At 46.1% G+C, this 72,089-nt stretch overlaps 1 protein-coding gene across 2 annotated transcripts; it reads left to right on the top strand.

Moving 5' to 3' along the window:
• The first annotated feature begins 5,410 nt into the window (after positions 1 to 5,410).
• LOC142499661 (alcohol dehydrogenase 1-like) lies at positions 5,411 to 44,211 on the top strand. Of its 2 annotated transcripts, none has more exons than XM_075609352.1 (9): positions 5,411 to 5,537; positions 12,911 to 13,012; positions 19,006 to 19,147; positions 29,385 to 29,472; positions 29,557 to 29,776; positions 34,330 to 34,590; positions 37,614 to 37,749; positions 41,653 to 41,791; positions 43,938 to 44,210. In XM_075609352.1, exons 1-9 carry the CDS (start codon positions 5,520 to 5,522, stop codon positions 43,960 to 43,962), a joined length of 1,131 nt encoding a protein of 376 aa, XP_075465467.1. In that variant the 5' UTR covers positions 5,411 to 5,519; the 3' UTR covers positions 43,963 to 44,210. The 2 variants fall into 2 exon arrangements, with proteins under 2 accessions (XP_075465467.1, XP_075465477.1); XM_075609362.1 differs by lacking the exon at positions 5,411 to 5,537 and adding an exon at positions 11,286 to 11,356 and having other exon boundaries at positions 43,938 to 44,211.
• The last annotated feature ends 27,878 nt before the right edge of the window (positions 44,212 to 72,089 follow it).

Below are 72,089 nucleotides of genomic sequence, written 5' to 3' on the forward strand. Positions count from 1 at the left end.
ACTTTATTACTTGCCTGTGGCATGGGGGAGGACCTGAGACTGTAGATCCAAACACAATGTAGCCATCAAGTAAATCTGGGAGTGAGGGGACACTAAGTGAACTTTAAGGTGACCGCCCAACAGTTGTGATGCCTCATTAACATCTCCTTTGTGTACTATTATAGACACATCAGACATCTATATTAGTGCTCAAGGGAGCTTTGAAATACACAGTAAATTAGGACATTGCAATGCAAATGCATTTACTGTAACTTCTGAACTTGAATCAAGATACTGGTTTCTTTATGGCAACACACATTACATTTTCGGTCCCACCTTCTACAGTATATGAGCCTCTCAGACTGACACCTATTCACACCTCATATATGAAAATAGTAGATGCCGGGTGCACACTTATAGTAAGTATTGCAGTATATGAAATATACTTATCAGTATCAGGGGTGCAGGTGGTAGGACAGGATACACCAACACGTCCAGAAAAATTGTATAGAGAAGAAATTCCGCAGCACTCTCCAAAATCTTGATCAAACTTTTTATCCGCCGCATTAGGCAATCACATCAGCCAGGAGCCACGTTTCGGATCTTCATGGAGCTTGAGAAAGGACCGGGAAGGTCAGAAACGTTACTCCTGGCAGATGTGATTGCCATATACGTGAATAAAAAGTGTGATCAAGATTTTGGAGAGTGCTGCGGAATTTCTTCTTTACACACCTCGTACAGTATATGAATACAAACTAAAAAGACCATTTCCTTTTCCATTGGGGCACACGGAAGAGACACCTAGAGTCATAAAATTGCATTACTTCATCACAGCACTATGGAGCCAAAAGTCTGGGTGATTCCCCAATACTCATTTTAATGTTTAAATGGTGCAATATTTTATTTGTCCATATATTGTACAAATATGTCAACCTTCAAGGACTCTACTCACGTACATTTGTGGGTTCTGTGGGAAAAAAAATTACATTTTAACTTTTTCACTGCCCTTTATGACGTAGATGATACGGCAAGAGCCCTGGTATGCCTGAGGCTCACATATGTCACCGCTTAAATACTCGTTCTTTACGGTAGTGGTGAGCATCATCAAAACGGAGATGAAGGACCCATTCCTATGGTGTACATCAAGAAAAGTTGCACCGCATGGGTGACGTACGTCATTAGCCTTTTTTAAAGGTCTGTAAGCGATCAAGCACTGATCATGAACTGAAGGGATGAGACCTTCCCCTCCTTGTAACATCTGACCTGACGGTCAGAAGAAACATACATGATCGCTCCGAAGAGTGGTCATGTGATGCAGAATGCCAGAGTGTCTGTGGCCACTGAGGTGACTTGACCCTCCAGCACTGAAAGGATTAAACTGCAATTTATATGTACAGGCAATAAAAAAAGTCAACATTTGCTGTAATAAAACAATTTTTCAGTACTGACGCAACTCATAAGAATACAGTTTTCATGATAAAGATAGGATTCTGCAACATGACACTATCTGCAACACTCATGGTTATGGAAGGCACTCTAAAATATACAGGATCACTAAATTAAACTGATGATATCTGTTCTGTTAAAGGCTCACTGTGGCAAGTGAGTAGGGGCATGTAGCCCAACTCAACCCCGTATACTAAGCAAGGGGAAGCTTCTTAATTGCTGAAGTATTTATTGGACACAACAATACAAATAAAAGGGAAAAGATACATGCGTACATACTGTGACATGGGAGCAATGGAGGGGAGAGGGGGACTAGAAAGGCAAATAGGATAATGCAAGGTATAGGGACAGGTAAATTAACTACAATCAGTTTACTAGAGGAGATAAGTGAGGTGACGGCTCAAGATTGCTGCTGGCTGAAAGAAGAAGCATGCTAGCCTGGACAAACAGGAAATAGAGCCAGGCTGTGCCAACTAGCAGGGGAGGAAGGGGCAGCCCAACTAACAGAGAAAAAGCGGTGTCGCCAAGGCAACTGGCTGAGAAGCCAAGGGAAATAGTTATATTAGTAACAACATAACACTGAGGAGTGATGGCTGCCTCAAAATTGGGAAAATACACAGAGAGGTTCCAGGACAATATCAATATAATGCTTTAAAAACAAACAAAAAGAAAACTTAATAGCGTAATAATTTCAACATTAATTTTGAAACTGCAAGTGTTGCTTAGACAATAGCGTTAAGTTAGTGTTGGCCAAAAGTAACTATGTGAGCCACCAGTATTAACAATAATAATTCTAATATTATAAATGATTTTACAGTTATTGATCCTTGCCTTTAACCTATTTAACATATCACTGACATTTGTTCATATATTATGTGACACTGCTAATTTAGAAGCTTCGGTGCAATTTTTGCCCATTATTTACACAGGCAAACTATGAATCTCGCTAGCCTCAGGTAGGAGATAGTAATTGGCCAGATTTAAGTTGTCAATCCCTATCTCACAGTTTATTGAATAGCATATGAATACTAGGGGGAGATGTATCAATGTAAAGAAAGTGCAAATAGAAGTTTGTTTTGACGCATTGCTCCATTTTCACGGATCAAATAATACCAAACAATTCATGTTTATGAGGTTGCAAAGGACAGGTTGTTATGCCGGTGCTGCCCGCAGACCAGACCCATCCCCTGAGCTGAAGGGGGAAGTGGTAATACATGCACCCGCAGCAAAGGGAGCGTGTCCGGAGTGTGGTATGAAGCGTTGCCAGGCCAGGTGTAGTAAGGTAGACAATACTTGCCGGTACCGGTTGTAGAGATAGAGTGAAGGATGCCTTGCCGAAGTCAGGGAGTGGAGAGTGGAGATAGGTCATAGTCCAAGCCGTGTTCAAGGGGTTACCAGAGTGTGCGTTGTCCAAGGAGTGCCGAGATCGAGAGCCAGAGGGGGTAGTTGTACAAGCTGCGTCAGAACCTGTGAAAACACTGAGAGAATCCAGAAGTACTTCCATACAGAGACTATGTCGAGCAAAGACTGAGAGCAGAGAGGAGCTAGATAAAGCAGGAAGGTCCAATTAGGAACAGAGGCGGGACAGGAAGAGCTACAGGGAGACACTGCAGATTGGTGCAGGCATAACAGGCCAGGTGAGTCTTGTTGGTAACCCGAGTATGCCCGTGCAGTGTGCGGGGGCGGAGCCTGAGTTCCGGGGGACGGGAATAAGAGTGTGCAGACTGAGCGTGCTTCGTAACTCGTATACGCGCGTGAACCGAGCCAGTGGATGGTGCAGGTGTGCATGCAGGAGGGCATGGGCGTGCCCGGCGCTGAGCAGAGGAATCGCCGAGGGGAGTGATCCCGCGATGGCGGCAGGGGCGGGGAGCCATGGAGGCTGGTAAGGCAGGATTGTTTTGTGTGTCCAGGGGCACCCTGCGGGGAGGGAGTGCTCTGTGTGGGGAGCGTGGAGAACGCCGATTCCTGACACAGGTATCCATTTCTCACTCCAACTTGACACTAAAAGCATAACATTTCATATGTTAATTATACGCATGTATCATATATTAATTATACCATGTATGTTAATTATACAAACACAACAGTGGAGATGGTTCTTTTCCCGAAGTATTATAGGAATATAAATACGGGACACTTTATATGTCCAGCCAGCTTGTTAAAGTAGTTTTTTTCCTTTTAGCCATAAAAATGTCATACAGAGATTGATTGGACTTACTGTATGTGTGTGACAGTAGGGTGTAACCAGGCTATACAATAAAGGTTAAGTCCATCTGGTTACCCCTGAAAACAGTGGGTCCCTGGCAACTACATAGCACCATAAGCCAGGGGCCATGTATTGTAACATGCAAAAGTTAAAGTGTCCACTGTTCCGCATTTCATGTTCCCTTTACCCCAGACTCATGAAACTTCTTGTGTGTAAGTTTTAGGTGGGATATTTAGGTAGAAATGCAATTGTTTTGTTTGCAGGAGTTTGGTAGATGCTGGGAAGTCTTGATACACATCGGAGTTCAAAGAGGAGACGGGATGTTTAGAGGTGTCAGAGTGTTAAGTGGCCGGGGGGCAGAGTACTGGGTCCAGAGAACAGAGACCCCTTGGGGAGAGGACACTCTTGTCGGCCATAATCAGTGGAGCCTGCCCAGTAGGTGGTAATGGGTTGACTGGGGGAAGCCACAGAATGTAGGCACGTTTTCCATTGGTCAATCCATATGTCCTGCCCACCGGGCAACCCGAGCCAGCTTGGCACACCCCTACTCTGACATCAGCCAAAAGATAAGCCCCTATTCCTATTGGCTAGTGGGAAGGAATTCCCATGCTCTGATTGGTCGCTCCTCCTTCCTCCATGCTGAACATAGAACAGCGGATGGTATGCAAGGAGGTAGCCAGACGATCTTGTGACTTCAGTCGATGAGGCACGGGTGGGCTTTTCAAAGTTGTTCTGGTACGAATAGCAGAGCAGCCGGCTTTATTTTTGGAGCTAAGAAAGACTGCCCTGCAGAGACTACAGATGCACCGACGAGTATTCTAAAACTTGCCTTTTAAAATCTGGGGCTATCAGCAACAAGATCCAGGTACATGCTGGGTACATGCTGCAAACATTTCAGTGACATTTCTGCAGAGACTAATGGCCCATCGGATTAACATAGCAGAGGTCCCTGGCAGGCCCATTCAGTTTGAATGGAACTGCCAGGCACCCCTGCTGTTAATCCGATGGGCCATTAGTCTGTCTGCAGAAATGTCACTGAAATGTTGCAGCATGTACCCAGCATGTACCTGGATCTTATTGGTGATTGCCCCAGATTTGTTTTAGAATACTCGTCGGCACTACAGTAAGTCAGTCGCGCGGTCCAAGTTCTCAAATAGGTGCAGTGGTAAGCCTTCCGAAGCATGTGCCCTGCACCAATTTGAGCCTTCCTTTCACCCCCAGACCCCAGTAAGTGTGTATTTCGTCTGTATTTTGTGTATTCATTGTGTGTACACGGGTTTACCTGAATAAACTTTATTTTGTTCTACTACCTTGTTTATGCCTAGTGAATGATCCCGGTATAAATTTGTAAAAATTCCTGGTCTCCCGTGACAATGTGGTTTTCAATTAAAGGAGTTTTACGATAAATTAAAGACCGAGCAATTGATTTATGAAATCAGAAATTGAACATAGCGGGGTTTGTTTCATTTATTGTGCACTTGGAATTCACAGATCAATAGATGGATAGATGTATAGATCAATTCCTGCAAAAATGTTGCCTATCTATTATCATCAATTGATGTTTTTAATTAAATAAATATGGTGAAATTATTTTGCATTGATTTTGTCCCAGTTTTAAAGTCAGGAGACTTTAGTAAATAACACAATTTGACTTTACGTATATCAGACCACGTTAATGAGATTAGCTCTATCAGATTTCAGTCTTGCACAAAACGTTCCCAGCAGCTGCAATGTTTTGTATCATGTGACTGAGGGGCGTGATCAGAAAAAGCAACAATTGCACTGGGTGCAGAGTAAACACTGGCAGTGCTTGGTGAGCTGAACTAAATAATCAGCACTGAAGAGATTTCTCCATCTCCTGCAACCTCAAAGAAGAAATACGGTAGATATGGATACTGCAAGAAAAGTAAGAAGTGTGCTTACAAAATAAATGCAAAGTGACATATAATTATAAATCTGCTGAATTCATAAATAGAATTTCAATGGATATTATCAATCGGTGAAATGCCTCGAAAAAGCAGTGATGTTGTGCCTGATTAATGAAAAATATAATTTACCTGTAATAACCCTGTTGTTGAAAGAGAGGACAGGAATGCATTGCAATTATGGCTGGCCCCTCAGGCAGTGAAAGGGTTACGTTTTACTGTAATGGTCGTTGGCCTGTATTTTAGAAAGACTGAAGCAATATGTATTCTGTAAAAATAGGACTGTGGTGGGGTGTTTTTTTTTCAGTGGTAGGGGTACTCTGGGTGTGAAATAGTTAGTGATACCATTGCACTTTGACCACTGATTTTAGTTATAAATTGTGAGGAAACACTACAAGTATCCATGCTGCATGATTGTGTCTGTATTTCCCTATTTTTGACAAACCCTTTTTGCAGTCCTTGTGGCAGCTAAATGGTTAAAGCAGTAATCTCCCCTGGTTGTTTTTTCCCCCATTATTTTTGTAACTACCTGAGACAACCTGCTTTCTTCCCACCTAGAGCTTCACTCTTCAGGAAAAATAGGTGTTCATAAAACGTTGGTGTCAGGGAAATAAAAATGGACGGCAGCAGCGTAATAGTGGTGGGGGTAATGCAGCTATGACTGATGGCTAATGTGCCTGTCACCAACAAATTATTATGAACCCTTTGCTGTGGGATTTCTCATGTACCAGAGGGCTGTTAGTAGTAACCAACCATTGATTTGCCTGGTTCTGATTTAGAAGACAGTTCTTTAACAGAGCCAGCAACTTTAGAGGTTTTAGATTATGATCTTCCCTTTACCCCTCCAAACATTGAAGGGATATACAGAACATTGCACTGCAAATGTTTCTTGTGTAGCTAGGACTCGTTCTTGGCAGTAAGCCCTGGTAAGAGCAGGCCTGCCAGTACTAATCATGGGTTTTCCCCACTCCCTGCAGTACCCATGAGTGACAGGGAGAGGAGATAGAACTAGGCCTGAGTATACCCAATCATGGGTCAGACCTGGTGTACTCCTCCTGACTGTACTTAAAGGGGATTGCCACCCAAATTCAGTAGTGCCTCTCCCCACTTGGGAGAGGCAGGTCACACAGCAGAGTGTTTGAGCATTGGGCCTTCTCTGTTCCTTTTCCCCTTGGGGGAGAGTGAGTGTGAACCTTTCCTCTGCCTCTGCTAGAGAGACAGGGAAGAGCAAGAACAGCTGAGCGGGCCCTTGACCCATAGTGGTTGTCCAGGGACCATCCTACAGCTGGGTAGCTGACTCAGAGACTGAGTTGGGCAGGCCACTGCCGTGCTTGTGAGTGCTGACCCAAAAAAAACATTCCTGTTCATATACCTCCTGCCTTGTGTCTGATCTTATTGGGGAAGGGGAGGGAGTATTTCTAGCATAGAAGATCGCCTCCATACATCTGGAGCCTGCGGCAGATGGAGGCGCTGAACTGCTAGAGAACCACGTGGGGTATATTTCCCAGAAACCTGTCCTGTGTCCCCACAACCATCAGTGGACGACTCAGCCCTCCTGCTTACCAACGGGTAGCATGCACCACACATGCTGTAATGGCAGAATCTCCCATCGGGTGGGGGAAACACTGTTGTTTTTAATGTAAATCAAGATTATTGAGCTTATACTATATCCACCAAAGTGTCAGTTTGGGCTGTTTTATGCCAAAAGGCCCATTTGGAGCTGCTTCAGCTGATATAGAAGAAGTCCCTATATGTTTCATGCAGAATACATTTCAATGATCAAGGCAATGTTTATGAAATTAAATAGTAATCTTATCAAGGAACTCCTGTCTGTACAAGTATAAGCAAATTTCAGAAACTGGATCCCTGACTTGGATTGACTGCAAGAAGCTTCATTGTTAGTCAACAAAAATGTCAAATTCAGTTGCTCCCTTTGGAGACTTCCAACTGGGGTATAGACTTTAAGGCCCTTACTCAACTTGATGTAATGTCACTTTATAGAATAGGGGTCTACAACACTCATCCACTGTACAGAACACAGTAAAATGATTTATGGAGGGGGGGAGGGAGGGGGAGAGAAGTGAAATTGGAAGATATATTTAGAATACATTGATTAAAACATTTAAGTGGGGAGAGATGAGAAGCAGGACAGCCATTGAGTAGGATATTACAGTAGTCTAAGCAGGAAAGGATTGGGCATGGAGAAGAGTATGAGCCGTAGAGGAAGGGAGATAAAGCAGTGCATATTTGCTTTTTTGTGCAGGAAGAAAAAACAGGAATTTTCTAGAGTGTAAATGTAAGCACAGAAGTAAAGGAAGTAGTAAAAGGCACAAGCTTCTGTGGCAGGTTAAATGATTGTGCCATCCGATGTATATTTAAAAGGGGTGACAACATATATATGGTGGACAAATCCTTATTATGACTCAGACTCTTATACTAAACCACACTAAATGAAGATCACTGGATTCCAAATTCTCACCCACAAATACATCTGACACTGTCCACTTTTGTACGTTTTAAGTCCACTGTATTCTTCCTTGCGGGGAAGTGGGGCCCCTCACGAATTGCTTGAGAGATTCACCTTGCAAGGAATCCAGGATTTGCTTCAGGCTGAATTTGGAACAAATTGAAGTCTCCCATAATGATTACCTCTTCTTTAATTGCCATCTTAGTTATGTCCTCTATTAACACCCCATCAAATTTACCATCTTGTCATGGAGGTCTGTAGACCACCCCAGTACCATTGACAACTTTATCACTGGTTTCTAATGTTACCCAAAGGGCTTCAGTTTTTCACGCAGCACCTTGTACTAAAGTAGCCTTATGCTCATAGCAGTAAGGCCAAGAGACGTGATTTTTGAGACGTTGAGTTATCAAAGATTGCATGGAGGGAGATAGAAGAGAGAGAGGTTAATGAGCTGGATATGAGTTGATACTATAACAGGTGAAGTTGGCATGATTAGTTAAGGGGAAATGTATCAATTGTGGATGAAGGATAATTAGAAGGGAGACCTCAGTTTCTGTGCTGGGAGAAATGGTTGAGTGGTTAATGGTGAAGAAAAGAGCTGAGGCACTGGATGAGGTAGTGAGAAGTCATGTTGTTTTGCAAGTTTTGGAGTTAATCCAGGGTTGATGGTGAGAAGGGCAAGAGCACCTGAGTAATGAAGGAACAAAATGTTCTCAAAAAAGGAAAGTGCGAAGTTGTAGGCATAAACTCCATTGCAAAGTTTGTTAGGAGAGAAGAGTGGAGAGAGTTGAGAATTCAGAGTTGTGGTGAGGGCAAGAATCTAATGGAGCATAGGTCACAGAGATAATGAAGGTTAGAGGGGGTGGAGGTGGGGAAGAATATAACATATTGAATAAAATAAAATTGTGGTCAGAGTAGACCCTCTAGGGTAGAATCAGAGCACACAGATAATTGTTGGTGTTTGCTAGTTTAACAATGTGACGGTAGGGGGTAACCAGGCTCTCAATTAAAGGTTAAGCCCGTTTTTGGTTACCCCTGATCCGTATATACGAGTTTAAGAGAGTTAGCTCTTTGAGCCAGTAACAGTGTACCTTTTTTACATACTGTATGTAATAAAAATATTTTGTGTTTTTATCTTTCCGGGCATGCCAGCGAGCAGGGATTGCTAGGGTATGAGTTTCAAGGGGGGGGGGGGGGGGGTATGCAGAGGAATTGTTGTCAGAATGTGCCAAGGTAGTTGGGGTCCGGAGTTGTTGGTTCCCTAAAAATGTACATGGGAATCATGCCTGATTCTCGGATACATGTAGGCACATTGTCCTTGCAATATCTTCCCTTGAAAACGCTTGCGCGACTCACCGCTAGTGTTCCCTGCTTCAGCATAGCCCAGAAAGGTAAATGGGGCACAGAAAGTGTCCCTGTAGCTGAGGGGATCCTTAGGTTAAAGGCGGTACTCCAGTTAATGACCAGGTAGCCCAGAACCTGTATTTGGTTCGTGGGTGCTCCAACCTTCGATAAGGTTATGAGGGGACTCAGAGTCCAATAGACAGTGTGTGGGGAATACAGGCTGATAGAAATAAAAGTACACTTTTCAATTCTATTCCCAATATCCAGGGCTTAGGGATGTATTAAAGTATATTTTATGAATACATTGTAAGGTAACTGACTGTCAGGGCTACCCATGGGTGCTAGTAAGTCTGCTGGACATCAGAGTTCAAAGCAGCCAGAGGATGCAGGAGGTGTGAAAGCCATTTGGGTAGCATGAAAGAGCTCAAGTACCCAAGTCCGGGGCACAATGGCAGTCGTCCGGGCTGCCATTTGTTCTGTCGAACTTAGTGGAGCCAGAACTAGAGCTGGAGGTGGCAAACTTCTGCATGTCCCTTGGCAATTTCATATTTCCCGCTGACCCGGCTTTCTACACCAGCTTGGCTCTTATAGGCTACTGAGAAAGTTTCCACATGATGATTGGCTGCCGAGTTTCATGAATGAAACTCAGAATACTAATAAGAAACGTTTGAGGCAATCAGATTTTAGATTTCTAGCGGTAGAAGTGCGGGCGGGCTTTTCAGAGATGCTCTTGCGCAAATAGCAGAGCAACTAGCTTCAATTTCAAGCCAGAAAAGCCTGCCTGCCTGCCAGATTCTAAGTCCTGCCTTTTGCAACCAAGTTCTCAAAATCGAACATAGTGGTCGCGGCTGGGATTTGATGCCGATTTCGGTTCCAGAGAATCCGTGGTAGCTCGCGGTCAAGAAAAGTCCAAGTTCTCAGAAGAGAAGGCAGCAGTGGCGTGTTTTAACTTCACGCCAATTTGGGAACCAGGAGATTCCGGGCTAAGTCCCCGTCAGGTTAAAACTCTTAGAGTTCCCTGCACCTGGGAGAGTCTAGTTTTCGACTACCAGTAAGTGTTTTTTTCGTGTTTCACTGTCAGGAGTCAGGTGCTGCGCGCCGTCACTCGCAGGCGCACAGTTCTCCTACCTGCTCAGACGGCCGCTGCTGGGGTCCTGGACTCCCCGGTCTCACGCGCACTCCCGCTTCCTCCGCGCATGCTCACAGCTCCCCCTCGCGCCGGACGGCATCCTCACGCAGGCGCACGTGGGCTGGGGTCACAGCGGGAGTTCCTGCCTCTGAATCGTGGCGTGCACCCTCTGTGCGCAGCGCACGCGCGTGACGCACGTGCCACGTACTTGAGCTCCGTGGCAACAGGCACTGATTGCCCTCATCACCCCACCAGGCTTCATTACCCTAGCCTATGACAGGCTCCGCACTGACACTCCTCGAGCCCGCCTCCTTCTCGGATTGGACCATCTCACCTATTTAGGCTCAGCAGTGCCACAGGCACATCGGCTGAGCATAAGCTTCCTGTTCCTGTGCTTACCTCTCTTGTCTCCTAGTTTTCCTGCCTTGTCTTGCTTGATCTCCCGTGTACCGACCTTGGCTTGCTTTTGGACCACCGCTTCTCTGGAACCCCGACCTTGGCTATCCACGACCCTCCGCAACTCTCCTATCCTGAACTCGGCTCTCGGACCTCGACCATTCTACCTTCTCCTGCACTGACCCCAGCTACTAGTACCTCCATAGTTCCGGACTTCTCCTACCCTCACCTTGGCAATTATTAAGACGACGCTACTCTCTCCGCTCCTGACCCGGCGAGTTCAACTATGCACACTCCAGACTGGATCCCCGTGGTGTTTCTCTATTCCCACCTCAGTACCGAGGGTCTCGTCTAGTTTGTGGTGGGCACAGCGTGACACACTGTGTATAAGCGAATTTATGCGAAGAAAATTACAATTTGTTTCATTACCTTGTTTTGCTCAGTGAATGATCCCGGTTAAAAAGGTATAAATTGCCTGGTCTCCTGTGACAAACAATATAGTGTAATCTTTTGTACACATAGTAGATGGAAGATAAGAGCAGCTCAAATTCTAGCATACCAGACAGATGTAGTCTCCTTGATAAGTCCTTTATTTAAGGTTCCAAGTCTTATAGAAAATCTATCTCTATCTCTTGCTTTTCATTTAGAATTTCTACCTAAACCAATTAAGCGGAGATAACTCTAAATAAATATGGCAATGAGTAAGCGATTTATCTTTCTATTTTATGCAAAAAAAACGGCAAATTCTAAACCTGTTTTGTATTAGGAGTATAAAATCATGAACATTTTCTATAAGATTTTGTAAGTAACAATTTATTACAGCCCAATTTGCCTTCAATTACTATTTACCTTATAATTAATGTATAGTGTGTAGTTTTGAGGCATGTGTCCCAAATACAGTGCTCAATCTAAGTCTGAATTTAGGTAGATATTTAAGTCCATCAGCAGGAAGTCAGCATATGAACACAGCAAGATATTGGACCCAGTGCTTGATAAATGCATCCACAATAGCGTATTGAGATAAGGAAATAAGGGTTAACATACCGTTGGTTTGTAGGACTGCGCCATACATGACCCTTGTGTTGCTGCACTGTTACCGGTCATCAAGTCTCTAATGAAAAGAGACATACAATACTCACATATAGCTGCTTCCCTGGGTGCGTGCATCCACACTCAATGTGCAATGTAGTGGTAGAAATCCAAGGATCCCAGCGGTGCACAGCTCAATAGAATAGGAGACCAGCAAGGTGTTGGTTAAAAAGATAGATTTATTGAAAAAACATGGTATGGGGGACACACTCTGACGCGTTTCGGACTGGCATAGTCCTTAATCATAGAGCTCTAGCTTGTAATATATTTGACTTGACTAACGAGAAAGCTCCTTAGACGTGATATTTAATTTCACGGAACTTTCAAAACCTCTCCGGTCTCTTCGTCATGTGTACTCTTGCATTAAGCGCACGCATACTGAACACGTTACAGTATGTGACAGAAGGAATGTTGAGCAATATCCACAACAGACTGCCTGTGTAGTACATAAGTCACTTCACAATTGATTAATTAGTAATGATAAGTAACATAACTGACATTGCACTTTTGATTTATCACTTACATGTTCCTAAATGAAACATCCAGAGACTAAGAATCTGCAGTATCATTTTGTTGATTAAGAGACTTGCATGCGTCTTGGGTGGTTTTTTTAAACTTTTTTTGCAGTGACAGAACACATAACATTAAAGTCCTCCAGTATTTCCAACATATGTATTTATTAGCATGAGATTGTAGTCCAGCCTGGGATTTTAAAGACTTAATTATCCATAGAATACAGGACCGTTATAAACCATGATGAACTGTGATTGCAGGTAATGGAGTAGACAAACATTGGATCAAATGTCATGATTACATGGAACAGATTGGGGAATACTGCTACTCACGTTTTATGTAACAATGGAGTAATTAATGTAATCTAGGATCACTTGTTGCCTTCATTTTCCCTTCCTCTTCTTTTCTTACAATAGGTCATAAAATGCAAAGCAGCTGTAGCCTGGGAGGTAGGTAAACCCCTCGCTATTGAGGAGGTGGAGGTCGAACCACCAAAAGTCCATGAAGTTCGCATTAAGGTAATATGTTCATTTTCAAAAGTGTTTTTGAAGAATATATTTTGTATCTACCTACAGATAAAGCAATTCAATCACATAATATGTTTCTGTATAAAATCAGGGGTTATGTAACATATTCAGGGCTGATGTACAAGTCTAAATCGGCCATTGAACTGCAACTTCACTGCTTGTCAGGAAGGCCTGTGCCTCGGTGTTATATAGTGCTCATGTGTGACTTTTCCAATTCGTGTTTTGGTGTTTCCTTACTCCCCACAAAAGTCATTTTTTTTTCTTCCCTAGCTATTACACAGCGAGTGTGAGGAGGAGGTACACCAAGTGTGGGGCAGACACTGAGGTTTCTCATACAGAGACAGGAATGTCCTTATCCAAGGGTTGAACCGCCCGCAGCTATAGGTGTAATTAATCCCCAGCTAGCTGGAGTGCCAATTCCATTGACACTTACCAAATACAGGCAACGTTTTATGATATATGTTGTAGTATTTAATTCGCCATTTACATATACACACACACACACACACCACCATTATTTTAATTAAAATACATTTTTTAATCATTCATACTTGCCTACTTCACTTGGGGTATTTGAGTGCTACAATAGCTGGTTTCTTTTTTCTTGGGTACATTGCTAGTCTATATATCCCAGCAGCACCATACACTCAGAACATTACTATCCTTTATGGAATCAGCAGAGCAGGGGTTACTGTCTGTCTATTCCCTACTCCCTTACCCTCCCCTCCCCTTTAGGTGTACCACACTATGAGGATGTGCCAAAGACACCCAAAGTCGAGGTTGCTTGTACGCCGAATGAGGGATTTGAACTTGCCTTGCTCAAACTTGCATCCTGTAACACGTAGCTCACCACCAATGAGGCGCGACCGCGGGGCTGAGGTAGGGATTGGTACAGAACGCCGACAACAAACGCAAGGGCGTGTCTAGAGTGTAGGATAATCTTGCAGGCAGGATCGGGGTAATAGAAGACAGCGTAAACGAGGTACTTGCCGGGTCCAGGAGTATAGAGTAGTGGGGTACGTAGCCGGAGTCAGGATTGGAGAGCGTAGAGTAGTCATAGAGCCAAAGCCAGGGTCAGTGCAGGAGAGAGCATCATTGTCGTATTCCAATGCCAGGGTCAGTGCAGGAGAGAGTAGAGTAATCGTATCCAAAGCCAAAGGTCAGCGCAGGAGATTATCACAAGGTAAATTCCAGGCAGGGTCAGGCAGCAAGGGACAGGCACAGTAGTGAGTATCAGCATCACACAAAATGGAGTCATGCTCATCAAGGAAGGAGAGTTCTAACAAGGTATTTAAAGGAATGTGAGAAGGGATGGGGGAGCACAGCGTAAGGAATGGTGGAGTGTGATTGTATTATCTCCCTATGATGTTCAGTGGCGTTCTGACACCCTTTGAGTGTCCTCAGAGGGAGGTTTGTACTCCTTAGAGAAGGGTTAAGACTTAGGTGGGTGAAGCAAGTATATGGATGCAAAATGAATGCAAAATGAATCAATAAAAGGAAAACTTACACGGCCTTGTGTAAGTTGTATCCCATCAAGGTTTCTTTTGCAGTCTTATCTTTCTTCTGGATGATCCTTCTTCTTTCTTTATGCTCTTCTCTTTCTGTCTCTTCTTCTTGCTGTGATCTTGATGTTTGTCGTTGGGCGAATCTTCACATTGGTTCTCCTCTCATATGGGTGTAAACATAGGTGAGAAGGTAGTTAGACACATATACATACAAAGTCGATATCAATTTGAAGGGGGGCAATGAGACAGTGTCATCAGGTGTATAGGTATAAGATAATTATTATTCACTCACACGACCTAAGGGTTTTTTTATCACTTTTTGGAGTTTCCAAGATACCATTATCAGTGTGTACTCACACTGGCCCGTGTGAGTATTTTGATGTATTGATACACCTTCTCCATACTATCCCTCTGTCTTTATCCCACAAGGGACCTTTGACCTGAAGACCTGTGATCTGTACAGGTGCTTGCAAGATACCGTTATAAGTTACCACTCACATTAGGCCGTGTGAGTGAATAATAATTATCTTATACCTATACACCTGATGACACTGTCTCATTGCCCCCCTTCAAATTGATATCGACTTTGTATGTATATGTGTCTAACTACCTTCTCACCTATGTTTACACCCATATTAGAGGAGAACCAATGTGAAGATTCGCCCAACGACAAACATCAAGATCACAGCAAGAAGAAGAGACAGAAAGAGAAGAGCATAAAGAAAGAAGAAGGATCATCCAGAAGAAAGATAAGACTGCAAAAGAAACCTTGATGGGATACAACTTACACAAGGCCGTGTAAGTTTTCCTTTTATTGATTCATTTTGCATTCATTTTGCATCCATATACTTGCTTCACCCACCTAAGTCTTAACCCTTCTCTAAGGAGTACAAACCTCTCTCTGAGGACACTCAAAGGGTGTCAGAACGCCACTGAACATCATAGGGAGATAATACAATCACACTCCACCATTCCTTACGCTGTGCTCCCCCATCCCTTCTCACATTCCATATATCAAGGGTTCTGGATAGACCCTAGTGGGGTAGTTCGAGTCACAGTAGGACATCACTATTAACACATACCATACTATTTAAGATATTCATATCCTATACCAACCACGGTCAGAGTTAGCGCCCGGGGAATACACCACAAAGGTATTTAAAGGACCTTCCACCAATGGGAGGCAACCAGGAAGTGGTGCTGCGGTTCCTGATAGGATGCTGGATCGTGCAGGTGCGTCCTATAGCACAGCCAATTGCGACCGCATCAGAGTGTGTGCGTGTGCGCCGCGCGCGACCTGCACATCACGTTGGCGACCCGGTCGCGCGCCGTCATCGTGCTCACGACGCCCCTGTGCCAGTATGGGGGCGGAGAACAGAGGCGGGGCCCGCGGGAACAAAGGCGGAACAAGGACCGCAACCGCGCCGCGTAGTCCTGACGTCAGGACAGGGGTGGGACCGAGGGGCGGAGACTGCAGACAGACGGGGAGACCGCGCACCGCCCACGTGCCGCATGTAAAAGACTGGAGGAACGGGAACGTGCCCCGCGCCCAGAGGCAGGAGAGACCGACGGGCTATTGCGCGCAAGTACCACCTCTAGGTTGCCCCTCTTGAGTGCCATGGGGATCAGGTGGCCGAGTAGAGGTTAAGGGAGCAGAAGCACCAGAATAGTGAATCCTCACACATCCAGTGCTACCGGGAACCTGCAGGCTTGATACAGAAGTGGAAGCTGCTCTGGGAATGTCAGTATGGTGGCGCCAGATACTTAAGAGATTGGGATTCCCTCTGTATTGCGAGTATACCTCTGTTGGGACTTTGTAATGCATCAGTTGGCTCCAACCGAAATAAACACCCATATATAAAATCCAATTGATCAAGGAAGATTACTTTGGTATTAATGGGAACCTTTTTGCATTAATAAATCTGGTTCCACTTTTTTTAGCCCATTTTACAACCTGTATATTTTGGTGAATAATCCCCACGGTTTTTTTTACGGCCCTGTGATGATGTGGTATTAGGGATTTTTTCAAATTGATTGATGCTCGAGTCAGCCAAATGGGTGGCTGGCCCTTTACCCAATCAACGAGTGACATATATTCACAGTTTGGCCCAGAGCCTCTTTTAGCTTAGCTGCAACTAACCATAAAGGGAAATCTGCCAAGGCAAACAAGTCACCCATACTGTGTTTAAAGAAACTATTTGTGGAAGGCTCACATGCAGAGTGGGGTCCTGGACTTCACAGAGGCTTAAATAGTGTTGTGTATCCTAATAACTAAGAGAAGAGATTCTTTTTCTACCTACAGTATATAGGGTGACCAGATTTTCAAAATGTTCATAAAACAATGTACATCACGTCACGGCCCCCCGTTGCATGACAACGAGACACTAACTTCAGGCGGTGACATGTTGCCATGACAATGTGGCATCACATGATGCCTCGGCGCCATGATGCGTCCTGTTGTCATGTCAATTTGATGCCGCGTGACGTCACGGAGCGGCTCATTGTTATGGCAATGGGCATTACGTGACGTCGCTCGGGCATGTTGACGGAATTTGGAGGGAAGGATACAGCCAAAGGCAAGATAAATATATAATAAAAGGATCTAAAATTTTTTTTATCTCCGGGTTAGCCTTCAGTAGAAGGTGGCAACCCTGGCTACAGTGTGTGTTTCTGTATACAGAGGTGGGCCCTGCAGTGTGTGTTTGTGTGTATAGAGGTGGGGGCTGCAGTGTGTGTTTGTGTGTATAGAGGATAGTGAAATCCTCTATTAGAAATAAATAAAACAAACCACTTTGCAGCCTGAAATCTGAAATGTACTTCTCTCCCCTGCATCTCCCATCTCTCTCCTCCCCCCTGCATCTCCCATCTCCCTCCCCCCTGCATCTCCCATCTCCCTCTGCATCTCCCATCTCCCTCTCTCCCCCCATATCCTACCTCATGCGGCTGCAGGTTCGGCGGAGGCGGCACATTCGGCGGAGGCGGCACTGTGGCACGCGCTCACTAGCAGCAGGCACCGGAGGTGCCATACTGTGAGCGAGCAGCTTTGAGCGGGCTCTGGGGGGGGGGGAGAGAGCGGGGAGAGGGAGAGCCGGGGTGCCGGGGAGAGGGAGAGCCGGGGTGCCGGGGGGAGGGAGAGCCAGGGTGCCGGGGGAGGGAGAGCTGGGGTGCCGGGGGGAGGGAGAGCCAGGGTGCCGGGGGGAGGGAGAGCCGGGGTGCCGGGGGGAGGGAGAGCCGGGGTGCCGGGGGGAGGGAGAGCCGGGGACCGGTTACCGGAGGGAGGGCCGGGGAGCCGGGAGAGGGAAGGCAGGGGAAAGCGGGAGGCCACGTGGCCGCCCCTGCACTGCTTTTTTCACAAAGCCCCCGGCATCCCATCCAATCCCCTGCGGCCCGGCATGTTTAACTAAAGAAGCCCAACCCCCCATTCTGAAAATACTTGCAGGCTTCTGCTGCGCATTCTCCTCGCCGCAGACACAAAAAACGGGACCTGGGAGAAAATCCGGGACATTACCGGGACGGACCGGCAACCGGGACAGGAGAGAAATAACTGGGACTATCCTGGCAAAACCAGGACATCGGTCACCCTAACAGTATATCATATATTTGTGAATGGCAAGTAACAAATGGCCATTGATAGATGAAGTATAAAGTTGTAACAGAAAAAAAAGAATCGGAGGAAATATTTGTAACGTTTTAAAACAAATGAAAGGAATGTTATTTTAGATATATTTCCCTTGCATACATTTCACATATCTCTAGATTTGTCATGTTTTGCCATTTGCAAAGAGTATAGAGCACCAATTTGTTTTTCAAATAAAATGTATAACGACGTACACTCATTTTTTATTGTGATTTTGAATGTTTGAGTGGTATGTGTATTCTGCGAAGTGCATACTACCCGCTATGCTAATCATGTTTATTCTCTTCCTGGAGGCAGATTTGTATTTCTAGACATTAGATTTGAATACAAAAACCTTTGCTAACAATCAAAGATAATTTTTTTTTTTTAAAGGTACTAATGATTTTTTTGCAGAAATACGATTTTCCTTTTTAGAATGACTTCAGTAGTAGGGTCAAAAGGCAGGTAAATAATGTACTAAATGTACCTAAAAATCGTGTACCCACAGAAGGGGTGCGCAAACTGGGAGTCGTGAGATTTTCTGGGGGGTGCAACGCTGACAGAGGCCCTGCACTCTTCCCCAAAGCGCGATCTTACTTATCTGGTCTCCGGCAGCTTCTGGCAAGTTACGTTAGGTCATCAAAAGACACCGGGGAACAGGTAGGGGGGCGCAGAGGGAAAAGTTTGCGCACCCCTGACCTACAGTATATGAGCGAAGTCCAATCTGGGGTTTTACAAATGGAAGGGCTAAAGGAAAATCTTGGACGAAAATAACATAAAACAAGTCTTAACATTTAAGAGATTGTGAAAAGTTCCTTGTATTTATGTAACACAAGAATACTAATTTTTTTAATTGCATTCAGATTATAGCAACAGGAATCTGCCGCACAGATGACCATGTGATAAAGGGTGCGTTGGAAGGTATAGATTTTCCAGTTATTCTTGGCCATGAAGGAGCGGGAATAATTGAAAGCGTTGGAGAAGGAGTGACTGACTTAAAACCAGGTGTGTTCCAAAAAAATGCTATTCTCTTACAGTGACGCTATTGACCTTGCTTAGTATCCAGCGGCGGAGTTAAAATTAAAGTGACATACATTATAGCAATTCTTTAATGAACACCAACACACACCTGAAAAAGTATTGGACCAGCCCTCTAGTTGATGTCTTGGTGGAAAATATCATGCACCACCCAGAAGCCACATTCAAGCTCACGCAGAGAAATCGAGGTAATTTAGATGAAAATGTATTTTATAATTTCTTTAAAAAAAAAACCCAAAAAACTGATATTTTACTGATCAATGTATTGTAGTAGTTAAACACCCAATGTAAGGTTTGCAAATATGTCCATTTCCTTAATTCCCTATGCATGTAAATCGCTTTGGTAATGTGTGTTATGTTGGTATACTAATGTAACGGGTATTCCCTCTGACCTGACCCACCCAATCTCATATTTGCCCCTGTGGTCTAACCAGCCCCCATTACATGGTCGTGTCTGGTGGTGCACCTGTAGGCAACAGGACTCCTGAGTCTCCCGCATGATGGTATTCGGGGATGGTCAACCCAGACAGGCAACTGAGGTAGTGGTTGCGAGTCCTACCTATATCACGTGCAGCGCCTCCACCTTATCAGGATCTCTGCGTACGCAGGGAGATGGGTCTGATGAGGAACGCCATCTTGGTGGTGACTTCCACTGGAGAGTAACTTCACACTCACACAGTGGGGTTGTCTTTGAACAGGGCATCTTTATTGTTGATGTAGCAAACTGCCCCCTTGCAGCGAACAGCTCAGCCGCACATCTCGCCGTACTGTCCCTTGAAAAGGTACGCCCTCCCAATGGAGTGGGATCCCCTCTCCCCGTAGGGAGATCACCCCTGTGCCAGGTCCCGGACACAGTGTGGCCTTGTCAGGCTTGATGTAGAGACGGGCCACTAGTTACTGCACTAGTGGGCCCTTCATGTCCCAAGTCTCAACACAGACTCCTTCCTTTAACTCTCTCTACCGCTCTCCCTCCAACACAACACTAACTTTGGGCAGTGCTGTGCCTTATATACTTCAGGAACTGTCACAGTTCTGATGTCACTAACTGTGGACTCAGAGCATGTAGCCACTCCCATCCATACATAGGGCACCTCACCAGGGTGTGAGGGCAAACCTCCATGATTACTGCTGGCATCCCTGTAACTTACCAGGTTTACTGCCAGCAGGGGAGACAACTGCAGACCATTTTACATGGATGGCTACAATCTCCCCCTGGTTAATCCCCACCGTCCCGGCTGGGACCTAAATTTGGTGTACCTTTTTCCAGGAAGCACTGTAAAATGGAACACATAATTAATCAAAACAACATTACTGTTTTCATAATTATTAACAGTGTAGCGCTCACTGACCAGCAGGGGGCGCTTATCTTAGAAACAGACCTCACTATTCTGTCTACCTAATAATAGTGGCGAGGATCTGGTTTCTTCACCTCCCTACCTGCCATGTCAGTTACAGTGATACTGTATTCTCTGGGCAAGCCACTCTCAGGTCTATATACAGCCTTGTGCATGTATATACTGCGCCCGATGCTCCATACTCGCATTAGCTGGGAGATCCTCTCTTTTGCTCTGCAACCAGTAATCGCACCCCCGTTATTCACCATATACATCTCTATGGTTTCTCTTAGCCACCTATCCCTCTGGTCCTCTATCTCCTGCATGAGGGGTTCGGGGACATAGGGGTACTCTAACCCATGTGAGTTTTTGTACTTGGCTATAATGGCCCTTTCTGCGCGGCTGGTCCGGATCAATTTGGTGTTACCCGCTCTCCCTGGCAGCACCCATGACAGGGGTTCATCCGGTTCTGCCAGATCCTCTAGTTTACTGGGACCCAATGGCTCTATTAACCCTCGACTAATATCGTACCACCGGTGCTGCATCGCTTTCAAATGAGCCTCCTCTGTGAATTCTCCCTTGGCCCACCAATAGTCTACCACCCCATCTCGCTCCAAGATGAACCGGGTTCTATCTAGCCAGGCTTCGTATCTCTCAAATAAGGGGGCCCACCACCGGGTCTCCTTAACCTCCTCTGGAGCTGACTCCACGGACTCTCCCTCTTCTAGCTCCCCCCAGGAGGACACTCCGGATGTTCCGGTAGACCGGGATTGAGATCCTACCCTCTTTGGTCTACTTTCTAGTGTGACACTTACAACACTCAGGCCGTCACTAGACGCGGACACTTGTCGAGAATACCTCCCACCCACCGAGCCATCATCGGATGTACCACAGCCAAGCCCCCTCCAGTCCGTTCATCGGAAGTGACCCAGGAATCCCTTAACATCCCTAAGTTCGATGAGGAACCAAAGGAAAAGGTGGTTGGGGCCGGGGCTTTAACTAGGGCCTTGGGTCTAGCTAGCGGGGATTGGGCATAAGGCCGGACAGTCGGTATTCGCGAGGCTTCGACCCGCTCTTCACCGCTACCTGGTCCGGTGCCACCGCATGGGCTCTCCGCTTCTCCGGTCGCAGTGCTCTCCAGTTTCCGCATCGATCGCCCGCTCCTCTTCAACTTAGGCGATCGGCTGACACTGCTCGAACGAAGAGGCGCCGTCATCTCCCTATCGGTTCCGCTCTGCCCGCCGGAAACGATGTCCTGACATGCATGTGTCTCGTCGCCATCTAGGGTCGGGTCCCTAAGTGAGACCTCTTCCTCCACCACGACATCCGGCAACGCCTTCTTCCACTGTGGCACCGCTTGGGCCTGGCACCGTCCCTCCTCCGCCGTCGCCACCCTCGGAGCCTGGTAAAAGCAGGGACTTTGCTTACCGCTCCGTGGTGTCGGGGTGGATCTGCCGCCATCGGAACCGCTGGTCACCACGGCCGTGGGACTTCGCCGCTCGGGTTGCCGCTATATGGGCGACACTCTGCTCTGTTCACCGCCAACACAGGTGAGTGGCACTCGCTTGATCGTACTGCTGCTGAGGCTCACCGGGGGTCGGGTCGTCACCGCGGTAGGACTTTCAGTTTCCTCATCCGAGGACTCCAACTTTGTGTTAGGGCGAGGCATTCCGCTCGGTGATCGACGGTGAGTCCCCCTTTTATCACCGCGTCGGTGGTCGTGTCTCTCGTCCGGCTCAGCCTTGAGGGCCGGGCCTGATCCCCTTTCTCCAGGATCCGTAGACTCCCTCCAGAGCGCACCGGGGAGTTCCGCCGACAACATGGCTATATCTCCCGCGGCCTCTACTGCCTGGACCGGCACGAATGTCGGCATTGGCCACCGGTATTGCAGGCCACATTGCACGCATCGCGCTGTAGTGCTCACAGCACCCCCCGGCAGGCGACACTGTAGGCATAGGCATGCCACTGTCTCGGTCCCCGCCACTCGGAATATCAGGAAGCCTCCTGGAGCCGAGTAGGGATGGGTAGATATCAGTGACCCTTCTTCTGATTTGCAGGCCATAGTCACTAGAGGAGGCACTCTCACTAGTGGTCTGTTCTGCTCGCTGGCTCCTCGCAACTGAAGTGCAGGGGCTGGTTTGCCAACCCCTCCGCCAGCTTTCTCCATCCGCATACGCCAAAAATGGAAACCACTCCCCCTGGTTGAGATTAGGGGGAGGTCCCTTAAATCTGTCAGGTGACCCAGCACCGGGGCTGAGTTTTTCATAGTCCATGGGGGCGTGGCTCCAGCTTTCGCGCCATACTCCCCATCAGGGTGGGGTTTTCCCGTTGGCGCCACTCCTGGCCAACTTTCTGCAAGCTGAGCATTTACAACATTTTCTACAACTGGCCCACGCGGTTTTCCAGGGAAGCGCGAACCGCCATTTTGGATTGCAATGTCAATCTTGTTCATGGTTGAGGTAGCTTTTGACTGTTTGTACGTCGAATGACAAGCAAGCCCATTATGTTCCTCATATCTCACAACAATGTCCTCTTCACTGTCCTCAGGGTTACTACCCCAAGGGCCTAAGCAGGACCAACACGGCGCAGCCACAGCTTTCACGCCACTCCACAGCAGGCTCACAAAAGTCTCTTCTGTAGCTTGCTCTTCACCCGCACACATGCCATGTGCGCTATCTCCTTCGGCCTCCGTCCGCCATATTGGACCTTCTGCACCGCGCGGATCCTCCATCCTTGCGGTCGCCATTCGGCCACTATATATTGGGTTATTGTACATGGAGCTCCTCTCTGCGGGGCAGCTGCCACACCGATACAATAAAAATGCCTTGTGCACCACCTTGTGTACCTAATGTAGATCTGACTCGTGTTTGCACTACCTCAGGCTAGGCTCACTCTCTCTGTGTCTGCTGTATCTCCTTCCTCCCAGTCTGTGCTCCCTTCGATAAGTGGTCTGGAATGGACTAGAGTACTCTGGCTCTTCCATGCAGTACTTTGGGCGTCTACCTACTGTTGGTCAGTCTAGCGCAGACCCTCTCCAGGATTCCTGAACTACGTTACCAGTTTATCTCTTTAGGCGTCCTACCACTAGCACTACCTCAAGGTGACTAGGACAGCTTTAGCCCGGCTCCAGCCCCACTAACTCCTTGCAGGCTCCCAGGTCATCCGTGCGGTCTGCAGCTCCAGCAGCAACCCTGACTACCCCTGACTCCGTCCCACGCAGCACAAAGTGGCAGCAGACACTCTCCCTGTTTCCCAGTGTGCCTAGCAAAAGCCTGTCCTGTTGACAGGTCTCTCAGCAGCGCCTCCAACGGTAACGGGTATTCCCTCTGACCTGACCCACCCAATCTCATATTGGCCCTTGTGGTCTAACCAGCCCCCATTACATGGTCGTTTCTGGTGGTGCACCTGTAGGCAACAGGACTCCTGAGTCTCCCGCATGATGGTATTCGGGGATGGTCAACCCAGACAGGCAACTGAGGTAGTGGTTGCGAGTCCTACCTATATCACGTGCAGCACCTCCACCTTATCAGGATCTCTGCGTCCGCAGGGAGATGGGTCTGATGAGGAACTCCTTCTTGGTGGTGACTTCAACTGGAGAGTAACTTCACACTCACACAGTGGGGTTGTCTTTGAACAGGGCATCTTTATTGTTGATGTAGCAAACTGCCCCCTTGCAGCGAACAGCTCAGCCGCACATCTCGCCGTACTGTCCCTTGTAGGGAGATCACCCCTGTGCCAGGTCCCGGACACAGTGTGGCCTTGTCAGGCTTGATGTAGAGACGCGCCACTAGTTACTGCACTAGTGGGCCCTTCATGTCCCAAGTCTCAACACAGACTCCTTCCTTTAACTCTCTCTACCGCTCTCCCTCCAACACAACACTAACTTTGGGCAGTGCTGTGCCTTATATACTTCAGAAACTGTCACAGTTCTGATGTCACTAACTGTGGACTCAGAGCATGTAGCCACTCCCATCCATACATAGGGCACCTCACCAGGGTGTGAGGGCAAACCTCCATGATTACTGCTGGCATCCCTGTAACTTACCAGGTTTACTGCCAGCAGGGGAGACAACTGCAGACCATTTTACATGCATGGCTACACTAAAGTGAATATTTGCACATCTGCTTGAAGCAGTAATAGCCTGGAGCTCCTGTGGCTCCTGGAGACCCCCCTTCCCTGGCGCAGCTCGATCGCGGGTATTGAAAACCCCGACGGCTGCTTCCAAGGGTGGGGGCTGGAGCAGGGAGCAGCGCGGCTTCTCCTGCCTGCGGCCGGTTGCCGGGGACGCGATCGGGCCGTTGCTAAGGCCGCGATCGCATCTCTAAGGTCCCGGCGGCCGCAGAGCAGGGCGCCGCCATTGAGGACTGTCTCGCGCATGCGCAGTGATCGCGCGAGGGCAGGAAGAGCCCCAGAGACAGGGCTGAGTCGCGCATGCGCAGGGCTAGCCGGGAAGGCGCAGAAGAGGTTGAGGCGGCCATTAGTAGTTCACGCATGCGCAGGAGAAGCGCGCACGCGGCCCCAACGCTATAGCAGCCTCCTGGGGACTACAACTCCCAGGAGGCATAGGGAGACCGGCACCAGGTGCCTCATAGCGGCCAATAGGGCTGGAGGATTCTCAGCCCGGGAGAATAGATACATTTCCTGGGCTTTGGTCACGTCAGTTGGAGCAGCGGAGCTGAAGGGGAAGGAAGGATGCAGGGAGTGAGTGCAGCTCCTGCATCCAGATAGGTACCCTCACCCTCCAGGTAGGCCCCAACTCCCCACCAGGTTAGTGGGTAACTGGAAAGGGACGGCCCTAGATAGGGAGGTCACCCTTAGTGTGTGTAAGGTGCAGGTTTGGCAGTGCCACAGCGGGTAGTGCTGTGCGCACTGGCAAATAGGCACAGCGTGCGAGCAGTGGATTAATTGCTGCGGGTTCCAGGTTGCTGTGTTGAGTGTTGCATGTGACGCTGCGTGTAATGAGTGCAGTGTGTGTGCAGCGTGTGTTACTGTCTGCAGGCTGACTGTGAGAGTTGTGTGTCGGCTGCAGGCGTGTTAGTGTTAGGAGTTACAGATAGGACTTGGGTAGCTAGGGGAGTGGGGCAGGTTATTACCCCGCAGGCCCTAGGAGTTTTCCCCCAAGACACCCCGGTTGCGGTTCATCAGGGACAGGCCCTAGGTTAGGGTTCCTTTCACTTTAGGGTTAGTTAGGGATAGATAGGAATAGCGGCGGTTGCTGTTCCCGTGATGCGGTTGGTGTTCCCGTGATTCGGTTGTGTTCCCGTGAAGCGGTGGGACCCTCGTTGGGGTTCCTGGAGAAGTACCTGGATAGGATCAGACGGATGCATCGCACGTCTGACCATTTGAGAAGAGTGTTGCAGGCCCGAGCATCGGAGTGCTCAGAAGGTACCCCTGTATTATATGTGCACCAACAGGCCTATTAATTTAGTGACTGCGCAGTCACCCACGATCTCCGTAGGAGTACGGGACATTGGGTGGGGGTTACAGGACACTGGGTGGGAACACCAGACATTGGGCAGAAGGTGCTCCAGTATTGCATAAGGTTATGATGTTATGTAATGTGTTATATGTTCATAAGTAAAGTCCTTAGTTATTATATAATCACTGTGTGTGAGGTTTCTGATTGGGTTCCTATGTAGGGTCATTCTACACTTCCATAGAATCCTACATAGGTGGAGGCGCTGAAAGAAGATCCGTTCCAGAGGATTCACCCCAGGCTCTCATTAGCGGAGGCTCAGACCTCCTGTGAGCCTGCAGGTATACGCACCACACCGGTAACACTGCATGTTCTACTCACCCACACTATATATGAGATTGGGTGGGGTGGAATACCCGTTACACAGTGAAATGCTGAGATCCAACTATTGTACCCATCTACAGATGCAGCGGCCGTTATTCGAACACTTCACGCGTTGTATACCTCGGAATACCCATGTCATGGCGCGTGATTTTTTCCAACCGTACCGCCTTAAGACGCGAGTGGAGAAAATGGCATTTTAGTGTTCTGTTTTTTAAACACCTGAAATTGACACAGTAGCACAGTACTGTACACATTACAATTCATTCATTTCTACCACGGATACGCAAAGAATTGCACCCAAAGAAATCAGAATCCATGAAATTCAAACAAATCAACCGCGGTAAACACAGGTGTGCCTGGTGTGCTTGGCGGCGTGAATGCCGCGTGGAATACAGCAGAGCACACGAAAATGGCTCTGTGAAATGTTCGAATAACGGCCGCTGCATCTGTACATTGCAGCATATTCTAAACTCACAGATCTGCATAGTGGCAGTGCATTGTTTAAGGGGCAGTCCGTCCTATGATTAACGTGAACTAAGGACAATGGCATACTCAATAGATTTGTTAAATAAATACAATTTGGACAAGTTTAAGTATTATTATTATTTTTTTTTTAAACATTATCATGGTAAAATAAATGCATTTGAAGGTTTTAAAATCTTTATCTAATATATTTTGGGGATTAAAACTGTCAGTCCTCAAAGCCGTAAGTAGATTGTTCTTTTTGTTTTGCTCTTTGCTAGCAAAGGAACGATGATGCAGTCGGTAGTAAAACATAAATATAAGTAGTGGATATAAAAATTCAGTGTTGCCGGAAAAAGCAAAGCATATGAATTTTTCTCAAGATTAGAAACAAGTAAAACAGTTACTTTAATGACAATTACATTTTTTCAACGGAAGCCAATAACACTGATAAAATTGTTTAAAAAATAATAATGATCCTGGCCCTTTATTTGCATGATATAGATGTGTGACTGCATTGCCACATGGAGCAGTAGTGAGACGTAATGCAGACGTACGTGATTGTTTTTTGCTGCCACAGCAACTTCTGCAAACTGCATGACAAGGCTTTTCAACTTGCGGCCCAGGCCAAGCCCGGCCCCATATGGCCTTGGAGTGGCTCCTGAACTCTGCCCCGGTTAATGCTATTGCAGTTGCTCAACCAGAAAAATAAAACTTTTATGGTGCTTGAACAATTATTGAATCACAAACTTGATCTGTGGAATGAAACCCAGCGTGCGCTGGTGTCCTTAGAAATCAGCTCTGCTGCATGAAACTGCATTATCCCAGACTATTCCAAATTATCATTGCTTGGGGTGAAAATATCAAATATTAGACATGGAATATCCTTGATATAAACCAGAACTGGACTTGAAAGCACAATGAAAAATATTTAATAATTAAAACGATTTAAAAACAAGGTATACAGTATATAAAAAAAAAACATGACATATTTGCTGAATTGTGATTGTGACCAAGGAAATTCAATGTCTAATATTTTGATATTCTCATCCCAACCAATGATAATTTTGAATAGTCTGGGATAATGCACTATGCTTGCCCTTTTTTCCTTCCATTTCTCTGCATGAATGACCGCACCACAAGTTACGGAGGAGTTTCATGCAGCAGAGCTGATTTCTAAGGCTGCGTCCATAGAGGGGGGAGCAGTTCGGAGCCGCGCTAACGACGATGAGGCTCGCCTGCTGAATCCTGTGCGATTTCATGCACATGCAGGCGAGCCAGCGTGCGCAATAGGGAAGCGGGGGGAGGCGGGGCAGTGACGTCGCTGGGCCAATAGCCCACGCCGCATCAACGTCACGGCGCCGACATCACGGCGCCGTGAAGTTGACACTGCTTCACGCTGATTGGATGTTTTCAGCCGACAGCGCTCTGAAAAACAGCTTCGCCTGTCGGCTGAAAAATCCAACGCGTCAGCACTCCTGCGGACGCTCGCGTGAGCCCCCTCTCAAGGCATCCTCATTGAGGATGCAGGGGCTCAGTGCGGAGCGCCCGCACGGCTCAGCACGGCTTCCCATGCTATGGACGCAGCCTAAGGATACCAGCCCACGATGGGTTTCATTTCACAGATCAAGTTTGTGATTTAATAATTGTTCAAGCGCCATTAAACTTGTTTTTTTTTCCTGGTTCTATACAGTGTATTCTTATTTCTCAAGAAAATCAGTAGGCTTTTTAGGCAGCTGATCGACATTTCTTTCATTGGACACATTACCTGGATATTGCCCCAGAATTTCCAAGGCACGTTTTAGAATACTCGTCGTCGCACCTGTAAGTTGTTTGTCATTGGACACTGAAAGATATTGATATTTACATGTGCACGTTATATATTGGTCGGCACTTATCACATTTTTATATGTTGTAACTAGCGCTTTACACTAATCATCACTTCACTTAGTTGCTCAACCAGATAAATACAAATTTTCACACTGAAACTCACTATAAAGCTAATATAATTATTTGGTACAGATGTTATAAATGCTTACAAACTGTTAAAGTTTTATTATGGACATACAGATGTGGTATATCCGGGCAAGAAACACCTGGGGTATATTAAATGGGTCAAAAACCCACCCTGCAGTGGATGACGTAACTTATTCCATACTAAGCGAGAGATCCTCAGCACATATGGGAAAAAGAAACAAGAGAACATGGTGTAAAACAATTTACTGATAAAAATAAGAAAAACAACTCATACATTTCACTCATGTGTACAGTAGGTGAGCATAAAGCCTTTATAGCATATAAAGGCATACAGATCTATCCAACTTTACAGTTTGCTTGGCCACAACCATGCGGCTTGCGGACCGGAAGAATTAACGACCTTGGAGGTCCCATTGAAAAGAATGAATCCCCTTTCAGCGTCGTCGCAGCAGCCCCCTCCCCCAGCAACTCGGCTTTCCTGCATTTCCTCCGCGACCATGCAAACTGTGAGAAAGAGAGATAGAGAGACATCCTCCACTTCTAGCAATAGGAAACTGAGATATTCCTCTGACTAACACATTGTATGCCAATGACAGCAGAGTTTCTGAGAGTCCTTTTAATTTTTTTCAGGTGACAAAGTAATTCCCTTGTGCATCCCACAGTGTGGAAGGTGCAGTTCTTGTCTAAATCCAAACACTAACTGCTGCCTTAAAACACAGTAAGTTATTTATATTTGGTTTTCTGATATACCACTGCATAGAATAGTGGAAAAATACATTCTTGCGCTGTGTTTTTTAAATAGCCTTATCGAGTCACAGAATCTGATGCCGGACAAGACATCTAGATTTTCATGCAAGGGGAAGATTGTGTATCACTTCTTATGGACGAGCACCTTTTCTGAATATACTGTTGTGCCTGTTGATGCCGTCGCAAAAATTGATGATGGAGCACCCATGGATAAAGCCTGTCTCTTTGGTTGTGGCTTCTCCACAGGATATGGAGCTGCAATCAACACTGCTAAGGTAAGGGCATAACAGAAAATAAATTCCACTCGCATGACTTCCCTTTAAATGAGTTTGTTTCATTAAGAGGCGGTATTGAGTATAGCTGCACACTTCGTTAGGAAAATAAATCTTAATATAAGTGAAGCGCTTTAAAAATGATCCCTACTGTCTGCCCCCTGTAATCCCCCTAAAGGGCTCTCATGTAGGTTAACATGCCTTCCAAGATTGTGTTAGGTAAAATCCAGACATTATGGAAATACAAGTAGATCACAAAATACACGTTATCTCTGTTTGCAGATCATACTAGGACCGACTGGGAGTTTAGTAGGCCGAGTTTAGCAGGCCCCGATGCAGAGTGAGTATGCTGGGGCCTCTTACCTCCTCCGGACTTTGCATCTCCTCCTGCTCCAAAGCGTCGCCTTGACGACGCAGTGTCACATAACATTTTGCCTGCCCTCGCTTTATCATGGTAATGGGGCATCATGTGAGGTCCCGTTGTCATGGGGACGCGTCGTCTCACGGTAGCTGGAGGAAATGCCAGCACTTACAGAGGCTCTGCGATCTCCAGCAATTACAGTTTAAATGTAGTGATGGTTAATTTGATATCCTTTCTTATCCTTGAAAAAGGCTAATTTCATTTCATTTTTTTTTTTTTTTAAATACATTTTTCTTTCAGAAAACTGTTGTGCCCTTCTTCTTTACTGTTTAATTTAACTACCACAATATTGAACTGTGATTACTGAAGTAATAAGGGGCTGGGGAAGAGCACAGGGCCTCTGTAAGTGCAGAGCCAGATACAGTCGCACCAAAGGCACTGCCATGAAGCTGTCACTGTCACTGTATTTTATTATCTATCACAAGACTATTGTGATATCATAATTGACAAATCTAAATTAAGAGCTGGATTCTTTCCAGGAATGATCAGGTATAGGATAAATAACGATAAATCTGAGGCATTAAACATTAACATCCCCAAAGAACAAGGTACATATATTTCCCTCAATTTCAACGTTTAGTCGAAGAACCAACCTATTAAATACCTGGGAATTTTCCACACTTGTTCTTATGAAACTTTCCATTTTTTGCATCAATTTTAAAACGTTATAGAATAGTGGTCCAGTTATTATTTTCCTAGATCCATATAGTTAATTCAAACTGTACAAAGTAATCTTCGACCAAGGATATTTTACTGTATTCTGTATTGCTTTCATACCCTCCTTATTCCGGTACCTATGACAATTACAAAAAAAGTATATTAACATTTATTTGGAATAACAAGAACCTAGAATTAGTAGCTATTAATAACATAAAATCACAAATAATGGAGTACTAGCTTTACCACAGGTTAACATAATGTACTATGGGTGAAGGAGTGTCTCAGTGAGTAAAAGACACTGAGTTTGAAGCAGGGTAACCTGGTTCAATTCCCGGTGTCGGCTCCTTGTGACCTTGGGCAAGTCACTTTATCTCCCTGTGCCTCAGGCACCAAAAACATAGATTGTAAACTCCACGGGACAGGGACTGTGTCTGCAAAATGTCTCTGTTAAGCACTATGTAAAACTAGCAGTGCTATACAAGAACAAATTATTATTATTTTTATTATAGGGCAACCCACATAAGCCAATTAATATACTGGCATAATAAATCAACATCAACAAATGGGTAGGAATTGAGGCATCTACTTTGAAGGTAGCCTAGATATGCTGCTATTCCCCGGTCACCTAGATTATCCATACAACAGCACTCATTATAAACTTGAGATTCAATAGGAGTCTAATATAACCTCACAAATAAAAACTCCACTATGAGACCTTTCTTTGAAAATTCAGACTTTCAAGACTCTTTCTTGATTCTGTCTCCTCAAGACTTTCAGAAGTGGTGGTCAAAATGTGTATTTAGGATCAATAACCTTATGTCAGGGAATAGAATGAAAATATTCACAATATTGTAAAGAGCGGTTGGTGTGCCTAACAAATACTTTTTACAATACATTCAATTGAGAGGGTTCAACAGTTTAATAGCTCCTACTGTACCTTTGATCTCACTTATTTGAATACCTATGCTTGAACCCAAAATGATTAAATGGTTTAATCTCACTACTATATGGTTCCCTTGTAATGAGAGATTCTAATGAGAAACCTATATTTATGAAAAAAATGGGAGGAGTTGTGGAATGAGCTATGATCTAGAACATGGGTGCACAAACTTTCTGTGCTGTGCCCCCTGCCTGCTCAGCCCCTGTGCTCGCACCCCCCTCCCCCTTACCTAGGAACTGTCATCAAATGACACCGCTGGGTCATGTGATGTCACATGACCCCACAGCGTCATTTGATGTCTCGTTGCCATGGTGACGCGTCGCCCGAAGCCAATGTTAGTCCATTACAGAGGCCTCGCTTGCTTCCCGGCATTTAATTCAAATGCTTTGGGGAAGAGTGCAGGGCCTCTGCAACCGCCGCGTACCCCAGTTTGTGCACCCCAGTTTGCGCACCCCTGATCTAGAAGATTGGGAGTAAGAAGTGGTTTCAATGTTGCAGATGGAGGCAAATATGCGATAGTGCTCCATAGGGTAGCTGAAGCGCTGGGCTAATTAAAAGACATATTTTTCATAAAATTTTGGGTGTGCCTAGTTCTTTGAGATATATATATAGATATATATATATCTATATATATATAAAATGAATAGATGATACCATACGGTAGCCTCTATTCATTTTTTTATTCATTTTTGATTATTATAGCTCGGCTAACATGGTACCGAGTGAGTAAAAGACACTGAGTTTGAAGCAGGGTAACCTGGTTCAATTCCCGGTGTCGGCTCCTTGTGACCTTGGGCAAGTCACTTTATCTCCCTGTGCCTCAGGCACCAAAAACATAGATTGTAAACTCCACGGGACAGGGACTGTGTCTGCAAAATGTCTCTGTTAAGCACTATGTAAAACTAGCAGTGCTATACAAGAACAAATTATTATTATTTTTATTATAGGGCAACCCACATAAGCCAATTAATATACTGGCATAATAAATCAACATCAACAAATGGGTAGGAATTGAGGCATCTACTTTGAAGGTAGCCTAGATATGCTGCTATTCCCCGGTCACCTAGATTATCCATACAACAGCACTCATTATAAACTTGAGATTCAATAGGAGTCTAATATAACCTCACAAATAAAAACTCCACTATGAGACCTTTCTTTGAAAATTCAGACTTTCAAGACTCTTTCTTGATTCTGTCTCCTCAAGACTTTCAGAAGTGGTGGTCAAAATGTGTATTTAGGATCAATAACCTTATGTCAGGGAATAGAATGAAAATATTCACAATATTGTAAAGAGCGGTTGGTGTGCCTAACAAATACTTTTTACAATACATTCAATTGAGAGGGTTCAACAGTTTAATAGCTCCTACTGTACCTTTGATCTCACTTATTTGAATACCTATGCTTGAACCCAAAATGATTAAATGGTTTAATCTCACTACTATATGGTTCCCTTGTAATGAGAGATTCTAATGAGAAACCTATATTTATGAAAAAAATGGGAGGAGTTGTGGAATGAGCTATGATCTAGAACATGGGTGCACAAACTTTCTGTGCTGTGCCCCCTGCCTGCTCAGCCCCTGTGCTCGCACCCCCCTCCCCCTTACCTAGGAACTGTCATCAAATGACACCGCTGGGTCATGTGATGTCACATGACCCCACAGCGTCATTTGATGTCTCGTTGCCATGGTGACGCGTCGCCCGAAGCCAATGTTAGTCCATTACAGAGGCCTCGCTTGCTTCCCGGCATTTAATTCAAATGCTTTGGGGAAGAGTGCAGGGCCTCTGCAACCGCCGCGTACCCCAGTTTGTGCACCCCAGTTTGCGCACCCCTGATCTAGAAGATTGGGAGTAAGAAGTGGTTTCAATGTTGCAGATGGAGGCAAATATGCGATAGTGCTCCATAGGGTAGCTGAAGCGCTGGGCTAATTAAAAGACATATTTTTCATAAAATTTTGGGTGTGCCTAGTTCTTTGAGATATATATATATAGATATATATATATCTATATATATATAAAATGAATAGATGATACCATACGGTAGCCTCTATTCATTTTTTTTATTCATTTTTGATTATTATAGCTCGGCTAACATGGTACCGATACCACTACATCTATACAGGCATACCCCGCATTAGCGTACGCAATGGGACCGAAGCATGTATGTAAAGTGAAAATGTACTTAAAGTGAAGCACTCCCTTTTCCTCACATATCGATGCATATACTTTACTGCAATCGTCAAATACGTGCATAACTGATGTAAATAACGCATTTGTAACAGGCTCTATAGTCTCTCCGCTTGCGCTCAGCTTCGGTACAGGTAGGGAGCTGGTATTGCTGTTCAGGACGTGACGACAGGCGCATGCGTGAGATGCAGTTTGCCTATTGGGCGATATGTACTTACTCGCGAGTGTACTTAAAGTGAGTGTCCTTAAACCGGGGTATGCCTGTATATATATATATATAAAACAATCTGTTTTATGCAAATCATTGTCATTTAAAAATGATCAGATTAATTTATGTTTTTGTTGCAGGTTGATCCTGGTTCTACTTGTGCAGTGTTTGGTTTGGGTGGAATTGGCCTATCGACCATAATAGGCTGTAAATCAGCAGGAGCTTCAAGAATTATAGGGATTGACATAAACAAAAGCAAGTTTGAAAAGGCAAAACAGTTTGGAGCCACAGAATGCATCAACCCAGAGGACTTTACCAAGCCAATCCAAGAGGTCATCGTTGAAATGACAAATGGTGGAGTGCACTATTCCTTTGAGTGCATTGGAAACACTGATACCATGGTACATAATTGGCAGTTATTCATTTCATTTTACTCTTTTATATAGTGCTGATAATGTATTTAGCAGCATGTGGTACAAGCGATAGTGGTATAAAATGTCAACAAGCTAAACCAGTTTTTCTCTATTACTCAGAAAAAAATACAGTACAGAACGAAGGTAAAAATTAAATTTTTCTTGAAAGCAAATAGTGGGCCATGTAAGAGATGTGTGCAGAGGTTCATATAATGGAGGCCGATTAGGGTGAAATTATATCTTGGCTTTATTGAGCCTTTTCCTTTATCCAGGCAAAACATACAAAAACAACAAAATAACAAACCGCTATCCCTTTGTAAGGGCTAACTTACTTCCCCAGACACTATCTGCAGGACTGGAGGGATATTCCCATTACCAGCCTATCAACCCAAAGTTTCAGGAAGTACCTTAGCAGCTGGCCCTCCATGTCAGTCTCTGGCAGATTCCTGGGTCCTCTGTGTCCAGGAAATATACAGTAGGTCTCTGGGTGTCTTAATCTCAGCACAGCCTTTGTGCTCAAGACAGTGTCTGTGTGCAGGCTTCTCTGCTCTCCTTCTGTCAGCCCAAATGTGAGCTAAGGAATCTCTCTCCTGTGTCTCACTTGAGGCTTTTTACATAGCTCTCATTAGTCCAGGTGGAGACTAGTTAATTGAGTGGCTGCAATTAACTATCTCTCTGTTGGATTCTCAGAGCTCTGAGGCTGCTTTATTTATACAGGGATACGTCCCTGTTACAGGCCATTGCATGGAAATCTCTATTTTTGTTAAAGATTTCTTTTTTAGAGATGATTCATTTAAGACAAAATGAGCATTTGCACCTTGCCTGTTAGTCATATATTTGTATTTCCATGCCTTTCAATTGACATTTATTGGGGTTAGTCATTAACTCTGATGATGCCAATTAGGGCACTATCGTATAGAACCTTCCATTCAAGTCAATGGGAGTTTCCTTGTGATGATAATTTAATAACACCCATTGTGCGGATTTCCCTTTTATTCCTGCTTCTCAGTTACCCTATATGGATCTGGAAAAAAAATCTCCCCCGTATACATAAACCCGGACCTCCAATGGGATTAACAAAAAATACTTCATATAGAAAAGTAGTGTGCTAAAAAGATACAGATGGTAAAAATGGCAAGTGTACAGTATTATTGTCTGAAAAAAAATTAAAGTGTGGCTCTTTAAAGGGCCTACACTTAATTCAAATGGTCCAAGTCCTACCGCCCCAACGTAGTTCCAAATGAAGTGCAGTTAAATAGACAGCTTGCTTCCTTCTATGTTGCTCTGTTATGTAGAGATCACCCTCTCAATTGGAAATCATAAAAAAAACCTCCACAGTGTAGTATATAACACAAGCTTTAATAAAGAGTAAAATACAAAAACATCTATAGTTGCAGACTTTTCTGTGTCAGCGTCACTATTCTCCCACCTGTGAGCCCTAGCCTGCGTGCCCCCACAACAGTGTCTTGGCACTCTCGTCCTAGTGGCATGTTGTCACGGCCCAAGAATCTATCCGTTCAGGGGGATGGGAAAAATGATGCGTAGTCTCCCAACGCGTTTCAATAATGACAATTTTTTTTCATTAAGGGATAGTGCTTCCATAGTAGGGATATTCATTTACACCTTCAAAACTAGGTTGCCAAAGTAACCTCTACTGCATATCAAGAATAAATATTTTGTAAATATATATGCAACTCAATATAAAAAATGCGTATGTGTAAAAAGGATATAAATATAAATAAATATTGCTTAAAATATTAATTAAAGAGGTAACCTTAAAAATGGATGCACGTTTCATTGAAAAACATTTGTCATTTCGATATTCAAATTAATTGACAGTAACATTTCTAGTCTAACAAATAGATAAGCATATGCTAATGCTAGCTATAGATAATACATTTTGATAAATCATAATTATAAAGATTAGTAAAAAAAAGAATAACAATATCAGGATAACCAGTATCTCCTATACATTGCTTTAATTAATTTTTGTATTGCCAAAACGGTTGGCTTAACCTAAAATGCAAACACATACTTTATATTCCATTCTGTCGGAAGTGAGCATTAGTAATACTTTAAAAAGAGATTTGCTCAAATCTGAAAGGTATGTAAAATGAAGTACAATCCGATTTAATGCCAAGTGATTAGGTCATACTGGCTAAATCTTCATTCAGACCAAATACAAATAAGAGCTTTCATAAACGTGGACAAAATGCATCTACAGTAGGACATGTAAATACGTGCATAAAAGAAAAAGGATGTTCGGCTACAAGAGCAGTTCATCCTATGAAGTCTTATTTGAACTGTTACACTTCCTGTGTAATATATTTATTAGAATGCAACTTGGTCTTCAATACTGTACAGTACATTGGTACAAACACAAGATTGTTGAAAGAACTTTGTTTAGAACATAGACGTGACATCATTACAGGTGACCAAAAACAGTTTTTCGAAGTCCTTTAGTGAAAAATGCAATTGGGACCCCAAATTCGTCACAGTCACAGGTATAGAACAGATTTTAGTTGACCCCAGGGGTAGAGACAGATATAAGAAATTAAGTAGACAAGAGATGTATAAGATGCAAACATTAACCCGTAAATGTCTTAATTTAGATTTAGCCTATATGACCTAATCGATTAGTGTTGAGCATATTTTATTTCATTTAAATTCCTTTTAGGTTTGGGCAAATTTCTTTTTGAAGTATTAATAATTTACACCAACAGAATAGAATGTGTGTGTGTGTGTGTGTGTGTGTATATATATGTATATGTATATATGTATCTGTCTGTCCTGGGAAAGAGCAACATCTGGAAAACCTGTAGCGTGGAGAATTCATAATAATAGCACACTCTGTGCTACAATATGAATGTATTGAAATAATTTCCACCTAATAGATTATTTTGACATATTTGCTTATTTGACTGTAAAGAAATATAGATTAGTCAGTTGACTGATGTAAGGTTCATTTATAAAGTTTTTGCAGAGCCTCTCCCTGTCTTCTCCTGCATTAGAAAGCTGCCCTGGAGTCCTGTCACCTGGGATATGGAACCAGCGTAATCATTGGAGAGGCTCCCTCAGCAGCACAAATCTCCTTTAGCCCTCTGATGCTATTTACAGGGCGTACATGGAAAGGGAGCATATTTGGAGGTACAGTTTGGAACAAGCAACTATCAAATGTTTAACCTATACCTTAAACCAGTCTGTTTGACTGTTAAGCTCTTTAAAAAGGCTATTCTGCGACAGAGTATCCAAAATTCCCGCTGTTCTGTAGTCGCAGTGAAGTTATTATAAGAGATTGGGGATTAAATGAAATGGATAGTCAAAGAACTATATTTCTTTAAGATATACGTATGGGCACATGCATCAAGTGCCAGTATAGGTTATTTCATACCCATTCCGGCTTTAACTCCCATTCAAGTCAAGGTGAGTTGATGACAGAAAGAGCGCGGCAACGGTATTGAGAGCTTACGGCTAGAGACTGATCCCGAAATCCTTAAAAAAAAAAATAGATTTGAAGCAAGGGGTCTCTGGAGCTGAATCCCATGGGTTCCCATGCATCCTGAGCTGCACATCTGTAGGAATGCTGGTATCTCTCTGCAGTTTCAAAGTGCCGGTCACGTGGGCCAATGGGAAGCCGTGACCGGGACATTTAAACTGAAGAGAGATACAGGCATTACCTACGGAGGTGTGTATACTGGGAAGCATGGGGTCCCTGGAGCTCTAGAGACTCCCAGCTTCAACCCTATTAAAAAATAAATTAAAAAATTATGTAGCCCCGATCCCCTTGAGCTTCCCGAGATCCCCTTCCTTGCGGGCAGCGTGGTCGCGGGTGCCGCCGGAGGCAGCGACGGACTCGCCAGCTGCTTGAAAGGGTGGGGCCGGAGCAGGGAGCGCTCCGAGTCCTGGGAGTCTCGGCGGCACACCCGGCTAGCGGGGGCCGCCATTACAAAGGCGCGCGCATGCGCAGTGTTCGCACATGGGCAGAAGACACTAGGGAGCTGCGGCGGCCATTAGGAAGTCGCGCATGCGCAGTACGAGCACGCACGCGGCCCCAATGCAGCTACAGCCTCCACGGGACTACAACTCCCATGAGGCCTAGGGAGGAAAGCCCCAAGTGACCCAGAACAGCCAATAGGGCTCAAGGATTCTCGGCAGTTGCATTTAGATACATTTCGCGGGCTTGCAGTGTGTCAGTTGGAGCTGGGAGCTGGGTGAGTTAGGGTGTGTGTGCAGGGAGCAGTAGCCCCTAGCACTAGGCCTAGTTACCCCCCAGAGGCCCCAGATAAGTTACCATTCCCCCAGTTTGTGGTTGCTTCAGGGACAGGCCCTACGTAAGGAGATTTGCCCCTTTAGCTATTTGGTTAAGTTAGGACACCCTCAATGTCGCGCAGCCTGATTCCTGAGTTTGGGCTCAGACCCCTCAGTTACATAGAGACTATCTTCGTGGAGGCCACGCCAAGCAGTGACTGTGGCCTGCCGGTTGCCGACAGATCCCCGTCGAGGTACAGATGGTGCGGAGCTGTGGTGATATTATCCACGCCGGAATTCACCCCACGCGTAGGAGGACATCACATCGGATAAGGCGGATCCATACCAGTTGTATAGTGGTACCCGCGGGCTGGAGCCCCGGGCAGGTATCTATAAATAGTGCACCAACACGTCTAGGGATAGCGATATCTCCAACACACATGGGTGGGGTTTGGACATAAGGTACTTTGGGGAATACCTATGTTGATGTGTGCACCCGGTGCACGTCCATGTGCGTGTGTATACGCATCATTCTGTGTGGTACAGGGTACCGAGTTATTATTAGTAGCAATAGTTAACAGTTATTAGCATACACTGTGTGCGTGTTTTATTATTGTGGTTCCTGTAAGAGGACCATCCCACTCAGGTGGGAACCCTTACAGGTGGAGGCACTGTGTACGACGAATCAGGTAACCCCAGGCTCCCAGTGGCGGAGGTTCAGGTCTTCTGTGAGCCTATCAGGTAATGCACCACACCAGGTAACATAAGTGTAGATCTCCCCACATGGTCCCTATCTGCGATCGGGGGGGGGGGGGGGGGGGAAAGGTGTTACAATTATATATATATTAAATCTCCTAGTTCAGCGCCTATCCTATGTACATAATGGCCAATATGTTAGCCATTATATACATAGGCAAGATAAGCTAAAACAACCTGAAATAGATTATAAAATAGTAATAAAAATAAATTGCATTACATATTAACCCCATAGTCCACGGATCAACTCATGGATTTCTATGATTAGCTGACCATAAATGACTACAAAAGGGTTAATATAAACAAAACTGCAGTACCTACCCCCTTGGTCCCCTTAGTGGGTAGTAAAGCATCACCATGCAATGCTTTACTAATCGCTAAAGTAACCAAGGGGATAATCCCTCCTGCCACCTCCCCTGAGAAGCGCAACAACCCCCATCCCAAACTAAACAATCCCTCTCCTCACCACAGCAATGGGCAATAGCTCTATTAGCCAAACGTGGCTCACAGGGATATAACCCATAGAAAAGCATTAAAAAAAACACATTTAACAAAATATAGATTACAATAAAATAAGAATGTGATCAAACAATAGCCTTGTAATCATTATCAATCAATAAACACCATAAGTAAATAAATAAAGGTTTCACTTACGCCTGCCGGGATGGCACCATCAGACAATTCCAATAAAAGGCCCATGCCCAATCATAAAAAGAAAACACTTCTTTTTTTTTTCTTCGTTCTTTTATTTTTCTTTTCTCTTTCATCTTCCAGATGTTTACTTGTCTTTTTCCTGTCAAATGAGATGTAACAAGCCTTATATAAGGCCTGGGATGTCACATTTGACTAGTCATGTGATCCCATCAATTTTACCTGAAAATTACATCTCGGCAAAAAGGAAGCAATGAAATGGTACTGTACATCAAGCAAACTGATTATTACCATATATCAGTTGCTGTCTGCAAGATTGGGTTTACTTTGTTGACTGTAGCAATCTGCCAATATATCTTGCCTTTTTCTTTCTTTATATTTTTTCCTTTCACATCACCAGCCAGGAGCAAAAGCCGCAGAGCCCCTACTAATCATTATCAACCACACAGTGTCGGTTATTGTGTCATTGCTTTCCAATTTCCAATTTCAAAGAGAAATGCTAATCACAATAGAAAATGTGTTCTATTATCTCAGAAAAAACAACGAAATCAATCAGGAGGTTTATTTTGGTGAAAAAACAAAATGTAATCTCCCAGCTAAAACCTACTACTTCCAGTGCAATTACACTACCAGAAATAGTAAGACTTGTACTTGGTATAAGTTTAAAAAGACAGAGTTTTCCTTGTTTCCTTTTCCCTTTCTCTTGTTATATGTTAAGTTTTTATTTTGCAGAGTTGTAATGATTTAGCGATATTTGTTCCATTTCTATTCATTGTAATCAGAACTTTTACATTAAAACATACAATAAACTTTATTGTACCCATACGGTTCATAACGCCATGTTTCCGAGTGTCCCTTTTGTAAAAGCCATAATCCACTTTCCAAATATCCATGATCTCCTAGCCAGAGTCAGGACTACTGGCCCAGGTCCTGTGGAGGAAGTGGTCATGGATGACCGATACCAGAAGTCTGAGCCCACACTTCCGTGGTTGGTCGGCTGGTCCGACTCCCTTTCTCCAGCAAAGGCTTCTCCGCCTGCTTAAAACAACGGCTCAGCGACACCCCCTTTATGCTATAAAGTATGCCCTTGCTCAACCACTGTGCCATGGCCCAGAACAGGTTCGAGTCCAGGACCCCAAAGTGGTGAGTGGTGGCAGGCTTGTTCCTAATGTATTAACAGGTAAAATAATGGTCGCTACATCTATACCAGCTTTTATCACTACAAATTTATCTTATATATTTATAAAAAACCTTTCTGATTCATGAACTAATACAATCCACAGGTTAATAAACTGGCTAAAAAATAAAAAATAAATGTAACCAGGGGTCAGAGCACTTTGTCACATTCCTGTTTTTTATGCTAGCAATTTATGGTCAACATTTGTATTTTTTCAGGCTGGAAGAGCAAAGAAAGTGTCCCGCGGCTAGTTACTGATTACATGAAAAATAAATTTAATTTGGATGGGTTAGTGAGCCACACTCTGCCCTTTGTTCAGATCAATGAAGGGTTTGATCTTTTGCGTTCTGGAAAGAGGTGGGTAATGTTACTGAAGACTGTAACAATAAAAATAACAGATCTGGTTGTATTGCTTGACTTTAATTTGACGTACTAATTCCAATCATTCATCCTATTACAAGTAACATTTGTAGTCAGTTGTGTTTACTAAGTAAATATTAACTTTACATCTAGAGCCTAGGCAATGGATGCGTTTTTTTTTAAACATCATTGAATACAGCATTTTAAAATCTGATTTAAATTGTTATGTACCCACTATGGAATCTGTCCCCTTCCCTCTCCCCATTCCCCCTCCCAATTCCCCTGTCTCTCTCTCTTTCCACCTCTCTCTCTCCCTGTCCCTCTCTCTCCCCTCCCTTTCACTCCATCCCCCTCCCCCCTCCCTTTCACTCCATCCCCCTCCCCCCTCCCATCTCCATACCTCCCGTATTACAAATTATTGCATCTGGGATGTTTTTATAATAGTAAGATATTTGCTGTTGGCAATATCTGGAAAAGTTTCATACCATCACAATTTTTTCACACGTCAAAAATACTGAATACTGATATAATGATTGTGCATGCTCCCTGCTGAACTCAATCAAAATCTTTATAAAGTCAAGTTGTTCCCAGGTTAGAACATTTTGCTGTCCCAACTATCTTTCAGTTAACTATCAGTTAACCCTTTCAGTGCCAAGGGGTCGTGCCACCTCTGTGGCCACGGAGCTTTCAGAATGTGTGCATCATGTGACCGCATTTTAGAGCAATAATGTGATGCTGTTTCTGTTCTTGCTGTTGGAGAGATATGACAGGGACGGGTAGGGCCACCCATGGGGGGAGGGGAGCAGAGCCGGGACAAGTATCCCGGGCATGGCAGAGGTTGTTTCCGCTTTCAGGCCCCTCCGCAGCCGCCAAGGTTCTCCTGAGCTGCTGAGGGCCTGCCTGTCTCTCCTCCCATGCCAGGCCTCTGATTGCCACTGGACCCTCTCTTTTGCCGGTGCGCGTCGGAAGCTGGACTCTACTTCCAGGCGGGACCAGCTTCCGTTATGCACCAGCGAAAGAGAGGCCTGACATGGGAGAAAGGCAAGCCTTGTATGAAAGAAAGACAGGCCCAGCATGGGAGAGGCCTCAGACCACCAGCAAGAAGTGTGTGGTTATTACATTGTGTGGAAGGGGGAGGTTATTGCATTGTGTGGGAGTGGAGGGTATTGAATTTTGGCTGTTGGAAAGGGGGCTATTGCATTTTGGATGTTGGAGGGGGTGGGGGTATGGTGGGGTGGTAATATTATTGTGGGACGAAATTCTGTGGGGAAGGGGGAGGAAAGTGTGTGTGGCTGGAGGGGGAAGGGGGAATGAGTGTGAGGGGTGATTGAGGGAGTGGGATTAAGTGATAGGAGAGGTGTTTAAGTGATAGTTGAGAGAGTCTTTGGTGCTTGTGAAAGTGAAAAAAAATACATAGACGGGGGGGTGATTGAGGAACTGGCAAGCAAGGAGGTGTGAAGGAGGGGCTCGCAAGGCCAGAGACATGGGGGGGCATAGTCAAAACTCTTGTCCTGGGCCACAGGAAATCAGTCGGTTGCCCTGTGAAGGGGGCGGGCTGACCCTTTCAGTGAATTACGTGATTGATCGCATACAGCTCCTAAAAATTGTAAGGATTCTGCTCGATCCGTGACGGATTTTTCTGCCAGTTTGGATTTTCCAGGTCGCCTTCCTTTTCTGCTCAATTTGGCCATTTTGGTTACTGGTAAGCCTGCTATATAAGGCTGCACTTCCTAGTGGGAGTCGCGGAGCAAGGTTCTAACGTTTGCAGTTCCTGTTGTCTAGGCTGTAACGCATTACCCTTGTCTGTTTTGATTTCCATTTTGCTGACCCCTGACAGTGACCCTGACCTCACTCGAGGGAGAATCAGAGGGGATTATAACAATCTGTTGCATCAATTCAAGATGTAGAGGTCCATATATATACGGAGAGGAGCTATTCCATAAGACACCTTCCAGCGCTGGAAAACCCTCTATAGCCCATAAACTTGTATAGGCTGTAAGTTGTCTTTCTGTGCTGGAAGGTGTCTTATGGAAAAATCCTATTTAGTGAATGTGGGCCATGATGTTTTTTTACCTCAAATGATCTATGCTAAAATGAATATATTTTCACTTTATGTTCATGTGTTTTTTTTTTCTTTTTTAAGCATCCGCACCATCCTGATGTTCTGAGGTCCTAAATTGCAAAAGTTTATGTGAGCATTATCAATCATCCCAGCGCAATGTAATATTGCTTACCATCAAGCAAACGGAAATTACCAATAACTATTCTAATTCTAAATTAGTGATGTCTATTTCTCATGGAACATTTTTCATAACTTTTTTTATATTTTCTTTTATATTTACAGAATGTCCAAAAAATAAAATGTCTAAATATTGTATACATTGAAACGCTGTATGAAATAAAACAAAATGAATTGTATTTCTAAATGTGATTCTATTTTTCTTTTGAGAAGTTGTTACAATCTATAAAATTGCTTTATATTGTACAATAGTATTTTTTTTTTTTTAACTGTTGTTTTGATAGCTTTGTACAATACTGGTACTTATCAACAAATGTCACCCAATAAAATTAATAAAATACATTCAAAAGATTTTGGAGCATAAATCTCACTAACAATTATATTCTGTACATATTACAAATGTGTGAAACCAGTAGAGGGAGCACTGTCACTAAAAACACAATTGGAAGTCGTATATATGTATGAGCATAAGAGACAGTAGAGATTCTAACGAAAGCTGTATTTTTTATTATTTTTAAACTTTTATCCTTTTTTTTTACTTTTTATAATTAGGAAAATATCTCTCATGATGTACATTAGTGACCAGTGCTGCTAATTATAATACAGTATGTTATCTTCTAAACAGAAAAGGTAAGTGGCGGTCAGCGCAAAAAAATATAAAGCGATAAACACTTATTCATAGTGATAATACTTTCTTCAAGAATAGTGATAAAACAATAAAACAATGCTCACTTGATGGGGGTTAGATGGGAAAGATATATTTATGTATATATAGAAACTACTTGCACCGGAGATGGTTTTTTACATGCGAGTTATTGGATACTCACTTTTAACTAATAAATTGCAAAGTTTATTTCTTTCCTGTGGCTGTCATCCCTATTGGTTCTAATGCGAGGAAGCTGGGCGTCTGTACATACAAGATACAGCGAGACCGAGGGATGAACAAGCAGCGGATGGAAGGAGGCACAGTTAGTACACAAAGAACCCTCTTATATGAGTCAGTCTCACACACGGCCGTGTGAGTACAGTTTCTCTATATACATAAACATATCTTTACCATATAACCTCCATCAAGAGAGTATTGTTATTATTATTCTTGAAGAAAGTATTCACTATTAAGTATTTATCCATTTATGGTTATTTGCGCTCATCGCCACTCACCTTTTCCATTCTACAAGGATCAAGGGAGGATCCTTTTTGGTTGAGCAGCATCACATTACCGGGCCAGTATTATACCATTTGGTTTTCTGTGCATATTTTTATAAATCGATGATTTTAATACAGTATATACTAGAGGGAGCGCCACAGATATTCTCTATATTCTAAACAGAGAAAGAAGGATGTCCTTCGGCTCGTAGACCCAAGCAAAGGTTCCAGACATGAAAGAAATGCAGAAAAAACACAGCAGTGTATTACTGAGCAAAATTACTCAAATATCTACTCAATAAAAAAATGGTACACTTACAGATTGACTTGTTTCAATTCTATGAATATGGCTTTGCTAACCAGATGATGGAGGTTCAGTTGTTATATAACTTTAGATGAGACTATGCTTCCAGATTAATCAGGATAATGGCTTAATGTAAACAGAAAAGAAAATATCATGGCACAATAAATTTAATAAAACGAACTGGCATAAAACAATAATACACTCACAAACAGCACTTGTTTATTAGCGTTTTGAATAGTTTTCCACCATGTGACGTTGATCTCTGTTCTCCTCTGTCCTGGTCCACTCACATTTGGGATCCGTAGGGTCTCATTACTAGATCCCCTTCACCTCTCAATGTCTGCTGCGCTTGTCTCCTCAAGAATTATAAAAAGGGAAACCTGCAGCTCCCCTTCTCCTCCCTCTTGACTCATGCACAGTCTGGAAGAGGTAAAATGGCAGTGGTATCCTCCGGAGTGAGCCCGCATCCACACATCGGATCCCTGATGAAGCAGTTTGCGAAATGTGTTCGATTGCATCTCGCAGAAAACCTTAGTATCTGTGACGTGTAGATTCTCCCACACTCAATTGTCAGCTGACTGCTCCTGACATGGGTGCCCGTGTGTGGGTGTAAAGATGAGTGTCCAATAAAATGTGAAAGATATAAATGGTTTACATCAGGTGAAAAAATGGGCTCTTGATCAGCAAAAGTGGAGAGGACTTCCACTTGGGAAAAAAAGAGACAATAGAATAATATAGTCTAACAATTTAAAATGTATTGGAGATAAAATGCAAACTCGCAAACAAAAGTTTTAAATCAGTGTCGTTGTTTGCAAATTCACATAGATAAGAGCAAACACAGGTTCTTAGATAATGAGTCGTTTATTGCCTTACAGCATACCTCGTTCATTTTATTTTTTATATATGTAAGGCCTATCTTTTTACCTGCAGCAAACTTCTATATGGGGGAGCGCGGTATTATGTACAGTTTCTCACTAATATCTTACAGCATAGAGTATGATCATACGCGAAAGTCAATGATAGACTCTGCAAGGGAAGGTCCCAAGCCAGCTTTATATACACTTACTGTATAATTTTCTTTGTCTAACATCGGTTACTAGGCAGAATATAATGACTATTTCCCATGCTAAGCCTATCATCTTACAGATCATTAAAAGCTGGTTAAAAAAGCTCTCTATAGGAACCAGGTACGTTTTGTTACTAAAACCTTGGGCATTGAGCTACAGGTACAGTTGTAAATCTACTGTCAGCCAAACGCATTCATGCCATACACATTCTTTCACACAAAATGTATACTTGAGACAACAGAACAGACGAAATCGTAACAGAACACCGCCGACAATTCTTCTCCAGAGACCCCCCAGTCCATTTGAACAGTAGCCTCAATATATAAAAACCTAGGAAGGGTCTCACGCTTGGTCCCTCCTGGTTCCAGGTGTGATAGCCGGTAAAAGTCCACAAAAGTTCTGGCTGTGTGCCAGAGTTTACAGCCGTGTTCCAGTTTAGCCGGTTCTCCATGCATCTCTGGGTGGTGAACTGCCTGGAACTTTGCTCCGATCCCGTCTCTGACAGATGCGACGTCACTTTGTGACGTGATTCGGGACCCAGATGATCTCTGTGTCTCAGTGCGGGAGAAAGAGGGCAGCTGTGGGCATCGAAGAGATGCCGTGGGACAAAGAAGTTTGGTGACAGCTTCCATGTTTTTAAAGATGTGATGTTATCTTAAAGGGAGGGGAGCCAGCCAATCAGGTAGTATATGTTTCCCTCCCTTTAAGATGGCGTCACTTCAGCAAAAAATAAATAAATAATGGAAGTCATCACATGGTATACCCACCAATCGGATTGATAGATATAGCATTTGATGCCTTGCCCTTTTTGGAGTGATGTGTGTTACAGGAGACCAGGAATTTAAACCTTAATACCGGGATCATATCACTGAGCAAAACCAAGAAGTAAAACAAATTGCGATTTGTTCCTTAGAAACAGACGTATATACAGTGAATTACTATAAACAAGAGGAAACACACTTACTTGGGGTCTGGGCTAGAAAACTAACCTGTCCTAGTTGCAAAAGCACAGAAAACAAAGTCTTTACAAAGTATTTTAGATGACTGGGACTAAGCCCGAAAAGTCCTGAAACCAAATTCGGCATGTAGTTCCTGACGCCACCGCTCTTTCCCCTCTGGAGGTGCTGAAATCCCTTGATCAGGAGCGAGTATCAAACGTTCCAGCCGTGACCGCTACGTTTTCTTTTCAGAACTTGGCCCCAAAAAGTGGGACTTAGAAATTTTCTTTGGTCAGTTCAAATTTGCCGCTGCTGTCTTGGCACTTAGAATCTCCTGAGCTGATTGGCTGCTATGTTTCTTATAGGATTTAAGCTCCATTCACAGAATACCTCCACTAATCAGAGTGTGGGAATATTTCCACCAGCCTATCAGCGATTTGCCGGTACCCTGAAGCTGGCCGGGCACAGATTCCAATTCTGCAAAGGGGCGTGTGCAAACAAGGCACCTCTGCCACTTAGCATATTGTACCCCCCACTGGGTCAGGCTCCTCAGAGTCTGGGGACTGGCAAATAATCGTCGGATAGCCTTTATGCCAGGAAGTGGGTACTTAAGAATAAATCCGGTACTCTGCCCACCCAAACACCTTGGCATCTCTGAGACTTTCCAGTCCGGGACCCAAGCAGACTCAGTGGCACCAAGCCTGGTGGCCATCTGCTCTCTCAGAACAGGGACTTGGAAATTCCCCAGCTCATATACAGTGCATAAAACATATACCTTTATAAACCAGGTTAATTTTATAATGGTTTGGCATTGGCTCTTTATTTGGAACTCCGAGTTTACAACAACATCTATAGTACTACATGCCAGTACAGACTTGACAATATGTAAATGTGTATTTTAAAATGATTGTTTATAAAAGTTTTTCTGGTACAAATCGCACTATAATATGGTTTTTCTATGTTTACACTGAGAACACCACATCACTGATGGACCAACAAACATCAGACATCAGACATCCCAGATCAGGATACATTTATCTTGAATTCATCTTGAATTTACTTCAACCTACAGTACCAAACAAAGTTTTTGGAAATGCCATTATTCTGCTAAAGATATGTGAGTCCATCTCATAGAGCATCTGCAGTAAATTAACCCCTGCTGAAAGACAATCTACAATGTCTACAACAATGTTGTGTTTTTATGTTTTGATTTGTATGGTGATATCTGCGCTCCCCAACACTACCGCCACATTATTTCATTGAGAAGGCCTGGGTAGCCAGACTGATACTCAATTGGTTAATATTAAACATTATGTTTATTAATGTTTATTTTATTTATGTGTTATACTTATTGTGGCCAAAAGCCATGTTAGCCCCATTTAGGAGTTGACCCCTTGTTTGTCTTTGAGGTTAGCAAAGCATTTCCATGCCATGCTTTATTAGCCTCTTCGATATCTAAGGGGGAAGGAAGTGTAGTGTTAGGTCATATTAATCCCTTCATGGTCCGCTAATCATGTATAGACACGACTAGCTAAGTACTTGGTCTAGTAAGGGCCTAATAGCATGTTACATGTGTAATAGTTAATGTTTTATCATCTGCCTGTATTTTATGTTCGTTTAGGTTATCTTGCCTATGTATAGGAAATACAATTGCCATTACTGTAAATACGTAGGCAAAATAGGCCTAATGTCAGAGGTGGGTAGGGGATAAAAATGTGCTGTACTTTTTGGCATTAGCCAGGTAACAATAAATATCGGAAGTTGATGACTGGCATAAAAATGTGGAAATTTGCGGTATTTCCTCAGTTTGGAAATTCTTTACGGCCACAGTAAAAAAAATGTTTTTTGTTAGCAGTAACACGTTGATGACTTGCACCTTAAAAAATAAGACTTATTTGCAATATTACCAACAATTTTCCATATCACAATTTTATGATGCTAGGCCTGTGTGTGTGCTGAATTACAGTGTATCAAAGAGCTTAGGAACTAGGTATAGAGCAGTGGTTCCCAAACTTTTTCGGTTCAAGGCTCCCCAAGGCGATCAGGATTTTTACGCGGCGCCCAAAGTGAAAACAAAGGTGTATATACACACCTAACAGTTGCAGTGCGCAGTTGGTGTCTCTCTCAGACACTCTCACACACTTGTAGCCATGTGTAAGATTGGTGTACATATCTCTTTCTCATGCTGGCAGTAAACCTGGTAAGTATGCAGGAATGCCAGTAGTTATCATGGAGGTTTGCCCTCACACCCTGGTGAGGTGTCATATGTTCCCAAAGGAAGTGACAACATGCATTGTGCCCCCACTTAGTGGTACAGAGCAGGTTTGTTCTCCGGGGGGTGATATAAGACACAGCACTGCCTAAAGTTAGAAGTCAGTTTCCTGTTGTTGTGCTGCTCTGTTCACTGAGAGGCACGTGAAGGTTGCAACAGTGTTGCAGTGTCTCCTGCTAGCTGTGAGTGAGTAAGCAGACGCAGCAGTATTAGAGGAGCTAGCAGAGTAAGCATACGCAGCAGAGTAAGCAGACGCAGCAGAATTAGAGGAGCTGGCAGAGTTAGAGGAGCTGACAGACAGAGCAGCTCAAGAGAGAGACAAAGCAGCTCAGGAGAGGAGATTACAGCAGCCAGAGAAGCTGGGCAATCTCTCTCTGAGAGTAAAGGTGGAAAGCAGCTCTATTAGGGACAAGGGACCTTCCTAAGAGAGTGCTGCAAAGAGATGAGTGGCTGAGCTGTTATCTGTGAGGGGCAGCTTGCCCATACCACCATGCAAATAAAGATGCCCTTGTTAAAGATACCTCCACTGGGTGAGTGTGAAGTTACTCAGCAGTGGATGGCACCACCAAGAAGGAGTTCCTCACCAGGACCATCTCCCTGCGGAAGCAGAGATCCTGATGAGGTGGAGGCGCTGCACATGAAGTAAGTTGGACTCGCACCCACTACCTCAGCTACCTGTCCTGATGACATCCCCTAATAACACCAAGCGGGAGACTCAAGAGTCCTGTTACTTGCAGGTGCACCACCACACACGCCTTGTAATGGGGGACTGGTTAGACTACACGGGCCAATATGAGATTGGGTGGGTCAGGCCAGAGGGAACACCCGTTACAATTGGAGGCGCTGCTGAGATACCTGTCAACAGGACAGGCTTTTGCTAGGCACACATTAGGAAAGAGAAAAGTGTCTGCTGCCACTTTGTGCTGCGTGGGACGGGGCCAGGGGTAGTCAGGGAGATGCTGGAGATGCATGCCGCAAAGACGCCTTGGGATCCGTAAGGGGTTAGTGAGTCTGGAGCCGGGGGCTATTGCTGTTCTAGTCGCCTTGAGGTAGCGCTAGCGGGGGACGCCTAAGGGGTAAACTGGTAACTGAGAGCAGGAATTCTGGAAGGGTCCGCACTAGGCTAGCCAAAAGTAGGTCGACGCCCAAAGTACTGCATGGAAGAGCCAGAGTACTCTAGTCTCCATTCCAGATCACTTACCAAGGAGCACAGACTGGAGGAAAGCGTTACAGTAGACACAGAAAGAGTGAGCCTAGCCTGAGGTAGTGCAAACACGAGTCAGATCTACATTAGGTACACAAGGTGGTGCACAAGGCATTTTATTGCATCGGTGTGGCAGCTGCCCCGCAGAGAGGAGCTCCATGTGTGATAACAGAGAAAAGAATGGCGACCGCAAGAATGGAGGCTCTCTCAAGCAGTGAGTCACACCAAAGATGGCGGCTCCCGCCAAGTCGGGAGAGCACCAGGACTGTGCAAGAAATTGTTGCAGAGTATTGTCAGGGTTGTTGGGTGTGGGTGCGAAAACCAGAGCCCCGCCCCTGCACTGTGAGTAGTTCAGCACAGAGTCAGAACCACTCCTTGGTAGAAAGTGTCCCTTCTCGAGAGAGCCCCGTCAGAATGGAGGATCTGCACAGAGTAGAAGGTCCAGGATGGCAGGGGGCAGAGAGAACCGTCAGAATGGAGGATCTGCACAGAGTAGAAGGTCCAGGATGGCAGGGGGCAGAGAGAACCGTCAGAATGGAGGATCTGCAGAGCGCAGAAGGTCCAGGAAGGCGGGTAACCGAGGAACATGCATATGACCTGTGCGTGGAAGAAGAACAAGCTACAGAAGAGACTTCTGTGAGCCTGTTGGAGACTGGCGTGACAGCCGTGGCTGCGCCGGGGTTGTCCTGTCTATGCTCTCGGGAAAGTAACCTTGAGGCTAGGGAGGACGACAGTGTTGCTAGTTGGGAGGAACGAAATGGACTTTGTTATCATTCAATATACAAACAGCCAAACGCTACCTCAAATGTGATGCAGAAAGTCTTGCAACTTTGCAGTTTGCTAATTGTTGGCCAGGATTGGCGCCAACGAGAAAACTCCACCCCGTTGGGGAGTTTGGCGCGAAAGCTGGAGCCGCGCCCTCATGGACTATGACTGACTACGCCCCTGTGCTGGGTCAGCCTACAAGTCTACGAGACCCTCCTCTAGAGTCCACCAGGGGAGTGAGCACATTGAACTGCCAGTAGCAACTTCTGTTTCCCCTAAGAACGAAACAGAATGCAGCAAAGCACAACCTCAGCTACAAGGGGCATGGCGGGCCAAAAGAGTGACTTACCCCTTTCTTTTGTGCCCGTGTATACATAAAAGGAAGAGGGGTGATAGGATCTTTGCCAGTTATTCATTGCCTAAAGGATTCCGGGAAGTATCCAATGACGGAATCACCAGCTTGAGGTGTGAGGACTCTGATTGTGTATCTCTGGGAAAAGAACTTGTTTGGGGAGCTACTTTCTTTGCAAAAGGAGCAATCCTGCTTGTGTCTAGCTGTTATCTGCCTAAGCGTGAGGAGTTCCAAGCTCCGATGACAGAGACGGCTCCAGATCCGGTTCCAAAACCGGAACCCCAGATGATGGAACCATTCCTGACGGAATCAACGAAGGGTAAGGTGACTGCCCAGGGAGAAGGGGGATCGCTACCACTGGTACCGCTGGAGCAGGACCGCTTCAGGCCGATGGCCATCAGCGAATGCGAAGCGCCCCGACGCTGTTCCCCTGCGGAGATGTCCCTATCCCCATCCTGTACTACTGAAGACAGTAGTCAACCAGCGGTGGTGATGCGCCAGCCGGCGGACCACACAAGTGAAGCTGAAGATAAAGAGACATTTATCCCATCGGCTGCGGACCATGATGTAGGCCCGTGTGCTCTACAACAGCCAGTCCGGCCTACCACAGAGGAACACATCGCAAGCCAGTGGAGTGGTGAGGAACCTCCTAACCCCCCACAGGCGCCGGTGGTGGCAATGGCGGATGTCGTTCTGGAGGAAGAGGTTCCGGTTGGGAACCCAACGCAAGATGGCGGCGAGTCCAGCGAGATGGCCGTGTCCTCTCGGCCAAGCAGCTGTACCCGGTTGCCTGGGTCCGAGAAGAGCCAGCAGGCCCTGCGGAAGCCTGGGAGTAAGGAGGCGAGTGAACCGGAGTGCCATTTCGATGGTACTGGGCAAGGTAGCGAGAAGTTGCGGGTCGTAGTCCCGCGTATGCCGGCGGTGTTTCCCTATGCCCAACCCCAGGCCATAGTTAAAACCCCTGCCCCTGTCACTTTTTCCTATGGGTCCCAGTCTAGCCAAGGGTTGTCTGGGGAGTCCCGAGCCACTTTTGAAGAATGGACTGGGGAAAATCTGGACTGGGGTGACTGTTTTACCTCTGATGAGGGATCGGGGAGGGAAATGTCTATGCAACGAATGTTATACTGCACTAATGATGACAATCGTACTGTTATGGTGGGATGTGATTCTAAGAGCCTTGGGTCAAACTTTGGGTCCCCAGGGACATTGGGAGTTTCATCTGGGGATTTGGGTAATGTTGCTCATATGGTGCCTATTGCCCGGAGAGCCCCCTATGTGCCTTCACTGTCAGGAAGAGTTATTAGGGATCGCCAAAAGTTGGTACGTAATTTTCATCGTCCCTGGGAGAACGAACTTATGTTTGAAATGGGTTCCCTTGATTCAGAAAATTGGGATCCTGGCGGGTTAGATGAGACGTGGTGTAGTCACGAGGGGATATGCTACATCTCCAAGAGATGCCTTGGGGAAATGTATGGGCATGATCTTCTCAGTCCACTAGCATCCAGGCCAGAGTTATGGGCTGATGGTGGGTGTACAGTATGTCCCCTAGAGTGTTACAGGATTGATGCTCTAAGCCCAGTGGACCATGCTGTGCGCAAGCCACCTTGAGAGGGTAGAGTAGTCCCAGTAATGGATACTCCAGCATGGGGTAATCCTAGTTGTTATACATCTAAAGTTAGGATGTATCTGTTATTGTATGATGAAAAGATATGTACTGTAATGTGTTGTTATGTTTTGCAGTGCTACCTGAAGGAAGGTTCCGCAAATTTAGATCCCAGCCGGGACGTTGGGGTTCCACCAGGGGGAGAATGTAGCCATGTGTAAGATTGGTGTACATATCTCTTTCTCATGCTGGCAGTAAACCTGGTAAGTATGCAGGAATGCCAGTAGTTATCATGGAGGTTTGCCCTCACACCCTGGTGAGGTGTCATATGTTCCCAAAGGAAGTGACAACATGCATTGTGCCCCCACTTAGTGGTACAGAGCAGGTTTGTTCTCCGGGGGGTGATATAAGACACAGCACTGCCTAAAGTTAGAAGTCAGTTTCCTGTTGTTGTGCTGCTCTGTTCACTGAGAGGCACGTGAAGGTTGCAACAGTGTTGCAGTGTCTCCTGCTAGCTGTGAGTGAGTAAGCAGATGCAGCAGTATTAGAGGAGCTAGCAGAGTAAGCATACGCAGCAGAGTAAGCAGACGCAGCAGAATTAGAGGAGCTGGCAGAGTTAGAGGAGCTGACAGACAGAGCAGCTCAAGAGAGAGACAAAGCAGCTCAGGAGAGGAGATTACAGCAGCCAGAGAAGCTGGGCAATCTCTCTCTGAGAGTAAAGGTGGAAAGCAGCTCTATTAGGGACAAGGGACCTTCCTAAGAGAGTGCTGCAAAGAGATGAGTGGCTGAGCTGTTATCTGTGAGGGGCAGCTTGCCCATACCACCATGCAAATAAAGATGCCCTTGTTAAAGATACCTCCACTGGGTGAGTGTGAAGTTACTCAGCAGTGGATGGCACCACCAAGAAGGAGTTCCTCACCAGGACCATCTCCCTGCGGAAGCAGAGATCCTGATGAGGTGGAGGCGCTGCACATGAAGTAAGTTGGACTCGCACCCACTACCTCAGCTACCTGTCCTGATGACATCCCCTAATAACACCAAGCGGGAGACTCAAGAGTCCTGTTACTTGCAGGTGCACCACCACACACGCCTTGTAATGGGGGACTGGTTAGACTACACGGGCCAATATGAGATTGGGTGGGTCAGGCCAGAGGGAACACCCGTTACACACTCTCACTCTCTCTGACCTCACTCTCTCTCTCTCTGACCTCACTCTCTCTCTCTCAGACCTCACTCTCTCTCTCAGACCTCTCTCTCTCTCTCTCTCAGACCTCACTCTCTCTCTCTCTCTCTCTCTCTCTCTCAGACCTCACTCTCTCTCTCATACCTCACTCTCTCTCTCAGTCAGACCTCACTCTCTCTCTCAGACCTCACTCTCTCTCTCTCAGACCTCACTCTCTCTCTCTCTCTCTCTCTCTCTCTCAGACCTCTCTCTCTCAGACCTCTCTCTCTCTCAGACCTCACTCTCTCTCAGACCTCACTCTCTCTCAGACCTCACTCTCTCTCAGACCTCACTCTCTCTCTCAGACCTCTCTCTCAGACCTCTCTCTCTCAGACCTCTCTCTCTCTCAGACCTCTCTCTCAGACCTCTCTCTCTCAGATCTCACTCTCTTTCTCTCAGACCTCACTCTCTCTCTCTCTCTCTCTCTCTCTCTCTCTCAGACCTCACTCTCTCTCTCTCTCTCTCTCTCTCTCTCTCAGACCTCACTCTCTCTCTCTCAGACCTCTCTCTCTCTCAGACCTCGCTCTCTCAGACCTCTCTCTCAGACCTCACTCTCTCTCAGACCTCACTCTCTCTCAGACCTCACTCTCTCTCAGACCTCTCTCTCTCTCAGACCTCACTCTCTCTCAGACCTCTCTCTCTCTCAGAACTCACTCTCTCTCTCTCTCTCTGATCTCACTCTCTCTCCCTGACCTCACTCTCTCTCTCTGACCCCACTCTCTCTCTCTCAGACCTCACTCTCTCTCTCTGACCTCACTCTCTCTCTCAGACCTCACTCTCTCAGACCCCACTCTCTCTCTGACCTCACTCTCTCTCTGACCTCACTCTCTCTCCCTAACCTCACTCTCTCTCCCTAACCTCACTCTCTCTCTCTCTGACCTCACTCTCTCTCTCTCTCTCTGATCTCACTCTCTCTCCCTGACCTCACTCTCTCTCTCTGACCTCACTCTCTCTCTCTCAGACCTCACTCTCTCTCTCTGACCTCACTCTCTCTCTCAGACCTCACTCTCTCTCTCTCAGACCTCACTCTCTCTCTCTCTCTCTCTCTCTCTCTCTCAGACCTCTCTCTCTCAGACCTCTCTCTCTCTCAGACCTCACTCTCTCTCAGACCTCACTCTCTCTCAGACCTCACTCTCTCTCAGACCTCACTCTCTCTCAGACCTCACTCTCTCTCTCAGACCTCTCTCTCAGACCTCTCTCTCTCAGACCTCTCTCTCTCTCAGACCTCTCTCTCAGACCTCTCTCTCTCAGATCTCACTCTCTTTCTCTCAGACCTCACTCTCTCTCTCTCTCTCTCTCTCTCTCTCTCTCTCTCAGACCTCACTCTCTCTCTCTCTCTCTCTCTCTCTCTCAGACCTCACTCTCTCTCTCTCAGACCTCTCTCTCTCTCAGACCTCGCTCTCTCAGACCTCTCTCTCAGACCACACTCTCTCTCAGACCTCACTCTCTCTCAGACCTCACTTTCTCTCAGACCTCTCTCTCTCTCAGACCTCACTCTCTCTCAGACCTCTCTCTCTCTCAGACCTCACTCTCTCTCTCTCTCTCTCTGATCTCACTCTCTCTCCCTGACCTCACTCTCTCTCTCTGACCTCACTCTCTCTCTCTCAGACCTCACTCTCTCTCTCTCTGACCTCACTCTCTCTCTCAGACCTCACTCTCTCAGACCCCACTCTCTCTCTGACCTCACTCTCTCTCTGACCTCACTCTCTCTCCCTAACCTCACTCTCTCTCCCTAACCTCACTCTCTCTCTCTCTGACCTCACTCTCTCTCTCTCTGACCTCACTCTCTCTCTCTCAGACCTCACTCTCTCTCTCAGACCTCTCTCTCTCTCTCTCAGACCTCACTCTCTCTCTCTCTCTCTCTCTCTCTCTCAGACCTCACTCTCTCTCTCATACCTCACTCTCTCTCTCAGTCAGACCTCACTCTCTCTCTCAGACCTCACTCTCTCTCTCTCAGACCTCACTCTCTCTCTCTCTCTCTCTCTCTCTCTCTCTCTCTCTCAGACCTCTCTCTCTCAGACCTCTCTCTCTCTCAGACCTCACTCTCTCTCAGACCTCACTCTCTCTCAGACCTCACTCTCTCTCTGACCTCACTCTCTCTCTCTCAGACCTCACTCTCTCTCTCAGACCTCTCTCTCTCTCTCTCAGACCTCACTCTCTCTCTCTCTCTCTCTCTCTCTCTCTCTCTCTCAGACCTCACTCTCTCTCTCATACCTCACTCTCTCTCTCAGTCAGACCTCACTCTCTCTCTCTCAGACCTCACTCTCTCTCTCTCAGACCTCACTCTCTCTCTCTCTCTCTCTCTCTCTCTCAGACCTCTCTCTCTCAGACCTCTCTCTCTCTCAGACCTCACTCTCTCTCAGACCTCACTCTCTCTCAGACCTCACTCTCTCTCAGACCTCACTCTCTCTCTCAGACCTCTCTCTCAGACCTCTCTCTCTCAGACCTCTCTCTCTCTCAGACCTCTCTCTCAGACCTCTCTCTCTCAGATCTCACTCTCTTTCTCTCAGACCTCTCTCTCTCTCTCTCTCTCTCTCTCAGACCTCACTCTCTCTCTCTCTCTCTCTCTCTCTCTCAGACCTCACTCTCTCTCTCTCAGACCTCTCTCTCTCTCAGACCTCGCTCTCTCAGACCTCTCTCTCAGACCTCACTCTCTCTCAGACCTCACTCTCTCTCAGACCTCACTCTCTCTCAGACCTCACTCTCTCTCAGACCTCTCTCTCTCTCAGACCTCACTCTCTCTCAGACCTCTCTCTCTCTCAGACCTCACTCTCTCTCTCTCTGATCTCACTCTCTCTCCCTGACCTCACTCTCTCTCTCTGACCTCACTCTCTCTCTCTCAGACCTCACTCTCTCTCTCTGACCTCACTCTCTCTCTCAGACCTCACTCTCTCAGACCCCACTCTCTCTCTGACCTCACTCTCTCTCTGACCTCACTCTCTCTCCCTAACCTCACTCTCTCTCCCTAACCTCACTCTCTCTCTCTCTGACCTCACCCTCTCTCTCTCTCTCTGACCTCACTCTCTCTCTCTGACCTCACTCTATCTCCCTGACCTCACTCTCTCTCTCTGACCTCACTCTCTCTCTCTCTGACCTCACTCTCTCTCTCTGACCTCACTCTCTCTCTCTGACCTCACTCTCTCTCTCAGACACACACACACACTCACTCTGTCCGACACAGACACACACACACTCACTCTCACAGAAAGACACTCATTCTCACAGACAGACAGACACTCTCACAGACAGACAGACACTCTCACAGACAGACAGACATTCTCACAGACAGACACTCTCACTCTCTCAGACAGACACTCACTCTCTCAGACACACTCTCTCTCTCTCTCTCTCTCTCTCTCTCTCTCTCTCTCTCTCTCTCTCTCTCTCTCAGACCCCACTCTCTCTCTCTCTCTCTCTCTGACCTCACTCTCTCTCAGACCTATTTCTCTCTCTCTCTCAGACCTCTCTCTCTCAGACCTCACTCTCTCTCAGACCTCTCTCTCTCTCAGACCTCACTCTTTCTCAGACCTCACTCTCTCTCAGACCTCACTCTTTCTCAGACCTCACTCTCTCTCAGACCTCACTCTCTCTCAGACCTCACTCTCTCTCAGACCTCACTCTCTCTCTGACCTCTCTCTCTCTCTGACCTCACTCTCTCTCTGACCTCACTCTCTCTCTCTGACCTCACTCTCTCTCTCTGACCTCACTCTCTCTCTCTGACCTCACTCTCTCTCTCTCTGACCTCTCTCTCTCTGACCTCTCTCTCTCTCTCTCTGACCTCACTCTCTCTCTGACCTCACTCTCTCTCTCTGACCTCACTCTCCCTCTCTCTGACCTCACTCTCTCTCTCTCTGACCTCACTCTCTCTCTGACCTCACTCTCTCTCTCTGACCTCACTCTCTCTCAGACCTCACTCTCTCTCTCAGACCTCTCTCTCAGACCTCTCTCTCTCAGACCTCTCTCTCAGACCTCTCTCTCTCAGACCTCACTCTCTTGCTCTCAGACCTCACTCTCTCTCTCTCTCTCTCTCTCTCAGACCTCACTCTCTCTCTCTCAGACCTCTCTCTCTCTCAGACCTCGCTCTCTCAGACCTCACTCTCTCTCAGACCTCACTCTCTCTCAGACCTCACTCTCTCTCAGACCTCTCTCTCTCTCAGACCTCACTCTCTCTCAGACCTCTGTCTCTCTCAGACCTCACTCTCTCTCTCTCTCTCTCTCTGATCTCACCCTCTCTCCCTGACCTCACTCTCTCTCTCTGACCTCACTCTCTCTCTCTCAGACCTCACTCTCTCTCTCTGACCTCACTCTCTCTCTCAGACCTCACTCTCTCAGACCCCACTCTCTCTCTGACCTCACTCTCTCTCTGACCTCACTCTCTCTCCCTAACCTCACTCTCTCTCTCTCTGACCTCACTCTCTCTCTCTCTCTGACCTCACTCTCTCTCTCTGACCTCACTCTCTCTCCCTGACCTCACTCTCTCTCTCTGACCTCACTCTCTCTCTCTGACCTCACTCTCTCTCTCTGACCTCACTCTCTCTCTCTGACCTCACTCTCTCTCTCAGACACACACACACACACACTCACTCTGTCCGATACAGACACACACACACTCACTCTCACAGACAGACACTCATTCTCACAGTTAGACAGACACTCTCACAGACAGACAGACATTCTCACAGACACTCTCTCTCTCTCTCTCTCTCTCAGACCCCACTCTCTCTCTCTCTCTCTCTCTCTCAGACCTCACTCTCTCTCAGACCTATCTCTCTCTCTCTCTCAGACCTCTCTCTCTCTCAGACCTCTCTCTCTCTCAGACCTCACTCTTTCTCAGACCTCACTCTCTCTCAGACCTCACTCTCTCTCAGACCTCACTCTCTCTCACACCTCACTCTCTTTCAGACCTCACTCTCTCTCTGACCTTACTCTCTCTCTGACCTCACTCTCTCTCTCTGACCTCACTCTCTCTCTGACCTCACTCTCTCTCTCTGACCTCACTCTCTCTCTCTGACCTCACTCTCTCTCTCTGACCTCACTCTCTCTCTCTGACCTCTCTCTCTCTGACCTCACTCTCTCTCTGACCTCACTCTCTCTCTCTGACCTCACTCTCTCTCTCTGACCTCACTCTCTCTCTCTGACCTCACTCTCTCTCTCTGACCTCTCTCTCTCTGACCTCACTCTCTCTCTGACCTCACTCTCTCTCTCTCTGACCTCACTCTCTCTCTCTCTCTGACCTCACTCTCTCTCTGACCTCACTCTCTCTCTCTGACCTCACTCTCTCTCTGACCTCACTCTCTCTCTGACCTCACTCTCTCTCTGACCTCACTCTCCCTCTCTCTGACCTCACTCTCTCTCTCTCTGACCTCACTCTCTCTCTCTCTCTGACCTCACTCTCTCTGACCTCACTCTCTCTCTCTGACCTCACTCTCTCTCTCTGACCTCACTCTCTCTCTGACCTCACTCTCTCTCTGACCTCACTCTCTCTCTGACCTCTCTCTCTCTCTCTCTCTCTCTCTCTCTCTCTCAGACCCCACTCTCTCTCTCTGACCTCACTCTCTCTCAGACCTATTTCTCTCTCTCTCTCAGACCTCTCTCTCTCAGACCTCACTCTCTCTCAGACCTCTCTCTCTCTCAGACCTCACTCTTTCTCAGACCTCACTCTCTCTCAGACCTCACTCTCTCTCAGACCTCACTCTCTCTCAGACCTCACTCTCTTTCAGACCTCACTCTCTCTCTGACCTTACTCTCTCTCTGACCTCTCTCTCTCTCTGACCTCACTCTCTCTCTGACCTCACTCTCTCTCTCTGACCTCTCTCTCTCTCTCTGACCTCACTCTCTCTCTGACCTCACTCTCTCTCTCTCTGACCTCTCTCTCTCTGACCTCTCTCTCTCTCTCTGACCTCACTCTCTCTCTGACCTCACTCTCTCTCTCTGACCTCACTCTCCCTCTCTCTGACCTCACTCTCTCTCTCTCTGACCTCACTCTCTCTCTGACCTCACTCTCTCTCTCTGACCTCACTCTCTCTCAGACCTCACTCTCTCTCTCAGACCTCTCTCTCAGACCTCTCTCTCTCAGACCTCTCTCTCAGACCTCTCTCTCTCAGACCTCACTCTCTTGCTCTCAGACCTCACTCTCTCTCTCTCTCTCTCTCTCAGACCTCACTCTCTCTCTCTCAGACCTCTCTCTCTCTCAGACCTCGCTCTCTCAGACCTCACTCTCTCTCAGACCTCACTCTCTCTCAGACCTCACTCTCTCTCAGACCTCTCTCTCTCTCAGACCTCACTCTCTCTCAGACCTCTGTCTCTCTCAGACCTCACTCTCTCTCAGACCTCACTCTCTCTCTCTCTCTCTCTGATCTCACCCTCTCTCCCTGACCTCACTCTCTCTCTCTGACCTCACTCTCTCTCTCTCAGACCTCACTCTCTCTCTCTGACCTCACTCTCTCTCTCAGACCTCACTCTCTCAGACCCCACTCTCTCTCTGACCTCACTCTCTCTCTGACCTCACTCTCTCTCCCTAACCTCACTCTCTCTCTCTCTGACCTCACTCTCTCTCTCTCTCTGACCTCACTCTCTCTCTCTGACCTCACTCTCTCTCCCTGACCTCACTCTCTCTCTCTGACCTCACTCTCTCTCTCTGACCTCACTCTCTCTCTCTGACCTCACTCTCTCTCTCTGACCTCACTCTCTCTCTCAGACACACACACACACACACTCACTCTGTCCGATACAGACACACACACACTCACTCTCACAGACAGACACTCATTCTCACAGTTAGACAGACACTCTCACAGACAGACAGACATTCTCACAGACACTCTCTCTCTCTCTCTCTCTCTCTCTCTCAGACCCCACTCTCTCTCTCTCTCTCTCTCTCTCTCTCAGACCTCACTCTCTCTCAGACCTATCTCTCTCTCTCTCTCTCTCTCTCAGACCTCTCTCTCTCTCAGACCTCTCTCTCTCTCAGACCTCACTCTTTCTCAGACCTCACTCTCTCTCAGACCTCACTCTCTCTCAGACCTCACTCTCTCTCACACCTCACTCTCTTTCAGACCTCACTCTCTCTCTGACCTTACTCTCTCTCTGACCTCACTCTCTCTCTCTGACCTCACTCTCTCTCTCTGACCTCACTCTCTCTCTCTCTGACCTCACTCTCTCTCTCTGACCTCACTCTCTCTCTCTGACCTCACTCTCTCTCTCTGACCTCACTCTCTCTCTGACCTCACTCTCTCTCTCTGACCTCACTCTCCCTCTCTCTGACCTCACTCTCTCTCTCTCTGACCTCACTCTCTCTCTGACCTCACTCTCTCTCTCTGACCTCACTCTCTCTCAGACCTCACTCTCTCTCTCAGACCTCTCTCTCAGACCTCTCTCTCTCAGACCTCTCTCTCAGACCTCTCTCTCTCAGACCTCACTCTCTTGCTCTCAGACCTCACTCTCTCTCTCTCTCTCTCTCTCAGACCTCACTCTCTCTCTCTCAGACCTCTCTCTCTCTCAGACCTCGCTCTCTCAGACCTCACTCTCTCTCAGACCTCACTCTCTCTCAGACCTCACTCTCTCTCAGACCTCTCTCTCTCTCAGACCTCACTCTCTCTCAGACCTCTGTCTCTCTCAGACCTCACTCTCTCTCTCTCTCTCTCTGATCTCACCCTCTCTCCCTGACCTCACTCTCTCTCTCTGACCTCACTCTCTCTCTCTCAGACCTCACTCTCTCTCTCTGACCTCACTCTCTCTCTCAGACCTCACTCTCTCAGACCCCACTCTCTCTCTGACCTCACTCTCTCTCTGACCTCACTCTCTCTCTCTCTGACCTCACTCTCTCTCTCAGACACACACACACACACACTCACTCTGTCCGATACAGACACACACACACTCACTCTCACAGACAGACACTCATTCTCACAGTTAGACAGACACTCTCACAGACAGACAGACATTCTCACAGACACTCTCTCTCTCTCTCTCTCTCAGACCCCACTCTCTCTCTCTCTCTCTCTCTCTCTCTCTCTCAGACCTCACTCTCTCTCAGACCTATCTCTCTCTCTCTCTCTCAGACCTCTCTCTCTCTCAGACCTCTCTCTCTCTCAGACCTCACTCTTTCTCAGACCTCACTCTCTCTCAGACCTCACTCTCTCTCACACCTCACTGTCTTTCAGACCTCACTCTCTCTCTGACCTTACTCTCTCTCTGACCTCACTCTCTCTCTCTGACCTCACTCTCTCTCTGACCTCACTCTCTCTCTCTGACCTCACTCTCTCTCTCTGACCTCACTCTCTCTCTCTGACCTCACTCTCTCTCTCTGACCTCACTCTCTCTCTCTGACCTCTCTCTCTCTGACCTCACTCTCTCTCTGACCTCACTCTCTCTCTCTGACCTCACTCTCTCTCTCTGACCTCACTCTCTCTCTGACCTCACTCTCTCTCTCTGACCTCACTCTCTCTCTCTGACCTCACTCTCTCTCTCTGACCTCACTCTCTCTCTCTGACCTCACTCTCCCTCTCTCTGACCTCACTCTCTCTCTCTGACCTCACTCTCTCTCAGACCTCACTCTCTCTCTCAGACCTCTCTCTCAGACCTCTCTCTCTCAGACCTCTCTCTCAGACCTCTCTCTCTCAGACCTCACTCTCTTGCTCTCAGACCTCACTCTCTCTCTCTCTCTCTCTCTCAGACCTCACTCTCTCTCTCTCAGACCTCTCTCTCAGACCTCGCTCTCTCAGACCTCACTCTCTCTCAGACCTCACTCTCTCTCAGACCTCACTCTCTCTCAGACCTCTCTCTCTCTCAGACCTCACTCTCTCTCAGACCTCTGTCTCTCTCAGACCTCACTCTCTCTCTCTCTCTCTCTCTGATCTCACCCTCTCTCCCTGACCTCACTCTCTCTCTCTGACCTCACTCTCTCTCTCTCAGACCTCACTCTCTCTCTCTGACCTCACTCTCTCTCTCAGACCTCACTCTCTCAGACCCCACTCTCTCTCTGACCTCACTCTCTCTCTGACCTCACTCTCTCTCCCTAACCTCACTCTCTCTCTCTGACCTCACTCTCTCTCTCTCTCTGACCTCACTCTCTCTCTCTGACCTCACTCTCTCTCCCTGACCTCACTCTCTCTCTCTGACCTCACTCTCTCTCTCTGACCTCACTCTCTCTCTCTGACCTCACTCTCTCTCTCTGACCTCACTCTCTCTCTCAGACACACACACACACACACTCACTCTGTCCGATACAGACACACACACACTCACTCTCACAGACAGACACTCATTCTCACAGTTAGACAGACACTCTCACAGACAGACAGACATTCTCACAGACACTCTCTCTCTCTCAGACCCCACTCTCTCTCTCTCTCTCTCTCTCTCTCTCTCTCTCAGACCTCACTCTCTCTCAGACCTATCTCTCTCTCTCTCTCAGACCTCTCTCTCTCTCAGACCTCTCTCTCTCTCAGACCTCACTCTTTCTCAGAACTCACTCTCTCTCAGACCTCACTCTCTCTCAGACCTCACTCTCTCTCACACCTCACTCTCTTTCAGACCTCACTCTCTCTCTGACCTTACTCTCTCTCTGACCTCACTCTCTCTCTCTGACCTCACTCTCTCTCTGACCTCACTCTCTCTCTCTGACCTCACTCTCTCTCTCTGACCTCACTCTCTCTCTCTGACCTCACTCTCTCTCTCTGACCTCTCTCTCTCTGACCTCACTCTCTCTCTGACCTCACTCTCTCTCTCTGACCTCACTCTCCCTCTCTCTGACCTCACTCTCTCTCTCTCTGACCTCACTCTCTCTCTCTCTCTGACCTCACTCTCTCTCTGACCTCACTCTCTCTCTCTGACCTCACTCTCTCTCTCTGACCTCACTCTCTCTCTGACCTCACTCTCTCTCTGACCTCACTCTCTCTCTGACCTCACTCTCTCTCTCAGACACACACACACTCACTCTGTCAGACACAGACACACACACACTCACTCTCACAGACAGACACTCTCTCTCACAGACAGACAGACACTCTCACAGACAGACACTCTCACAGACAGACAGACACTCTCACAGACAGACAGACATTCTCACATACAGACAGACACTCTCACAGACAGAAACTCTCACGCTCTCAGACAGACACTCACTCTCTCAGACACACTCTCTCTCACTCTCTCAGACACACACTCTCTCAGACACACTCTCTCTCACTCTCTCAGACACACACTCTCTCAGACACACTCTCTCACTCTCTCAGACACACTCTCTCTGACACACTCTCTCTCACTCTCTGACACACTCTCTTTCACTCTGACACACTCTCACTCTCTGACACACTCACTCTCTGACTCACTCTCTCAGACGCACTCTCCCAGACACACTCTCTCTCACTCTCTCAGACACACTCTATCTCACTCTCTCAGACACACTCTCTCTCACTCTCTCAGGCACACTCTCTCTCACTCTCAGACTCACTATCTCTCTCACTCTCTCAGACACACTCTCTCTCACTCTCTCAGACACACTCTCTCTCATTTTTTCAGACACACTCTCTCAGACACACTCTCTCAGGGAGGGAGGAAAGGCAGGAGATCCGTACAGGCAGCTCCCTGCACACAAATACACACACACACACACACACAAATAAATACACACACACACACACACAAATAAACACCCACACACACACACACACAAATAAATACACACATAAATACACACACACACACACACACAAATAAATACACACATAAATACACACACACACACACAAATAAATACACACATAAATACACACACACACACACAAATAAACACACACACAAATAAATACACACAAATACACACACACACACACACACAAACATAAATACACACACACACACACACAGACACACACAGAAAAATAAATACACACACACACAGAAAAATAAATACACACACACACAGAAAAATAAATACACACACACACACACAAATAAATACACACACACACACACACACACACAAATAAATACACACACACACACAAATAAATACACACACACACACACACACACACACAAATAAATACATACACACACACACACACACACATACACACACACAATTAAATACATACACACACACACACACAAATAAATACACACACACACACAAATAAATACACACACACACACAAATAAATACACACACACAATTAAATATACACACACACAGAAATAAATACACACACACACAGAAATAAATACACACACACACACACACACACACAAATAAATACATACACACACAAATAAATACATACACACACACAAATAAATACACACACACACACACACAAATAAATACACACACAAATAAATACACACACACACACACAAATAAATACACACACACAAATAAATACACACACACACACACAAATAAATACACACACACACACACACACAAATAAATAAACACAAATACACACACACACACACACACACACAAACATAAATACACACACACACACACACACAGACACACACACACACACACAAACACACACAAATAAATACACACACACACAAATAAATACACACTGTGACAGAAACCAGGGGATGGTAATAAATTCCGTATATAGGGCTCCCAGGATACTAGACAGTTTCTATCCTGTTTGGCCTGGGAGTGCAGCCTTATAATACATACACTCCATCCCACAGTTTGGCAAGCGCTGGAACTGAGGGATGAGAGATCCAGACCAGAGTTTGTCTGCTGCCTGATTTCTGTCACCTGTCATGCTAATTAGGAATCAGGTATGTAAGACTGATTTCCTGTTTGCTCTGGTCTCTCCACAAGAGCCAGGAGGCTGGAAGGCTGCTGAACTACAGAGGGGAGAAGCCTCTTCCCCAAACAGGTTCAATCTTTCTGTTCATTTGTGTAAGACTGCAAAAGTACCTTGTTTTGTTGTTGGGAGTGGAAAAGCCACTTCCAACCCTGAGTCAGGGATATCTAAGTTAAGTTATCGCTCAGGTGAGCAGCTTTTGTTTTGATCTGTTTTCTGTTGTATGCACTGTGGCAGTCTCAGTGCCTGGGACTGAATAAACCAGGCATAGCCTGTTTAAAGGAACAGTACGTGACGCCTCATCATTTAACCTACCCTAAAAGACCGTGTTCTAAACAGTCCCGGACAAACGACGGAGCCCCGGAGTAAGCCGTTTGTCACATATGGTGGAGAATGCGGGCAGAACACTAGGGGGTCTGCGGGTTGAAGAACTTTGAAAGAAAAAAAAAAAAAAATAATTTTTTTTCATCCTCTGCAAACAAGATGGAAGACGTGGTGGGTGCGCTGGTACGCAATGTCGCTGCCCAGAAAGACGTGAATGAAACCCAGCAACAGCTGTTAATAGCCCAGCAAGAAACTAATGCAAACCAGCAGCAGACGAATGCAGCCCAGCAACAGCTGCTAATAGCCCAGCAAGAGATTAATGCAAACCAGCAACAGGCGAATGCAAACCAGCAACAGACGAATGAAGCCCTGCAAAACGCGAATGCAAACCAGCAAGAGACAAACCGCTTGCTGAGAGAGGAGCAACAGCGGTTCGCTCAGGGCTTACAGCAGGAACTCGAGATCCTGAGGGGGACTATCAGTAACCTTCCACTGGCAGCGGCAGCCCCAGTTCCGAAAATGACCAGGGCAAGCCACTACCTTCAGAAGATGGGACCCTCGGATGATGTGGAAGCCTATCTTCTCACGTTTGAACGCACGGCACAGAGAGAGGGATGGCCAGAAGCTGAGTGGGCTGGTCTAATCGCACCCTTCCTAAGCGGCGAACCCCAGAAGGCTTACTTTGATCTAGAGCCAGCCGAAGCAAACGTCTATGCAAAATTGAAGTTCGAGATCCTCGCCCGCCTCGGCGTAACCACGGCTGTTCGCGCCCAAAGGTTTCACGCATGGTCCTTCACGATGGATAAAGCCACCCGAAGCCAGATGTATGACCTCATCCACCTCGCCCGGAAGTGGCTACAACCCGAGATCAACTCAGCCAGCCACATCGTGGAACGGTTGGTCATGGACCAGTTCTTGAGGAAACTTCCCTCTGCCTTACGCCGTTGGGTCAGTCGGAGTGACCCCCACAATGCGGATGAGCTTGTGGCCCTCGTAGAAAGGTACAATGCAGCAGAAGAGCACCCGCAACCCACAGTCGTGGAGCAACCCCACTACCCGAGGTTCCAGGACTCTTCCAGAGACGGTAAAAGGGTACCGGGGTTAAGGGGCGCTGAAGAGCGGCGACCCCCTTCACGCAGCACAAGCAACAGTGGTTCGCACACTAAGGGCAATAGCCAACATGGGGAGCCGGGAAAAGGCTCTAAGTGGGACACAGACTATGTACCTAAATGTGTAAATTGTCATGAGAGGGGCCACACAGCAAAAATCTGCCCACTAAATGATGAGCCCATGCAATGCAACAGCGTGGAACCTTATTCGCTGTTGTCCCAATGTATGGGCCCTAGCCCAGAGGACCCCTTGAATAACCATCTGTGGGCATTTGTAAAGGTTAATGGTAAGAGTGTTCGGGCACTTCTTGACTCTGGGAGCATGGTCACACTAGTGTCCGAATACCTCTTGCCCATTAAGAAGAAACAGAGAAACAGTTCACAAAGAGTGGCAATTTGTTGTATACATGGGGATAATCATGAATATTCCACTGTTGATGTTTTTTTTGAAACAGAGTTTGGTTCTTTAGATTTCAAGGTGGGTATTGTACCCAAACTGGCACATGATGTGTTAATAGGGACCGACTTTCCCCATTTTCTAAAAATGTGGTCCCCCGCTCAGAATAGCGCCCAGAGTTCAATAGCGGACCATAATGAAGTATTAGAAGAAACAAATCCTTTCCCTTTTTCAGAAATGGAGGTTGACGAGGGCCCAAATAAGAAGGGGGAAAAGGAGGAGTGCTGTAAAATTCCCTTCCCCATCACTACTTTGGTAGGGAATACCCCAAATCAAGATGTTGAGCAGACACTTACCACCCCAGAACCGGATAAGACCCTCGCTGACCTAGAGGTCAGTCCTGGGAGTTTTAAGAAGGCCCAGTGGGAGGACCCCACATTAGCGGTAGCAAGGGGAAATATACGGGACCAGAATAGTACTCCTGGCCAACCAGATAGGTCACTTGCTTACCCCTACTTCGAGGTAGAGAACGACCTAGTATATCGGGTTGATAAAAGGAAATCAGTTACAACTAAACAATTGTTGGTACCACGGACATTCCGTAACGTAGTATTACACCTCGCACATAGTCATCCATTGGGGGGACACCTAGGGGTGGAAAAGACAAAAGAAAAGGTTCTCCGAAGCTTCTATTGGCCTGGGGTTCTGGCAGAAATTACGAATTATTGTTCCTCATGCCCAGAATGTCAGATCACCGCCCCGTTCAAGGCGTACCGCAGCCCATTGGTACCCCTTCCCATAATAGAGGTACCATTTGACCGGATTGCTATGGATCTAGTAGGACCCCTAATAAAGTCTGCTAGGGGACATCAGCATATATTGGTGATATTAGATTATGCCACCCGATATCCGGAGGCAGTTCCCCTACGTAGCACCTCAGCTAAAAACATAGCAAAAGAGTTAGTAGTTCTGTTTTCCCGGGTCGGGATTCCTAAAGAGATTCTATCTGACCAGGGAACACCATTTATGTCCCAAGTAACGAAAGAGCTATGTAAACTCCTAAAAATCAAGCATCTCAGAACCTCAGTCTATCATCCACAAACAGATGGTTTAGTGGAAAGGTTCAATAAAACCTTAAAGAGCATGTTACGGCGGGCGGTTGATAAAGATGGGAAAAACTGGGATTGTTTGTTACCGTACCTGTTATTTGCCATTAGGGAAGTTCCCCAATCATCCACTGGCTTCTCCCCGTTTGAACTATTGTATGGCCGACACCCAAGGGGTTTACTGGATATAGCCAAAGAGACTTGGGAACACGAGGTTACCCCTTACAGAAGTGTAATAGAGCATGTTGCCCAGATGCAGGACCGCATTGCAGCAGTCCTACCCATAGTGAGGGAACACATGGAGAAAGCTCAAGAAGCACAGAGGAATACATATAATAAGGGTGCTAGGGTCAGAATTTTTTCTCCAGGTGATAGGGTACTAGTTCTGGTTCCCACCGTGGAGAGTAAATTCCTTGCTAAATGGCATGGGCCATATGAGGTCTTGGAAAGAGTGGGAGAAGTAAATTATAAGGTAAGACAGCCAGGTAGGAGGAAACCTGAGCAAATATACCATATAAACCTACTCAAGCCCTGGAAAGATAGAGAAGTCTTGTTAACCCTAGTACCCCCAGGTCCGTCAGAGAATCAAGAAACTGACCCAGAGGTTAGCATAGCTGAAACCCTGTCTGTTCATCAGAAACGAGAGGTTCAGAATTTAGTGAGAAGAAACAAAGAAATCTTCTCTATACGGCCAGGTCGAACTAGCGTAATTGAACATGACCTAGTCTCTGAACCAGGGGTCCGAGTTAACCTTAAACCGTACCGAATCCCAGAGGCCAAAAGAAAGGCTATAAGTTTAGAGGTTAAAAAAATGCTAAAACTAGGTGTAATTGAGGAATCCCAAAGTGGGTGGAACAGCCCTATAGTCTTAGTCCCAAAGCCAGATGGTACAACAAGGTTTTGTAATGACTACCGGAAACTAAACGCGGTGTCAAAATTTGATACTTATCCTATGCCCAGGGTAGATGAACTTGTAGAGAGACTGGGCAAAGCCCGATATCTCACAACCCTAGACCTAACAAAAGGGTACTGGCAGGTTCCCCTCACAGAAAGGGCAAAAGAAAAGACAGCCTTCTCAACCCCAGACGGCCTCTTTCAGTATAAGGTGTTGCCTTTTGGCTTACATGGAGCTCCCGCCACATTCCAAAGAATGATGGATAAAATTTTAAAACCACATGCTCGGTATGCTGCCGCCTACCTGGATGATGTGGTAATCCATAGTGAAGATTGGCAATCCCACCTTCCAAAGGTCCAAGCTGTGCTTGACGCAGTCCGGTCTGCTGGACTAACTGCTAACCCCGCTAAATGCACTATTGGTCTGGAGGAGGCCAAGTATCTGGGATATTCTATTGGCAGAGGTTTACTCAAACCCCAAACACTCAAAGTGGAGGCGATACAAAATTGGCCAAGGCCAGTTACAAAAAAACAAGTAAGGACCTTTTTGGGGTTAATTGGGTACTATAGAAGGTTTATTCCCAATTTTGCAACTAAGGCAACCCCACTAACTGACCTCACAAAAGCAAGAGGACCGCTAATGGTAAAGTGGTCCCCCGAAACCGAACAGGCCTTTAGAAGCCTGAAAGAAGCTCTCTGTGCCCAACCAGTGTTGGTCACACCTGACTTCTCCAAAGAGTTCGTAGTCCAAACCGACGCATCTGAGGTAGGGCTGGGGGCGGTACTCTCCCAGGAGTCTCAAGGTGAGGAGCACCCCATCCTTTATTTAAGTAGGAAACTAAATCCCCAGGAGAAAAATTACTCCATAGTAGAGAAAGAGTGTCTCGCAATAAAGTGGGCTGTAGAGACGCTCAAATACTATCTGTTGGGGAGAAAATTCCGGTTGGTCACAGATCATGCACCTCTTACCTGGATGTGTCAAAACAGGGAAAAGAATGCTAGAGTGACCAGGTGGTTCCTAAGCCTACAACCCTTTAAATTTTCTGTGGAACACAGGTCAGGGCACAAACATGGCAATGCTGACGGGTTGTCAAGGATGCACTCCCTAATATCCATGGTCGCTCATCCCTCGAGGTCTGAGCTGGGGGGGAGGATATGTGACAGAAACCAGGGGATGGTAATAAATTCCGTATATAGGGCTCCCAGGATACTAGACAGTTTCTATCCTGTTTGGCCTGGGAGTGCAGCCTTATAATACATACACTCCATCCCACAGTTTGGCAAGCGCTGGAACTGAGGGATGAGAGATCCAGACCAGAGTTTGTCTGCTGCCTGATTTCTGTCACCTGTCATGCTAATTAGGAATCAGGTATGTAAGACTGATTTCCTGTTTGCTCTGGTCTCTCCACAAGAGCCAGGAGGCTGGAAGGCTGCTGAACTACAGAGGGGAGAAGCCTCTTCCCCAAACAGGTTCAATCTTTCTGTTCATTTGTGTAAGACTGCAAAAGTACCTTGTTTTGTTGTTGGGAGTGGAAAAGCCACTTCC

This window comes from Ascaphus truei, chromosome 1, assembly GCF_040206685.1.
Source record: "Ascaphus truei isolate aAscTru1 chromosome 1, aAscTru1.hap1, whole genome shotgun sequence".
Classification (NCBI taxonomy): Eukaryota; Metazoa; Chordata; class Amphibia; order Anura; family Ascaphidae; genus Ascaphus; species Ascaphus truei.

What these genes read in the sequence shown, in the direction of transcription:
- LOC142499661 (XM_075609352.1), top strand. An exon ending in TTGGAAACACTGATACCATG is followed by an intron (nt 34,591 to 37,613) that starts GTACATAATTGG and finishes CTCCTGCATTAG; the next exon opens with AAAGCTGCCCTGGAGTCCTG. An exon ending in CTTTTGCGTTCTGGAAAGAG is followed by an intron (nt 41,792 to 43,937) that starts GTGGGTAATGTT and finishes TTCTTTTTTAAG; the next exon opens with CATCCGCACCATCCTGATGT.